The following is a 60000-nucleotide window of genomic DNA, read 5'->3' as shown; positions in this document are numbered from 1 at the left end:
AGGATTATTGTATTGAGTGTTAGGATTATTGTATTGAGAGCAAGAGTAATACATGATTCCTGTCACATAAAATTTCATAAAGTTTCATAAAATCAGTACGATTCACACACAAGTGTAATAATTTTGTTATTATCCAAATTATCTGTAATATTTTTTTTAATGAATAACAAAGACCATGTCAAAACGTTTCAAACATAACTAAAAGGAGACAATGAAATGATGTCATTTTAGTAAGCGATTACAAAGCATTATGACTGGAGAAGCCGCATTAAATTATGACATTGCTTCCCAAAATGACATCATTATGACACACGTGTGTGATACTAGTTATATTTCCCTGAATATCTTGAATTATGTGGATAATAATGAAATTTATGTACACGTATGTATATAAATGTGGCCTAAGTCTATTGAAAGATATTGCTTGGCATAAAGATTCATACCAAAAGCCACTGTTTATACTTCGTTAGATGGCTAATGAACATAAAGTGGACTATATAAGTATATTATATAAGAGGTAGGCTTAGATAAAATAATACAGTATAATAGACAATGTAATGTTCTGTGCATATTATTAACCAATTTCAGATCACATTGTTTTGGTAAAAATGTTATAATTTAATCACATGAGACATTTGTGATGATACATATATATCTTGTGAATTGTTTGACACATAAAACAAATTTAACACAAATAGACTACGATAAATATACAGAACTTCACATACATGTACACGTACGTTGTTTTTACTTTCTATTTATTGCAAGAGTTTATTTTGCGCAAGAATAAATACATAGCGGTCGAGTGGTATGTTCTTTTGCAAAATAAACAAGTGCAATAAATAGGATGCAAAAACAACGTATGTGAAGTTCTGTATTTATTACATACATTTTTTTATATTTCACAAAACCAGTTTTTAATTTAACGTTATACCAACACTTTGTTAAATCTATGATCAAAACTCCTTTCATGGATTTACTTACATTGTAACGTTAAGAATGATACTCTGCGGCAGCCTTGTGTATTGTTTCAAATACGATGTGACGTCATTTGTAAATCATATATGAAAAATGAAAAGGGAATTCCCCATTTAAAAGTTCTGGTCCAGATCACACATGTGCGATACAAAATAAATGTATCACACGATTTTTAAAATGTCTTTATCACTATAGTAAGATTGAATAGGTATGTAATAAAACATGTTATAAGACACACCCATACTCCTTTATGAGTTAAATGCAAAATAATTACACTTTTGAGATATGGTACAAACAGACATACATGCTGCTCAGGCAGTAAACATTAAGTAATCCAGTGTATTTGTGTTGTTGTTTTTGTGGGTTTTTTAATACATATTTATTGTCCCAGATCATATAGCAGTGTCGGGGTTTAATTCAATGTATTTGATATGATTCTAAAATACAACAAAAATGCATACATGTACTTTGAAAATAATTTCTGTTTTAATACCAATAATTTCTTCTTCAAATATTTTCCAGAAAATGTTTCTAAGAAGAGCAGTAGAACTGAAACAATTTCAAGGTAAGAATGTAAAAACTATATTGAGTTAGACAGCACCCAGTGCTCCACAACTTGGATAACAAAGGCTGTGGTATGTACTATCCTGTCTGTAGGAAGGTGCATGTAAAAGATCCCTTGCTGCTAATCGAAAAGAGTAGCCCATGGAGTGTTGGCAGCAGGTTTCCTCTTTAATTCTGTTGAGTGTATCATAAACATTTCTTTCTTTTTCTCAGCTAGAAATGTTTTTAAACTATTAGACAGATACATGTATGGTTATGCTGATACTGGGTTCTGGGTTCAACCCTTAGTGTAGAGTGGTGGTACCGTATATCTCAGTGAAAAAGTGCTCAATCGATGTTCAATGGATTGTAGGAATGATTGGTGGGTTTTTTCATGTCCCAACCATTGACATACAATTTGTATGCCACATGCCCTGGTATGCATTTTCCTGAGTGAGTAGGGTGGAATGTAGCCCAGTGGTAAAGCACTCGCTCGATGCGCGGTCGGTCTGGGATCAATCCCCATCGGTGGGCCCATTGGGCTATTTCTCGTTCCAGCCAGTGCACCACGACTGGTATATTAAAGGCTGTGGTATGTACTACCCTGTCTGTGGGATGGTGCATATAAAAGATCCCTTGCTACTAATCGAAAAGAGTAATCCATGAAGTGGCGATAGCGGGTTTCCTCTCTCTGTATCTGTGTCCTTAACCATATGTCTGATGCCATATAACTGTAAATACAATGTGTTGAGTGCATCATTAAATAAAACATTTCTTTCTTTTTTTCCTGGGTGAGTATGGGTAGCCTATGTGACATCGGCTATTGGATGTCAAACATTTGGTAATTTTGACATATTGTGTTAAGAGAGGAAACCTGCTACATTTTTTCATTAAAAGCAAGGAATCTTTTATATATGCACCAACCCACAGACAGGATATCACATATCACAGCCTTTGATACACCAGCTGGAATGTGAAATAGCCTAATGGACCCACTGACGAGGATCGATCCCAAACTGACCGCACATCAAGTGGGCGCTATACCACTGGACTACGTCCCACCCCTCACATAAATGTAGTTTAAAATGTGCCAAGGTGTCTTAAAATAAATATTTGTTTTATTTCATTTTAAATCCAAAGGTTATTACACAGTAGGGAGATAATTCTAACGTATTTAAAAAAAACATGATCACATTCTGTTTCTGAATCTGAAAATGATATTGTTTTATTTGTATTTGTATTTTTTTGTTGTTGGTGTTTTCAGTTTGAGTGACGACGTTTTTTCACCTTTAGAGAAATCCAGCCCATCCATTGATGACAATAAGTTCTCATTTGCTGCCTCTACACCCAGAAATAACACTGCAAAAGTCAACAAAATTGATAACAAAGAACCAATCGAAACCGTCTCTTCGAACCTAGCCAATAGAAATACAACACAGAGAATAAAATGGATGAATGAAGATTTTGATCAATCGGACATATTCCAAAATGGTGGCCACACTAACTGGAATGACAACACAACACGACCTCAAAGACTTTACAAACCACGTCAAAGTCAAGGTCAAGGTCAAGGTCAAATCCAGAGCTTCAATCAGGAGCCAGGAGGTTCGATAAGAGGATCTCGCAGATACATTTCCCAGATCCACAACTCCAACCTGTCGGGACATTCTGCTAGAATGACCATGGTGTACCACGCCAAATCGCCGGCAGACGGCCGAGCATCATTTAACGAAAGGTCAAGGTCGGCATCGCGTCACAAAAAGTCAAAGGAGGAGAACGGCTGGCATCGATCTCAGTCCCAGTCCCCAAACACAACGCTCAGGCTCAACTCTCAGAAGTCAATGACGGCAGAAGACCGAGTCGTGTTGCATGCCGTTCACTGCGGCATGGAGAAAAGAAGACACGCTCTCAGGCTGTCCATGTATCAGATGCCGGATACCGATGACGATGACTGGAAAATATGAGAAATTGAAAAGCACAAAAAACCCCACCCTATTATTTTTGTATTTTATATATAGAAATAATGATATTCATAGCTTGTCCATGAAGACCAAATCAAAGTGAAATACAAAATGTCCTTTATAAGGAAGAGATTTTGATACAGAAGTAATTGAAAAGGAAGTCTATAGTGTCTATAAAGACCAAATCAAAGTGCAACAAAAAAAAATCCTTTTTGAGCAGGGGCCTAATTCACTAAACTCTCGGAACTTTGCGATCTCGCAGTGCAATGCTAAAAACCTTGCAAAGAAGATGCCTTGTTGTCTAACAGAGCCTTAAGAGACCTTTGTGAATTAGGTCCGACTTGCAAAGAGGATGCTTTCTTGTCTAAAAGAGCCTAAGAGACCTTTGTGAATTAGGTCCGACTTACAAAGAGGATGCTTTGTTGTCTAACAGAGCCTAAGAGACTTTTGTGAATTAGGTCCGACTTGCAAAGAGGATGCTTTGTTGTCTAACAGAGCCTAAGAGACCTTTGTGAATTAGGTCCGACTTACAAAGAGGATGCTTTGTTGTCTAACAGAGCCTAAGAGACCTTTGTGAATTAGGTCCGACTTACAAAGAGGATGCTTTGTTGTCTAACAGAGCCTAAGAGACCTTTGTGAATTAGGCCCCAGATGTTTTTAACACAGAGGTGAATGGCATGCATTTGTGTACAAAAGGAAATCTGGAGTGTACTTTATAACATGGTGAAGCATCACAAAACAGCATATATCTGCAACATATAGAGGTAAACTACTTTTATTATAGAAGAATAGAAGAAATACATCAGGTCAGATAATAGGGCTTAAGGTGCACATTGAGAGCAAGCTGTAGTAATGCACGCCTGTCATGGGTGCAGGTGTCAACTTATACCGGCTCCTTTGTCCAGGACAGGCAAGAAATGCATCAGAAAATGTCCTTTATAACTTACTGGTCATTATACAAGGTGTCACAAAAAAGCCTCTTATAAATCTGCAGTTTTTATATGATGATTAACTGCAAGGATTTGTATATACACTGAGATTTTAATTTGTTTAGCATAATATTATACGAGTTATTTATAAAAACACATTGTAAAGAGAAAAACACTTTACGGGTACCTGGTTCTTGTACAACACTGCAGGAATCAAAATGAGCTTAGTGCCTGGTGACCCATGTCCAGATTACCATAACAGGCCTTCTGATTTCACGGTAACAGTCATTTCCAATACCATGTCAGGAGTGTGGCGGTAAAATCACGGAACCAAATTTTTTTCCCCCATGATTATTATATCGAGTACAACTATTCAACAAAAATAATATATATACAGTTTCCAATGGGTTCCCATGATTACAAAGCACGGAACCAAAAAAGTGTTTCCCATGAAATTTGAAATCCTATGGCCTGCCTAAATTACACATTTAAATGAAGTTAACAATGATTCTTATTATCAGTCATTCACAGAAGTGCTGATATATATTTTATTTTATTCATTCATTCATTCATATCACAGTTCTCGTACCGATACTTAAATTGTGTGGATAATTTATATTTAAACATCATGGTCACTGGTGAAGTCAAGAGGTTATGTCCAGGATGGACGTACCAGAACCTTCAATGAGTATGCAACAGAGTTTCATTCCTCTTGCCTATTATCATGGTAATTAAACGATGTGCTGGTGTATCATTATACATCCGTTACCTACTTCATATTGTTATTTCAAAACAAGAATGGATGGTTCTGTCGAAAGGGCCATTGTTATAGTTATAAAGTGGGCTGCACATAAGAGCTATTAGCGTAGCAAAAAGTTACTCCAAGACATTTTGCTAAGTTAATATATATACAGAACTTCACACATGTTGTTTTCGCTTCCTATTTATTGCACAGGTTTATTTTGCACAAGAATATATACCACAAGACTGCATAGTGGTCTCGTGGTATATATTCTTGTGCAAAATAAACTTGTGCAATAAATAGGAAGTTAAAACAATGTATGTGAAGTTCTGTATTTATTACATACCGTATTTTATGTTTTACAAAAATGGTTTTTAATTTAACGTCATAACAACACTTTGATCAAAACTCCTTTCATGGATTTATTTAACATTCAGAATCATGCTCTGCGGAAGCCTTGTTTAATGTTTCAAATACGATGGGACGTAATTTGTAAATCATATATGACATCAGTAAAAAAAGGTGCTAACTGCAGTAAAAATAAAAAGGGAATTCCCCATTTAAAAGTTCCAGTCCAGACGCACATATGTGTGATAACAAAATTAATTTATCACATGGTTTGAAAATGTCTTTATCACTATAGTAAGATTGAATACAGGTAGGTATGTAATAAAGTAATTTCACTGCACATAATGAGTTAAATGCTGAGCTAATCACACAAAGACAGGGTTTTAAAATCATGCAATCCAGGTTCCTGTGCAGGGTGGATCTAGACTGTGGTAATTGTTTTCTAGTGAGCTTTGGGTTATGTTCCACCGGCCTCGGTGGCATCGTGGTTAGGCCATCAGTCTACAGGCTGGTAGGTACTGGGTTCGGATCCCAATCGAGGCATGGGATTTTTAATCCAGATACCGACTCCAAACCCTGAGTGAGTGCTCCGCAAGACTCAATGGGTAGGTGTAAACCACTTGCACCGACCAGTGATCCATAACTAGTTCAACAAAGGCCATGGTTTGTGCTATCCTGTCTGTAGGAAGCACAAATAAAAGATCCCTTGCTGCTAATCGGAAAGAGTAGCCCATGTAGTGGTGACAGCGGGTTTCCTCTCAAACTCTGTGTGGTCCTTAACCATATGTCTGACGCCATATAACCGTAAATAAAATGTGTTGAGTGAGTCGTTAAATAAAACATTTCTTTCTTTCTTTCTTTGGGTTATGTTTCCTCTCCACCTCTGCACAAAAGCCAGCAATTTTAATTCAAGTTTCCATTGGTCAGTTTGTTATTTCATCTAAGTACTTGGCTCACATTTTCGACACTTAAGTGAGATTTTGGGCTATCCAGGCGAAAACCTCACCAAAATCACCCACACTTGACAGCCATCTGTGGAGCAAAAGGCCTGAGTAACTTTTTGCTCAGCTGATAATTAAGTCATGCGTGATAGGCTTATAACATATTAATCTATTTAATGTGGTTCTGTTGAAAAGTGCAATTAGTATAATCAAGTATATCAGTTTTGTATACCTTTATGAAACATCAAAAGCAGTGTGCATAGGCTTATAACCATATCAGTGTATTATGGTTCTGTTGAAAAAGGTCATTATTATAATCAAATGTTTTAGTTTTATAAGCTTTATAAAATACCAAAAGGCAGTTCTTATAGGCTTATACATGTATCAATGTATTATGGTTCTGTTGAAAGAGCCATTCTTATAATCAAGTGTTAATTTTGTAAGCCTTTATAAAACATCACAAGTAGTTCTCGGTCCTCTATCTGAGGTGGTATATAAACGTACATGATTGTAGATCAGAAAGCATGATACATGTATTGTGTGTGGTAAGATGCATACAGTGGCGTAGCATGGGCGGGGCCACCGGGGCGGTTGCCCTGGGTGCAAAATTCAGGACTGGTGAAAGGGACTCTGGGAGTGCTAACGGTCCACTGGTTAGGGGGCGCAATACTTGCCTTGCCTCGGGCGCTGGCAACCCAAGCTACGTCACTGGATGCATATAAAGGACCCATTGCTGTTAATCTAAAGGATTATTTTATGTGCCATCAATGAATTTCTTTTTGGCACTTTAGTCCATACACATGTATGTCTCATTTACATATGACACCTACATGCAACATCTTATTAAAAAACAAACATGAAAAAGCTGATGTATGCATGTCACAATGCAGCTGCAATGATTACTTGAAATTTAAAGGTACATGTATTGGAAACCAGCTGATACATTATTTAATTGTTCTCTATCTTCAAGAAAACATTGTAATGCAGCTGCAATGATTACTTGAAATTTAAAGGTACATGTATCGGAAACCAGCTGATACATTATTTAATTTGTTCTATCTTCAAGCAAACATTGTAATGCAGCTGCAATGATTACTTGAAATTTAAAGGTACATGTATTGGAAACCAGCTGATACATTATTTAATTTGTTCTATCTTCAAGAAAACATTGTAATGCAGCTGCAATGATTACTTGAAATTTAAAGGTACATGTATTGGAAACCAGCTGATACATTATTTAATTTGTTCTATCTTCAAAAAAACATTGTAATGCAGCTGCAATGATTACTTGAAATTTAAAGGTACATGTATTGGAAACCAGCTGATACATTATTTAATTGTTCTATCTTCAAAAAAAACATTGTAATGCAGCTGCAATGATTACTTGAAATTTAAAGGTACATGTATTGGAAACCAGCTGATACATTATTTAATTGTTCTATCTTCAAGAAAACATTGTAATGCAGCTGCAATGATTACTTGAAATTTAAAGGTACATGTATTGGAAACCAGCTGATACATTATTTAATTGTTCTATCTTCAAGAAAACATTGTAATGCAGCTGCAATGATTACTTGAAATTTAAAGGTACATGTATTGGAAACCAGCTGATACATTATTTAATTGTTCTATCTTCAAGAAAACATTGTAATGCAGCTGCAATGATTACTTGAAATTTAAAGGTACATGTATTGGAAACCAGCTGATACATTATTTAATTTGTTCTATCTTCAAGAAAACATTGTAATGCAGCTGCAATGATTACTTGAAATTTAAAGGTACATGTATTGGAAACCAGCTGATACATTATTTAATTTGTTCTATCTTCAACAAAAACATTGTAATGCAGCTGCAATGATTACTTGAAATTTAAAGGTACATGTATTGGAAACCAGCTGATACATTATTTAATTGTTCTATCTTCAAGAAAACATTGTAATGCAGCTGCAATGATTACTTGAAATTTAAAGGTACATGTATTGGAAACCAGCTGATACATTATTTAATTGTTCTATCTTCAAGAAAACATTGTAATGCAGCTGCAATGATTACTTGAAATTTAAAGGTACATGTATTGGAAACCAGCTGATACATTATTTAATTTGTTCTATCTTCAAGAAAACATTGTAATGCAGCTGCAATGATTACTTGAAATTTAAAGGTACATGTATTGGAAACCAGCTGATACATTATTTAATTTGTTCTATCTTCAAAAAAACATTGTAATGCAGCTGCAATGATTACTTGAAATTTAAAGGTACATGTATTGGAAACCAGCTGATACATTATTTAATTGTTCTATCTTCAAAAAAACATTGTAATGCAGCTGCAATGATTACTTGAAATTTAAAGGTACATACATGTATATTGGTAACTGACACATTATTTAATTGTTCTACCTTCAAGCAAACATTACAGTGATTACTTGAAACTTAAAGGTACATGTACATATGGTATTTGATCACACATTATCTGTTTTATAAAATTTTTACTGTTGAATATTCCAATATACACAAGAAATAATAAACAAGATAATTATTCATTTACCTCGAAGAATTTAATTTTTGTGTGTTCCACATAATGCATGTGTGAAATAGATAATTATTTAATCAGTGCATAGTGTGGTGGTTAGGGATTTTCTCAGAAGTATCAAATTGTAATGATCTACCTGTTGATGTTATGAAATTTACAGGTATTTGTTTTTGTATTATGAAATTTACAGTTGTAAATCTTGAGAGCCCCTGTGATAATTTTTGACATCTAAGCACAGTGCTTTTATATATTTGTTTATAACTGCACTTTATTTTCAGGTATTCTGAGATATTTAAATATTTGTTTTTATTTTATTTAAAGAGTACAAATATTTAGTACATTATGTAAATCAGTGTATTTAGATATAGGGTATTAGTGAAGAAGAAAATAAATAAGAATGTGTGCTAAGTGGATGGAGCATTTGGCAATATGAATTGTACATATATTTTGGTTACTTTAATACAATTACAATGCATATGAAAGCTATAAGAAACATAATATTTCCATAGCCATCATGCTGTGTATGTGTATTTGTTTACTGTGATATTACAAAATATGCTATATTTTATGTGTATAATATTAAAATACATAATAATTGTATAATTCTAGTTTTGAAATAATATTATAAAATATATTACTTAATATGTTGTCTGTTTTTAACGTTAAATTCTGAAAACACTAGTTACCACTACAGGGGCGTAAGCTGGGTGTGTGTGTGTGCTTGAGGGGTTCATCCACCCCCCCCCCCCCCCCCCCAGCTGAAGCAAATGGTCCGCTTTCAGAACTAAAACATACAGGTTTATACAAATGGAGTTTGTGATGGTGCAGAAAGGGTCCACTTGGTTCATATTCGAACCCCCCCAGGTCCAGATCACGCTACACACCTGCACTACTTTAAAGATATTTTAATAACAAGAACAATTAACACAAAAATATACTAAATTTAATGACCCCATGCTTCATACCACCTGAAGTTTCAAAGGGAACATGCCAACAGACCATCTCTAAGTACTTTTAAACTACATGTATATACACAATAACTATTTTCTTAGATATTAAAATTCACCTGTTTTTTTATGAGACGATTTGTGATTTTGACAATTGCATTTACATGTAGCTTTCTATGAATACCGGATTTTTAAACAGTCTAAAATCTGAGGCCTAACACACATTAAAGATTTATGAAAATAAAAAACACACACACTAAAAATCATCAACATAATTATATTCCTTTAATACAGACCATCACATATTAAATCTATTTCAGCCCATAAAACTTTATACATCACATGTTAAAGATTTATTGTACAAAAAACTGAAAAGACAAAATGTAACCATATTCCCTTTAACGGTGCAGACCCTTGTTTCAGCACATGAAAATGGACACTAAGTTTAGTTAATATGCAAAAAACCGGCAACACTCATTTGGATAAAGTTATAAGAAAAAGAAGCTAAAGTCTGTGATGTTTAAACAGGGAATTAATAAAATATAAAAATGACTAAAGTTGGTCTCATTAACCATTACTTCTTGAACAAACCATGCGTTTTTTAAAACTACATGTAGGTTCTGTCACTTTAATATAACCTGTCGTATCTTAAAATTGTTAAAACTATCCATAAAATTTACATCAAATACAAATCTGTCAAAATTTTATGTTCATTGACAATTTAGAAGTAGGTATAACTGTTACAATCCCCAAACTTTAAACTTCCATCATGGACTGGCTTGCTTTGGCTGACATTTTGGATTGTGATGGATGATGCTTCCTCCGATCTCTTCCACGGTTTCCCCGCGACACTCTAGTCCTGCCATACAGGGGCAGTATCCTTCCTCGAGGTTCGGGTTGAAGATGTCGTGGACCATGAACACGTAACACGATTCATTCTCCTTGCGCTCTGGTTCACACCGCCCAGTGTCATGGTGGCCAAAGAAGGATGAGGAACCGTCCAAGAAAATAAACCGTCGCTTGAAACCCATGGCGTGGCTCACGCAGCAGTAGCCTTCCCCACAGTCACCATCTTTCCTACACACGCCACCGGCTTTGACGGTTGTCACGTCTGGTGTGCTGGTGACAACTGCTGGATCCTGGGCCTTATATAAATAAAAGTCAATATTTGGTGATGAGAGTGTGGTTGGGATTTTGCATATTTATAAGAATATTAAGATAATGGCATTTAGACCTCAAAACTTTAGATGCTTCTTAGATAAAGTTAAAGTTTATTTTGTTTAATTACACCACTAGAGCACTAATTTATTAATCATTGGCTATTGGACGTCTAACATTTGGTAATTTGGACATCATATTCTCTGAGAGGAAATGTTTTTTATTAGTAGCAAGGGATCTTTTATATGCACCATCCTACAGACAGGATAGCACATACCACAGCCTTTGATATTCCAATCGTGGTGCACTGGCTGAAACGATAAATAGCCCAAAAGGCCCATCAATGGAGATCGATCCCAGAGTGACCGCAAATCTGGTGAAACAATTTACCACTGGGCTACGTTTCGCCCATTTTAAAATAAAGTCAATATTTGATGATGAGAATATGGTTGGAATTTTGCATATTTTTAAGAATATAATGACAATGACATTTATACCTCAAAACTATAGATGCTTGGTAGATAAAACCATACTCAATTATGTGGGAAAAAAACCAACAAAACCCCCAAAACAAACAATATAAAAACATACTGTGTACAGTTTGCAGATTCCCAAATATTAAACATTAATTGGTTACATGAGAATCAAAACAGCTGCAAACAACTGTTATCAGTTATTCCATCATGTAAAAAAATATATGCTTAAAGTGCCACATTGAATGGACATCCTTATTATCCAACAGACAGTTACAGGATATATAGCTTGATGGTAAAGTGCTTATCTGAGGTCCAGCACAATGAATAACCCTCATTGGACTAGGTTTTGTTTTACCCCACTAGTACACCAAAGGCTATGGTATGTACTGTCCTTCATATAATAAAGTGCATATACAATACCCCTTGCTACTTTTTAATAGGAGTAGCCTACATGTATGTGCATTACAACTGGTTTTGACCAAGCATGAAAATAATTGAGTTAAGTAAAATATTTTGGGGTATTACAAGCTTTTTTGTTTTGTTGCTAATTACAATATTATGTACAACTTCATGCTAAAATTACCATTTTTGCAAATATTAGCTCGAAATTTATTTTACAGTATACAAAACTAAAAAGGTATGTATGTCTGAAATTACATGTAGAGTTGGTTACTATAAAACTACTAGAATATTTCTACAATCAAGATAAATTGAAACAGGCAAAATACATACAAAAATTAAAATAGAAATTTACATAATTATTACATATTGTACAGTTGTGACATTTCTACAATCAAGATAAATTGAAACAGGCAAAATACATACAAAAATTAAAATAGAAATTCACATAATTATTACATATTGTACAGTTGTGATATTTCTACAATCAAGATAAATTGAAACAGGCAAAATACATACAAAAATTAAAATAGAAATTTACATAATTATTACATAGGTCCTATTGTACAAATGAGAAACAATTTTACTAGTCTAAATCCTGAACATACCAATGTCACCGTGGCCACAGCAAAGAGAAACAAAACAAACTTCATCTTTGAGATCTTGATAATGTCTGTAGACAAGTCCAGTTTTAGCACTTGACCTGTATATATATGTACATGAATGCCCAGTCTGAGAAAACGTCATCTGTATACGGTAACAGAAATAGGTAGACATGATCCGTAATCATCTAGCTCTAGATAATACGTTTTTGTTATATCATATAGTCAAATGATTGTATTGCTGATGGTGCATTCCCACAGTCCACTGTCAGTAAATTAAAAAACATTGGTAAATAAATGAACAATTTAAAAACACCTGTAATTTAGCAGTCCAAAATGTCCCAACTGCACAAGATGTCCCAGTTCTAAAAAATTAGTTTAACAAGATTAATATATAGCTCCAGAAAATTATGCTATGAAGAAATATAAAAATCATGCTACAGGCTTAAAGGGACAGACCCTAGTTTGTAAACACTACAGCATATTTTTCACTATAGTCATTTATGATCACTGAAATCAAACATTACTTATATTTTATTCTTTAGATTATCCATTTCTGTACAACCCGAAGTGTTTCTGGTCATCATGGTGTTTCTAATATCAAAAAATGCATTTTTCATATTTTTAAAAACACATGCGAGTCTGAGAAGTAGTGGTTTATTCATTCAAGTTCTGGTCTATTTTAAGAATATTTTCCGGTTTTAACATCACAGACTCTTCTTTCACTCTGTTGTAACTTTATCCAAATGAGTTACAGGTTTGTAAATTAACTAAACTTCGTGTCCATTTTTTTATGGGTTAAAACTCTGGTCTGTGCCTTTAATTAACGTACTTACTTATATACATAAAGGAAGGTCACAGGGCTGGGATTTAGCTTACCGTAGTCAGTTGAGTGTTTACCTTAGGTGCTTGTGTTGCAGAATTGAACCATCTCAACTGATTGGGATTTTTTTTTCATTCCAACCAGTGCACCACAACCGTGTTTTCCTGTCCATGGGAAAGTGCATATAAAAGACCCACCCATCACACATAGTGCCATTTATTACCCATATTGTTAAAAATATCTTAGTAGTGTACAGGTACATATCAAAGTGATACGTCCAACTAGAACATCAAGTGGGACGAAACACTTCGTAATGTCATCGATTGGCGCACTACAACCTTAAAGGAACGTCAACCAAACGAGTTGAGTGATATAAAGTACAATTGATTATGGGTAATAAATAGGATATTAAACTCGCTACCATTTCGTATCATGTTTATGTCCCTCATGAAATAATTTCATTGTCACTCGCTAAAGCTCATGACAATTGAAAATTATTTCACTCAGGACATAAACAGGATATGATATGGAAGCTCGTTTAATATATCCTATACACACCACACCCATATATCAACACATACACATCACTAATACAGACACACATATATACCCACACACTGACATTGACACAGACACAAATATAAACCACACATAAACAATTCATACAAACATCACACATACAGACACACATGAAAAACATACATACCAGTATACATACACAAACGACACACACTTTCATTGACAGATAAAATACATTAACAGCACGGGCAGATTATAGGGGGTTTCCCAGTTGCACGGAACCTCCCCACCCTGGCTAAAAAACCCAACCCCACCATATAGATCTAAATTGATATCCACGTAAAATTTCAAATTACATGTATAAACATTTACATATTGTTTCGGACCCCCCCCCCCCCCCCCCCCTTACCTAAAGCATAATCCGGCCCTGCAGCAATCAATCTTATACTGTTTCTTTCCCATGAGTTTTGATATACATCATGGGGAATAGGTTGGGATGGGAGGGATGGGAGGGAACTGTCAGAGAATGGGTCCACTGAAGGTATTTGGTCTTTTGACAAACCTGCAGTCACCACCCAGACCGTGTGGAAACCTGCAGTCAACACCCAGACCGTGTGGAAACCTGCAGTCAACACCCAGACCGTGTGGAAACCTGCAGCCACCACCCAGACCGTGTGGAAACCTGCAGCCACCACCCAGACCGTGTGGAAACCTGCAGCCAACACTCAGACCGTGTGGAAACCTGCAGCCACCACCCAGACCGTGTGGAAACCTGCAGCCAACACCCAGACCGTGTGGAAACCTGCAGCCAACACCCAGACCGTGTGGAAACCTGCAGCCACCACCCAGACAGTGTGGAAACCTGCAGCCACCACCCAGACCGTGTGGAAACCTGCAGCCAACACTCAGACCGTGTGGAAACCTGCAGCCACCACTCAGACCGTGTGGAAACCTACAGCCACTACATAGATGTACATTGTCATTAGTGTTAAAGGAATGCTTAACCAAGGCTTTTGGAGAGGTTTAAATCTTGATCAAACGGTCACAAGTTTTAAAGCAGGAGAGATTTCAGTATTGATCTATGCTCCAATAAACATGGTTTACAATATACCATCGATCGTGTCAGAAATGAAAAAGCAGGGTGTTACTGTGAGACAGAAGTTTTGGGATAAGACTAAAATCCAGATTTTATCTTTGATTATAAAAAAAAAAATATTCCAGTTAAACCACACCAGTACATACATAAATATCACCGAGATGTTATTCACAGTGTTTCTGTCAAAGGGTAAAACGGATATGGCGCCATACCCAATTTGTTTTGCAGATCGGCCTCGGTGGCATCGTGGTTAGGCCATCGGTCTACAGGCTGGTAGGTACTGGGTTCGGATCCCAGTCGAGGCATGGGATTTTTTAACAGATTCAGACTCCAAACCCTGAGTGAGTGCTCCGCAAGGCTCAATGGGTAGGTGTAAACCACTTGCACCGACCAGTGATCCAGAACTGGTTCAACAAAGGCCATGGTTTGTGCTATCCTGCCTGTGGGAAGCGCAAATAAAAGATCCCTTGCTGCTAATCGGAAAGAATAGCCAATGTAGTGGCGACAGCGGGTTTCCTCTCAAAATCTGTGTGGTCCTTAACCATATAACCGTAAATAAAATGTGTTGAGTGCGTCCTTAAATAAAACATTTTTTCTTTGTTTTGCAGATTTTGACATAATTAATTACTCTTATCATTACTGTATATTTTTCTTAACCCTAACCCTAACCCATTTTCTTTCTGGAGGAAGCCCCCCACCATACCCCCTTTCTGACCTAAACCCTGATGCAGTATAAAGAACACAACTATTTTTCATCAATGTAATTAGCCAATTACTTACTAAAGAACTTTGTGCTGGGATGCATATAAAGCCATCAGAATACGCTAATTATTATGAAATAAAAAGACAATGCATGTTTAATATGTTTCCAACAAATAAGAACAAAGACAAAATTTACGTAACATATTCATTTATTCACTGTATAACAAAACATATTTCAGGATCATGTCTTAACAATTCAGATAATTTATAAAATATTTTTAAGAATACAGCTTAAAGGTATAGATTATTGTATGATAGGTCAGGTCATAGGGCTTTACATGCACATTCAGAGCAAGCTGTTGTAGCGCACGCCGTAGGATAGGTTCATGAAGTACTCAGCCAGTTAAAGGGAAATAACTCTTACTATAATATGACAAGAACTGACTCCCAACAGTGAAAATCAGTTATTGTCACTGGTCTAACAAAAAACCCCAACAAAAAACCCAAACAAACAAACCCCACAAAACAACAACAACAACCCCACTCCAACCCCCAATTCCCATTCTAAGCTAAGAAACACTAAATTTCAAATCCATATCCCTTCTGAAATAAAAACATTCATAAATATCTTAAATCTAGGATCACAAAAAAAAAAGAAAATGAAATAAAACAAAACAAAACAAAAAAACTGAAAACTTGGTTAGTGAAGTGTTAAATTAAAGTTCCATTTTTAAAGCAATGCGAAATACATGTCATTCAAGAATACAATATCCTCGCGGTATGGGTTTTGGTGCAGATAAGCGACGATCTCACATAGTGTAGAAATAATAATGTAATTCTTATTATTACTGACAGAGTCATAACCTAATTTATATACATCATTAAAATACAAACATTAAATTCAACGTATAGTGCAATTTTAATTTTAATTTTTAATTCACTTGTGTATACTGTAATATTCTAACCTTTTTGATGCGGTATATATTTTGACTTACCAATATTCAAGAAAAATAATTCCTAACAACTGGAAACAATGTGTGGTAGTCCATAAATTCCATATTAATAACACGCATAAAAAAAAACACCCATTAAAATAAATTTTAACCCTATTGTCACATGTAAAGCATACAGCCCACTGGCATTGTGGTTACCATCTGTACATTGATAGGGTGGGGTAAATTTTACAACCCTTCAAGTGTTTTATTTGGTCGATTATTATTACTATTATTGAAAAAAAAATCACTACACATTTCATGTTGAATAGATATTATTATAATAGATGTAATATGCACTTGAACGCTGTTTAATCCTGACCCAATATAATCGTATGTGGTTCATGTAAAATAAGGACGGTGGACTCATTCGGACGTCCATAGAAATAGATTGCCGTCCATAGAAATAGACTGACGTCCATAGAAAAAGATTGACGCAGGAGTGGTGTTTACTTCACTAGTAGCAGACGACAATTCATTGTCAAAATTTGGAGATACAGGGATGTTTATGTATATTACAAAAGTGCATTACAGAAAAGATTACATTACTTTATTTTTATCAATAAAAAATACTTCCAGCAACAAAAATGTCTGCATTTGACATAACTTTTCTTTGATGACGCACAATTGCTATTTAAATATAGCCCTTCAAAACCCATACCGCACAATAATACATACCCATACAAGTCATACATATTGAGAATGTCTATTACATTACCTCATTTGAATTTATTTTTTTCCATTTAATTATCCATTCATATTCATTAAAATATATCTATATACGAGTAGTGATATGAGTAATATAAGTATATCCGACAATGTCTCTATACACATGTAATGTTAGTATAAATGACATGATGTTTTTCTAGTCTATACATTTCAGAAGATCTTTAGTATCAAATATAACTACATACAATGTATTTGTTTTTCTAGTCTATACATTTCAGAAGATCTTTAGTATCAAATATAACTACATACAATGTATTTGTTTTTCTAGTCTATACATTTCAGAAGATCTTTAGTATCAAATATAACTACATACAATGTATTTATTTCTCTAGTCTCCACATTTCAGAAGATCTTTAGTATCAAATATAACTACATACAATGTATTTGTTTCTCTAGTCTCTACATTTCAGAAGATCCTTAGTATCAAATATCACTACATACAATGTATTTGTTTTCTAGTCTATACATTTCAGATCTTTAGTATCAAATATCACTACATACAATGTATTTGTTTCTCTAGTCTCTACATTTCAGAAGATCTTTAGTATCAAATATAACTACCGTATATCTTCGCCTATAAGTCGAATTTTTTTCACCCAAAAATTATTTTATAACTTGGGGGGTCGACTTATAAGAGGGTAAAAAAATTTCACCAAAAAATATTAGTTTTGGGGATTATTTTACAAGTTTTATTGTTGAAGTATGCCATGTATTTATACTCAAATATGTTAATTTGACACATTTATTTTTTATAACCTGGTTTTTTTGGCATTAGAACGGTTTTGGTTATGCGAAAAGGCGTACGATCTCACTCACATGCCAAGACAACAGTCCACTTAGTTAAATTAACAGTCATCACTAATAGTAAAAATGTAAACAATACTAACTACCTGTTGCCTGAGTTTATTTTGAAATCTGGTCACTGGCATTAATGGTTGTTCAAACAATGTTTTGGCGGTGATTAACTTCATGAATATTACTGAGCTTTCCCTTAAAATAGACTGATCTCTGCAGTTCACTATCTAAAGCAATAGGGACACACATCATTTGGTACAAAAACCAGTGTACTTTCCAGAGTTATCCTCCTTACATGTATTAATATGGCGGCAAAACGTGACACTTTCAGTTTTATCGTAGTGATCTGTTGTCAGTGTTTATAAATAAAGTTGTTGTCTGTGCACAAAACCATCTGTACAGTACTATACAGTAACAGTCAAACAGCTTTCACTCTCTACTAAGGGAATATTTCGTTTTGATGCTATGTAATAATGATAGTTTGATTGGAATAGTCTGATTATATTGCGATGTACCAAACGTGAAAACCGAAGTTTGTAAAATAATTTTCTTTTGTTCAAATATTATTGTTCTCATGTGCTGAAAATAAGCAATATTTCAATATTTATAAGTAGTTTTTCATGGGTCGACTTATAAACGGGTCAATAAAAAAATACGTTTTCAGGGCTTGAAATTAGGGACGACTTATAGCCGAGATCGACTTACAGGCGACGATATACGGTACATACAATGTATTTGTTTTTCTAGTCTCTACATTTCAGATCTTTAGTATCAAATATCACTACATACAATGTATTTGTTTTTCTAGTCTCTACATTTCAGAAGATCTTTCGTATCAGCTATCACAATACATACAATGTAATCTCATAGAAACGACAAATGAGTTCAAAATTGGACGGAAAGTATAAGAATGTAGCAGCTACTAAATAATATCTTCAAACCATAACTGATATAAAACCAATGCAAAAAGGGAGACATGATAAAATTAAATTATGACATTACAGCCAGTAATAAAGTTTATTACAGAGCGTTAAGTTGAACAAATGAAGACCAAAGATTGTCCTATAAAGAAAACAAACCAGCACAACAACTTTTGTAATCTCATTTTCAAAGAGATATAAACATATATTTCATTTCATTGAGCAAGTAATAATAGAAACCAATACTTTGTGTTATTTACAAAAATAATTTCATGCTAGCATAAAATGACTTCATGACAGATTCACATTTGCTAAGCTATTAGGTGGCCGTTAAAACTGATTACATGTAGTCATAACAAAATATGTTGGTTTAAAAAACAACTTTTAAACAAAATTAAAGGATTATTTCTAAACAAACTCTGTCATGATTTCAGATAAAGCCAATGTAAAGAGTCGATTGTCTTGATATATGTTTCATTTGTGGCCTTCAGAGCTGGCACATGGAGAGAGGTGTTTGGGGATGGTGTGTGTGTGTGTGTGTGTGGGGGTCAACACAATCTTGACAAACCAGCTATGATTTTGCAAGTTAATTTTTCCTGTCCTGATAATATGTGTAATGGACAGTGTGTCTCACCTGCTCCAAAGCAGCAAAACTTTCACAATTTTTTTTATTTACACACATTATTACAATTTGATTGGAGATGCGCAGTGTACACATTGTCACTCACCTACTCTATGTGGAAAACCTAACTATTATTAGGTCTGCCCTTGTATTATTAGGTCTGCCCTTCCATCAATGTGATTTTGCAAGCACAAGTTTATCACATGGCTTTAGATCTCAATAATTTAGGCACAACAGGGACTTTTGTCTTTTTTTTAGTGCAGAAAGGTAGTTTTAGTTCAGTACCATCATTATCAGCTGCTGTAGAGTTGTCAATAATCAGAAATTTTTCAGCAAACAGGGGTGGGAATTGGTGAACTGTAAAAAAGAGGAAATCTAGAGGGGTCCCGGAAATTCTTGATATACTAGGTTAAAATCTGTGCCATCTAACACATTTTGGAGGAAAGGACGATTTAAAATGCGAGGAAACGCAATACAACAGCTGATCTGGAGAGAATTCCCACCCGAGCAAGGTGACATACATTGTATCATAAAGCAAAGTATTCACATTTGGCTTAAAAGTACATTTTGATGACATCAAATTTGGTATAGTATCTGATTTTGAAAATGCAGACATGGAAAAGCACATTTTCACATGTAGATATTTACACGATAAATGGTGCGCAGAATCATGTTAATGGAAAGCTGGATTCAGTTGAGATTCATTTTGTCACTCTTATAGTAGTATATAACAAAATATTCAGCAATGTGGTAACACTGAGTCAAACTGTAGAGCAGAGGCTTTGGATGGCATTGCACTTCAGTCCGAAATGCTTACCTTCTCAAAATGAAGGAATTTACAGATTTCCGGACAACCATTACACTTTTTGAAGTAAGTAATAAATAAAATCATTGTAAATCATTTCTGTTTGGTTTGACCAAAGAAGAAAAGTAAAAGTGTTTTGAAAAAAATAATAATAAAAAAATACTATTATAGAAAACAATTGCCTCTGTTACATTCATTACAACATAATGTCATCCCATTGGTCTAGACATAGCAATGGAAGTTTGTTAATTTCTCGATGAACAATATATGATGATGTCATTTTATATGGCTAAGTAATAGCATTATTGAGCATTATTGTTTATGGACCAAAAATAATTCAAAATAAAGTATGAAATTTTAGTGTTATTATTAGCAATTACGATTCAAATTTAATTATAAGTATTGTCTGTTATTACTTTTATGTTCATTTGGGTATGAACAAAACAAATCATCCACAAACTTATGTGAGATTCGCCGATTCACACAGTTTGTTAATATCTAATGAAAATTTTATATTTTATATTTACTATTTTACACACTATAGATAGTTTACAAAGTTTTATTACATTGCTTGCCTTTTCTGTTCGTGACCTTTATACATTTAATTGAATGTAGCATGCAATATTTTGGTTTGCTATTTAAAGAATTTAAAATAAATGAACTCATTATCAAATGATGCACACATATCACAAAGTTTCTAGGCAGATATTGGTGTGAATGATCAATAGATATGTTGAAGAACCATCATTATAACAACAATTAACACGTAACAAATATCAAACAGGAATCAATATATAAATGCCAATATAAATTCAGCATCAGAATGTTTTACAGCTTTTTTTTTTTTACAACATCCGTAATATTTGGGGTAAAAATTAACATGTTTATTAAATGTCCATGGTCCTAATACAACACTGTGGTACTTCTTTCTGAAACTTAATTTCAGCTTTTTTGACATCCGTAATATTTGGGGTAAAAATTAACATGTTTATTAAATGTCCATGGTCCTAATACAACATTGTGGTACTTCTTTCTGAAACTTAATTTCAGCTTTTTTGACAACATCCGTAATATTTGGGGTAAAAATTAACATGTTTATTAAATGTCCATGGTGTTAATACAACACTGTGGTACGTCTTTCTGAAACTTAATTTCAGCTTTTCTTTTACAACATCCATAATATTTGGAGTAAAAATTAACATGTTTATTAAATGTCCATGGTGCTAATACAACATTGTGGTACTTCTTTCTGAAACTTAATTTCAGCTTTTCTTTTACATAATATTTGGAGTAAAAATTAACATGTTTATTAAATGTCCATGGTGCTAATACAACATTGTGGTACTTCTTTCTGAAACTTAATTTCAGCTTTTCTTTTACAACATCCATAATATTTGGAGTAAAAATTAACATGTTTATTAAATGTCCATGGTGCTAATACAACATTGTGGTACTTCTTTCTGAAACTTAATTTCAGCTTTTTGCAACATCTATAATACTTAGGGTAAAAATTAACAACTTATTTATCTCCCACAGCAATTGGCCATTTTGAGCCTGCCTATGGCAATTGTTTTTAAAAGTGACATTTGTAGCAAATAAACAGGACTGAAAGGTTATTTTGCTATATGTATTGTAGACATATTTCAAATATGCAAATGTTAAATATTGGAAGATAATGTACAACAGGTATATACATTTTGCCATTGTTGAGCAGCATTACCAATGGCACTTTTATGCCATCAGTGATGCTCTCTACCCACAGCAATTTATATCTTAATGGCGGCCGGTGGCATTGTTAAGTTAGAGCCCTGTGGTCCTAATACAACACTGTGGTACTTCTTGCTAAAGTTAATTCCCTGCTTAGAATATTCACTGTTGTACACACAGTGTGTTATTAGTTGTCCGAATGTCAAGAGATACTCAAGATGTGACTGCTTGGAGAGCATTAAATGTGAATGATGCAGAAAATTTATAAAACCATAAAAAAAAAAAAAAAACACTGAAGTGATGTAGGTGCAGTCTTCGCCCAAAAACAGAACTGCCAACTGCCATTTTTGCTTCTTTTTTTTAATGGAATACACTTCAAGAGGGTGGGAGGATGTGCTGATGATCTAATCTAACAACGTCATAGCATGTGCTAAGGTATAAAATGATAGACATGACATCAGATTAATTATGTCACATACTTTGGAGGCTTCTACCCCTCCTCATTGAAGAGTATTCCATAAAGAAAACAAAATGGCAGATGATCTCAGTGAAGATGATATAAATAACATGGTTACAATCTAGTAATAGTATGTGGAATCTGTATCATTGTAATTTTTGCCTGGATAAAATGTAGAGAAACTTTCACGGTAATTAAAGGCAGAAAAGCAATTTAAGTACAGTGTACTAGAAAGTATCAGTTGTTTACAATGCGTTTCAGACTTTAAACTGGTTTATGCACTTCATGTTGTTTCCTATAGCCGAGTACAGACATGAGGCCTCAGTTATAAAAAAAATTATGTCCAGACGCGATATTTTAGCAAGGTCTCCACACTTCGGTTATAATGCCATTTGTACAGCTAAGATTTTAATTTTAAAGCCTTAAGTTCAGGCTTTGAAGTCTTAAGGCTTAAGTACATGCTTTCGGTACAGATGAGATTTTAATTTTAAAGCCTTGAGTGAAGGCTTTGAAGCCGTAAGGCTTCAACTATACGCTTTCGGTACAGATGAGATTTTGATTTTAAAGCCTTGAGACTATATTTTAAAGTTGGTTTAAACAATATTTTATCACTGCCACATTTGCAGTTTTGGGATCAGCCAACAGGAATACGCCTATATTAAGGCCTCTGCTTAAGTTTTTAAAGTTTTATAAGTTCTATATGACATAAAAAACAACAACAACCCGATTCTATACTTTTGGCTTTCACTGCTGCAAATATTCTGTTATGTGGTCGTATATGTCCGGTCTGTCCATGTCCTTCAGTGCCTGTAGAAGATTGGCGATCGTGCCTTCTGAAGACCGGCCCCACTCTTTGAGTAGTTCCTCTGCTGGCAAGTGGTTTACGGCTACAGCTTCATACACCATAACATCGTCCAAGGTTTTACCTATACGAGCTGTGAACAAATGAAAATATTGTCAATAAAGTGAAACCCCTCAAGACTAGACCCTCAGTAAACTGGATTGATTCCGTCATTTATCCATCTTTAAGGACCAAACTTTATTCCTATAAACAGGCCTTCTAGATTACTTTTTTTATATCCACTAGCCATGGGATCAGTGATTAAAAAAAATTACTATCCACAACTAAAAATTCACAAGCCCTACTTTACATTAAGTTAATACAATTTTACTAAATAATACAATGTAGTAATAATCAGATATGTCACCTCAAGAGGGAGATAGAGCTTAAAAACACTAACGTTGGGCATTGGTGTGGGGTCAGGATATTCATATTTACAAAATAGACTTAACTGCAACATTTGACAATACATTCACTAGCTGTCAGGCATGGCAAAATTAATTATTTACTAGCCCAACATTGAATATCACTAGCCATGTGAGTGGGGCTAGAATAATCCAGAAGCCCTGAAGTGCCGAAGACACATATGTCAAAGTTAAAATTTGTTTTGTTTAATGACACCACTAGAGTACATTGATTTATTAATCATTGGCTATTGGATGTCAAACATTTGGTAATTTTGACATATAGTCTTAGAGAGGAAAACTGCTACATTTTTCCATGCAAGGGATCTTTTATATTCACTTTCCCACAGACAGGAAAGCACATACCACGGCCTTTGTCCAGTTGTGGTGCACTGGTTGGAACGAGAAAAAACTCAATCAGTTGAAAGGATACATTGAGGTGGTTCGATCCTGCGATGCAAGCACCTTAAGAGAGCACTTAACCGACTGAGCTAAATCCCGCCCCTAGTATGAAAGATGTAAAACCTTGTAATATGTGACATCATGTGCCAATCATGATGTCAAATACAAATACAAATACTAGTACGTTACTAATTTTATTGATAACCATATGAAAGAAGCAACCATTTATAACGTGATATGAAGTGCCTCTCCCAATGTCTCATGTGCCACTGGATGCCAATCTGGGGCCTAATTCACAAAGGTCTCTTAGGCTCTGCTAGACAACAAAGCATCCTCTTTGGAAGTCTTTTTGCATTGCACTGCGAGATCGCAAAGTTGCAATAGTTTACTGAATTAGGCCTCTGGGACCTAATTCACAAAGGTCTCTTAGACTCTGCTAGACAAAAAAGCATCCTCTTTGCAAATCTTTTTGCATTGCACTGCGAGATCGCAAAGTTATGAGAGTTTAGTTAATTAGGTCCCTGGACGTTAAACATGAGAAAAAAAAAACCCCTCACCCCAGGAAACTGGATTTCTCCCCAAACATTTTCATAGTCCTGACATTTACCAATCTTCTAAAATGTACCCCTATACGGCAGAATCCCCTCTACACGTAACACTGGATGAATAATCCTGTCTCAGTGTGTTATATTTAATGTAAATGGTACCAATAACAATCATTATGGTGGAGGCGAGACATAGCCCAGTGGTAAAGTGCTCGATTGATGCACGGTTGGTTTGGGATCGATCCCCATCGGTGGGCCCATTGGGCTATTTCTCGCTCCAGCCAGTGGACCACGACTGGTACATCAAAGGCTGTGGTATGTGCTACCCTGTCTATGGGATGGTGCATATAAAAGATCCCTTGCCGCTAATCAAAAAGAGTAGCCCATGAAGTGGCGACAGCAGGTTTCCTCTCTTAATATCTGTGTGGTCCTTAAACATATGCCTGATGCCACATAACTGTAAATAAAATGTGTTGAGTGTGTTGGTAAATAAAACATTTCTTTCTTTTCTTTCATTATGGTTCTGCTAAATGTGTGAATATCATGTTGACTGATTATGTGAGCTACATGGGTTGCAATCATAAGGCCTAAAACACACCAGGTCTGGGTCTGGCGAATATGGTGCCTGTTCAAAATGAAACGCATTGAATCGAATGTGACAAAACACACATCTGTGCTGGCGTGAACTACAGATCTGGCAACAGACGTCATAGAATATGCACTATATTTTCACACTGCCAGAATGGCAACTGTACAATGTGTTCGAACCTTACTCATTCATTTTTCTTGATAACCAACAGGAAAGGTATATATTAATTAGACCTGATAGTTTGTGTCCATTTGACAAACAAACAATTAAAGTCCGGCTTGCAGCTTCAATGTTTAAATAATTAGAGAAAACTTATGTATTGTGTATATTTGGAGCTTTGATGTTTGTTCAGTTAGGTAAAGTTAAGAATTATTGCAGTGCCTTTGCAAACATACCACATATTTACCTCAGTGATCTAATAACAACCAATCATTTAATTCACTGTGTTTTCATTGCCGATTCAACAAATTGTTTTTACATAATTTACGTATTTTTAACAAAATAAAGAGTGTGCTAGAGTACAAATCTTTGACTTGACTTGATATAAAATATGACAACAATGTATCATTTTTGTACTGTGATATGACATGGTGTTGAATTATCATGAGTGCATAATTTATCCACATTTGTTATATCAATAGAAAGTAGAATTATATTTAACAAAGTCTATTTTTTCAGTAAAAATCTTTGTAAACCAGTTACTCCTCAATACTGGACTTTTTCCTTGGTCCCATGAAATCACCCAATAGCTGATATCCATTCCATTCCATTCCATTCCATTCCATTTATTCCATTCATTCATTCATTCATTCATTCATTCATTCATTCATTCATTCCATCATTCCCTTGAAGATCTGGTTTAGAGGGGTTGCAAATTATCACTGTTTACAGTGACTAGAAAGTATTATTAGCAATGTGGCAAATACTATGTAAAATTACATGTAGGTTTGAAATTTATCTTAAGCTCAACTAGCCATTAATGAGGTCACATGTTTTTTGTAGTTTTTTTGTCTATATCAAGAAACGAACTGGTTGAAATGAAGAACCACCCCACCCACTTCACGAATCCACACAAAACGATCAATCCTATGACAGCAAGTCATAACGTCAATATCAAAACAATAAAATATTTAATCTTTTAACATTATTATTATAAGATAAATTCCCCTTTTTCATCTATTTTCCCCCATATCATGGTCCATTCCTCAATGTAGTGAGGTAGCTTGTATGTCTCAGTGACCCAGAGGGCTATACCAGCGGGAGCTTCAGCTCCTGATAGGGTCAACTGAGTTGGACTGGTCAAAGGGTAGAGGCTAGACTAATATGGATCACTGCCGAAGAAGGAAGAGTTGGTCCAAACTGCTTGTAGGAAGACACATAAATGCACATTTGCTCATATGATCGACAACAGTAATTTTCCCATTCCCCCACCCCCACCAAGTCAAAACAATCTCTACCCAATACTATAAAAGTTAAAGTTTGTTTTGTTTAACGACACCACTAGAGCACATTGACTTTTGGATGTGAAACATATGGTAATTCTGACATATAGTCTTTGAGAGGAAACCTGCTACATTTTTCCATTAGTAGCAAAGGATCTTTTATATGCACCATCTCACAGCCAGGACAGCAGATACCACAGACTGTGATATACTAGTCACTGTTTACTGGATGGAAAGAGAAATAGCCCAATGGGCCCACCGACGGGGATCGATCCCAGACTGACCACGCATCAGGCGAGCACTTTACCACAAGGCTATGTCTCACACCCACACTATAACAGAGACTACGTGATATTGTGTGATGAACAAGGGTAAGAAACTCACCTGCCAGGTCTTTCCAGTCATTGCTATGTTTAATTGTCAGTCTGGTAATGACCTTTTGGAAAACTGAGAATGGCAGAGTCATGAAGCTTTGCTTCAACTTATCCTCATTGCTGTAACCAGCGGTAATATTCTCCTGAAAAAACACAAAACACAATCTATGTCACAGGCAGTTAAAGATGAAAGAACATAAGTAACAGAATGAATGTTTAACGACACCCCAGCACAAAAAATACATCGGCTATTGGGTGTCAAACTGTGGTGATGGAAAAACAATGTGATGATCAACATCAATATAAAAATTCAACAGTTAAATTAAAACACAGTGTAAAGGACTGTGTAAAAATACAAATATCACAGATATATAATATTAAAATTTAGAATAAAACTCAGTATCACGTAAAAACTGCAATAAAAGTTCTGGATGGAATCGAAATGATTCCATCACATTTCTTTGTCCAAATATATCTTTTCGAGTTGCTGTTAAATGCTTACAATCCACCAAAATGTGTCGCACAGTCAGAAGACACTGACAGTGCTCACACTGAGGTGGAGGATCTTTCTTTAAGATAAATGAATGGGTCAAGTAAGTATGACCGATGCGGGCACGACACAAGACTATTTCATCCTTCCTGCACTGTCTATAGGAGGACTGCCACTTTCCCAAGACTGGCTTGATAGCATGAAGCTTGTTCGCAACCTCACCATCCCAATCACGTTGCCAAGTCAAAAAGATAAATTGATTGATACTATATTTAAAATCAGTGTAAGGTACACCAACCCTGGCATGAGGCAAATCCAAAGCAGACTTGGCAGCAAAATCTGCCTTTTTATTATCCCTCATGCCAACATGGCTGGGCACCCAACAAAATACAACATCTTTATTGGCAACAGATAAAAAGACACACTTTCATATCACCATCCCAGTTAAGGGATGGTCCAGCTTCATACATAAGTAACAGAGAGCGAGGGGTATAAAACAATTGCCAAAGAAGTTTCATAAATTTTGTAGGACACTCCCACGAATGTTATAACTTATTTATTATCCACAAACAGTGATTTATAACAAACATTAAATATGATTGTGACTGCTTCACAAGTAATGTAATAACATTCAATGATCCTTTAATTCATGCAGTGTAATATCCGCAGTATTATGTTCACAAACCTGCTTACCGTACACATGTATCTTTGCCTATGAGTCACATTTGTTTCATCAAAATGTTATTTTATAACTTGGGGGAAGGGTGTCGATTTATAAGGGGGTAAAAAAAACCCTACATTTTTTAACCGTTTTGGGGACAATATTAGATGTTTTTATTGTTGAATAATGCCCAGTATTTATGCTCAAATGTGTTAATTGAACAACTTTATTTTCATAACTTTAATGTTTTGCCATTAGAACGTTTTTTAAATGTTATAAAACTGTGTCATGAAAAGACAAACAAATTTGCATAACCTATTTTGATTTGCATAACCTATTTTGATTAGCATAACCTATTTTGTATCACCGAAAACCAAAATAAAAGATACATGGCTAGGACAGATGGTTCAGTAAATTTTATACAAACAGTAAATCGCCAAGCAAAACTACTTAACCGACGCATGACTGTAATTATCATGTATGCAGTTTGTGGAGGCCTGTCGTGCTTTTACACACCGACAACAAAGGTGTAAAACAAAAGTAAAAAAAGTAAAGTTTGTTTTATTTAACGACGACACTAGAGCACATTGATTTTTAATCTTATCATTGACTACTGGACGTCAAACATATGGTCATTCTGACACTGTTTTTAGCGGAAACCCGCTGTTGCCACATAGGCAGCAAGGGATCTTTTATTTGCACTTCCCACAAGCAGCAACGGATCTTTTATTTGCGCTTCCCACAGGCAGGATAGCACAAACCATGGCCTTTGTTGAACCAGTTATGGATCACTTGTCAGTGCAAATGGTTTACACCTACCTATTGAGCCTTACGGAGCACTCACTCAGGGTTTGGAGTCAGTATCTGGATTAAAAATCCCATGCCTCGACTGGGATCCGAACCCAGTACCTACCAGCCTGTAGACCGATGGCCTAACCACAATGCCACTGAGACCGATGGTGTAAAACAGTGCATTTAAATAACCACCATACTCACGCTATTGTCTTGACTTCCCGATGACAGCCACAGTCGAACTGTTGGATGCTGATCAAGCAGAAGACCAGAACAGGTGATGTTTGAGGCACAGGACATGTCCAGTGCGTGGCCCGTACTTCCGCGGTGGTTATCCGTCAGAGGACACGCTGGTCCAAATATACAGTCCTCATCTCTCGGCAAACTGGAAACCAGCACCTTCCGCATCACATCAAGGGCAACCCTTTCCTTAGGTGTGCCATGGCCTCTGAAATAATCAAGCAGTCAATGAACCAAACCACCAATTAGTCAATTAATCAATCGGTTGTTCAACGAATCAATCAATCGATCAATCAGCCATTCACATGATTCAGTCTTGGTCAGCCGTTCAGTTGGTTGGGATGAGGAAAAACTTGATGGGTTAACAAATGATGACCAATCCTATGAACCATCACACTTAATACGCATGCATGCACACACCAGAAACTTAAACTCACTGACCTTAGTGTCCCTAGAAAATATGTCATTGAAAAAAAAAGATTTTTTTTTTTCATGGGGGGTGAGAGGATGTAGTTCAACCCCAAAATGCTCCTCTGCACACACGGCTGCATCATATTTTTCAAAATGTATAATATAAGAAAATAGTTGTAGTAATATGTACATGCTAATATCAATCTGATTAAAATTAGCTCTACTGGCCTACCAGTAGATCTAACAGCATTGCGTGGACTCCCATGTCCAGATGACATTTCATCTACATGTGTATAAATAACAATTTAAATATTAAACAATTACACTTCGCCTTTGGTAGCGTTATTCGGGAGAATACAAATTCTAAACATATCGGGCGAGACTATTTATGCAATAGGCAAACTTGTTGGTCTATTTCAACATTAAAAAACAGGGGGAAAAGTGCAGTAATAAACTCTAGATTGTATACCAGTATAAACAGATTTTATGGCTATACCATCACATTTTTTTTATCGTCTTGAAACAAATTTTATATAATATTTTATATTGAAATTAGTTTCTGGCATACTTCGTAATTCACCCGAATCATTTTGTATACCCTCGGCATAATCCCGAATGTTTTCAAATTCTTTTCAACTCACTGGCATGATTTTGCACGTAAGGTTTTGATTGGTTGAATGAAAGGTCAACTGGATCCACAGTTAACAGTAATTCAGTCAGATCCACAGGTAATAGTGATTCACCAGTGGAGCTAATTTTAATTAGATTGATGTTAACATGTACATACAAGTTAATGGTACAAAATGCTGTAATACCCCAAAACAAATTTCCACTGTTCTGTCAACTAGAATCAGTGGCTTTAAACCCAAATCTTACTTCTGTATGAGTATCGTGACTCGGTCGAGGGTCTTGAGGAAGACCAGCGTCACGGGAACACCTTCCAACACAACGGAGCAGCAGCATGGGCCACTCATCTTGACGGTGCTGCTCTCCGCCACCAGACCCAGGCTCGACACTATCCGGAAGAACGTCACCCACGGGATCCTCTTCTTGAAGCCCACGAACAGTTCGTGACTTGACTCCTGCTCCGGAACCTGCTCCGACGGATGACAGTCGACCAGGAAGTACGGAATCAGGTATGATGTACCGGCGGAGGTCGCTCCCGACGATGGCGGCGAAATCTTGAATATGATGCCGAGACTCTCCAAACAGGTGATGAACGTGGCACTATCCACAATGTTCTTGTCCAACAGAAGCCGAAGTTCGCCGTGTGTCAAGGTTGCTGTGGTGAGCAGCTTGGTCCAGGCTTCTATAGCCGAGATGCTCATCGAGTTGGGTGAAGTTTCCACACCTGCCCACAGAACGAGATGAGCCAGTCGTGGGAGGATGTCCACTGGAATGATGTATTGGTCAGATCCGGAATGGCCTAACATAAACAGAGAATAACTAGTCTGTCACATCTTACAAAAAAATTTTTTGTAAATAATTTCAGTTTGGTTTGATGTAAGAAGAAAAGTAAAAGTGTTTTGAAAATAACAAAAAAACCACTATTACTGTGTACAATTTAAAAAACAATCGGCTAATAAATAAATAACTTGTAGTAAATTCCATAGTAGAGGTGTTCCTTGTGGGAGGGACTATAGTTATTGACGTAGGATATCCTACATCATTAACTAGTTATTGTTTTTATCCTGAAGTCCATACAAATTATGGAGAAAAGCCATTATTTCTGTTATTTTGGCTACATTGTACGCTGACTTGGAAGTTCGAAATGAGCAATTTTGTAATGCATCTATGCATGTGACGTCATGCGCATGACGTCAAAAGTCATAATCTGCTAGTAAACGTTTATGACTTTGCTTTAATCAGTCATCATAACTGGCTGATAGAAACAGTGGTTACAGGATAAATAAACAATGTAACCAAAACAATGTTCTGTTTGTCATGGTATGAACCATAACCTCATTCAAAATAGTGATTTAGCCAACTGGCAATAATGGCCATAATAGTCTGAAAAATATACATGTACCAACTCCAGGCAGGACAAGTTCAACAATTTTTACCTTTCCTGATTTTTACTCTCTTCTAATAAAAATAATAATAATGATAAGTCCCAAATAAAAATCCAATGACTTGTCAGGCCCAGAAAATGACATTTACAAATTCCGTGATTACGCAGTATTTCCATGACCTGTATGAATGTCATTAATGCAAAACTCACCGGAGATGGACACAGGCACCAGATCTCCAAGCTGAATCAACTCTTGGGCCGTGGACCTCTGCAGGAAATTCTTGTCATACACCGACTGAAGCAGCACTGCGAGGTCCTCCGAACTCCAGACACACCTCGTCCGACCTTCCGTTCCAGACAGAGCCTCGGACAGCTGCAATGACTTCATCGACACAGACTGCGTGGTACAAGACGAATTGGCAATATCGAAGATGGAACTGCGCAATCCGTCGAGGACGCTCAAGTCCTCGTCCTTCTGCAGGAAAACAATATCGGGGATGGAGATGGCATACCTGCCTAGTTGTTTGCCGTGAGACGTGTAGAACAACGTGCGAACTTCATCGGCTTTCACCGTCTCGCTCGATAGTATTCCATGAAGTTGAACCAGCGCGGAGTCACTCGCAAAGCTCCGAATGGTGTGAAGGATGTTCTCTATGCGCGATATCTCAGTCGAGGCAAGATTTAGCAATTTGTGGGCATCGAAGGCGATCAGAAACACCGAGTTCTTAGTAAAGAGAAAATGACTGCAGTGATGAAAGAAATTCTCATCCCATATTATAAAAATATCGGCACTGATCTGCTTGACATTTGGGAAACTCAACCACTGATTGGTGGTAGTGTTTTGTGGGGAATCCGGTGCGACACTTTTGTCTCGGTTTTCAGTCAACCCGAACTGCCATTTATCAAACGTCACTCTCGATTGATCGTTCTTCCTAAGACAGAGTCTTGAGTAATGCACATGAGATTCCAAAGGAATCCTCGCTTCCTCGGAGGCCCCCATCACCAGTAAGTTTGCAAAGACATTACTTTTGTTGCCACATATAAAAATCCTCACTTTTGGTATGGGTAACTCCATAGGCGCGTTCAAGGGCAACCCATTGGTTGGACTCACAGCCCTTACACTGTTATCTACTGACGATGTCGAACTAGACAACGGGTTACTAATCATCCGATCCGGAGACAAGCCTCTGTCCTGCCCACAGCACTTACAGCTTTGAACCTGACCCGCGGGACAACTGGCTAAGGGAGACACCACCCTCGGGGACAGGTTCGTGATCCCAGTGGAAGTCCGCTGGCCCATGGTCGACGGGTGTCTCAATGGACCTGGCGATGATTTGGTTTTTGGCCTATGTGGCATTTGAAGTGGTCGGAGATTCTTCAACATCCCTTTGATGCTGGTGGAACCTTTTTGGGATATTCCAGTTGGGCGCTGAATCACCAGTCTCAGTGAGCTGGACTTGTGAATGATAATATTCAAAGAGTCAGCCTGAAATAACAATGAGACATTTCACATATACGTGTATTCAAACAAGGCTAAGATATTTGACTTAGAAAGTATGCACAGTAGCCATGTAAAGGTGATGCCACATGATACTAGTGTCTTGTACGAGAAAAGCTGATTGCATAGCAACCGATGAAAATTGTAATGTGATTGTATATTGTAATTGGGTATTTTCGTACGAAGCAATCGTATTGTGTCGCATCGCCTTAAAACAGGTGCCTGCTAAACAAAGGTGGTTACATTTTGTAGATGTGACAATAATATATATGCATACAGTACATAAACATTATCCTCCTCCCTAAAGTCAAACAAAAAATTGTATACAAAAATGCAACTCCTCATAGTATTTATGAAGTAAAACAAATATATATAATGGACTAATTTATTTTCAAACATTTTTATGAGCAAATTCATGGAATGTAAATATTTGGACTGGTTATGCTATGAGCTTTGAAGTTATGTAGCAATATCTGTAACAATAAAGGAAAGGAATATTTTAATTAATGACACTCAACACATTTTATTTACTGTTATATGACGTCAGACATACGGTTAAGAACCACACAGATATTGAGAGAGGAAACCCGCCATCTCCACTTCATGGGCTACCGGTACTCTTTTCGATTATCAGCAAGGGCTCTTTTATATGTACCATCCCACAGACAGGGTAGTACATACCACAGCCTTTAATATACCAGTCGTGGTGCACTGGCTGGAATAAGAAATAGCCCAATGGGCCCACTGATGGGGATCGATCCCAATGCTTTACCATTGGACTACGTCCCGCCCGCTGTAACAATAAAGACAGGGAAAAAAATATTTCAAAAACATTATTACCTCCATGGACTGAAGAGCATGACCATTAACAGACCTGATCCAGTCGCCGATTTCCAGTTTTCCGAAAGCTGGCTTTACCTTTTCCACTTTATCAACAAGGGCATACATGCATGTCTCACGTGGCTGAAATACCAACACCAAATATATACATTTACTCACCAATCACTTTTAACAAGAACTGTGAGGAATTAATGTTTTTTTATTCTGCAACCACTGTTTCTATTGACAGATTATGATGACCGATTAAAAGAAGTCATAAACGTATACTAGCAGATTACGACTTTTGACGTCACTCATATGATGTCACATGCATAGCTACATTACAAAGTTGCTAATTTGACCTCCAGGTCATCGTAATAACAGAAATAATAGCTTCTCCCCTTCATTTTTATGGTCTGCAGGATAAAAATAATAACTAGTTAATGATTTCGGATATCAGTTTCATCTGGTTCAGGCCGAATGAGAAATTCCCATTCTTACCTTCACAGGATAAAGCAGATATCCGACGTCATTAACTAGTTATTCTCTATGTCTATAATAAACATATTTGGCATCACTGAAAGTTGCACTCATAGATGATTATCTCAATGCATATTTAAAAAACCCAACAACAAAAAACCCAACTTTGAGGCAGAAAAGAAAATTTATATTAGAATTTGAATTTGATAGATTTTAAAATGTTAAACATTCATAGATTCAACTATGAACCATGTTCCATTATAGTTTGTGAGAAATGGATTAAAATGTGAACATCTAACATTGAAGCTAAATGCAAAAGTTGATGATGTTGCTGTTGAAAAAGTAATGCACATGTCAGCAAAGGTAGCTCTGGGTAAGCAGAAAGTTTCTGCAAATTACATTAAACTTTACAAAGTGGCAGAAATCTAGTTATTTTCAAACAAAATATCAATCATTACATAAAATTATTTTGCCAAAATGAAAATAAAATTTGCCAGCATTTTTTTGAATTCACGGTTGGCAATGAGAGTTCTAACCTTGTATCTCTCCTTTTGACTTTGTCAAGGAAAAATTAATCCTGATGCAGTGAAACACAGCATTATAAAAACATTTGATCAAAATGATTACACATACATGTATATATTTGTATGCACAAAAAACATTTGCACACATATATACACAGACACACACAAACAATTTAAGGGGATTCCCAGGGCCGTAAGGTGTAGCGGGCCGACACGCCGTGGACCGTAAAGTAAGCGCTTTGAAGGTGTGTAAGCACCTTAAATCAATTGCCGCTATGCCTTGATTTCTTAAAAAAAAACAATTACCACAAGTACGGGTGTGGCAGTCGATTACATGTTGCAATCAAAATTTGTGTGATTGTAAAGAATCGACACTATCTCAAGTACACCTAATCACCATCATCGGTAAAACACTTCCTCAATACCTAACATTCCCAATCTGGAGCTCCACGTGGTAAGACGTGTTTGTTTCGCTTGTGCACACTGCACGTGCTTTCGTGTTCTCGACTTGGGGGTCCTTCATTTCGTTATTTTTGTCAGCGAAATGAAGTTTTCTATTGGGATGTATGCGGCCATTGGAACTGATTGAACGCTGGAACGCTTCTAGTTTCGACAGCCTGCACCACCAGGTTGGATTCTTTTTTAGCGAGATTCCTTGCCTCCACGTCATTTCTCTGTCTGACAGTCGACTAGTTTTTTTCGTGACTCGTATGACGGCCATTCTGCAGAACGCCACGGTTGTTTGCATTTAGTCTCTACATGTCCGAGCCTGTCCTAGCAGCAATGGAAGATTGACCGCCCCACTCTAAGAAGAAATAGGAAGCGGGGTCAGCCCCTACTACTCTTTTTCTAGACTTTACTTTGCTTTATAGTGATACCATCTCGTATCCTCCGGAGTCGGGCCCGTCCGCACCACTATACCAACCCATGACGATTGGACTATACCCTAGTCTGATACTCTCTCGTTCAGACGGATCCGGCTTCTCAAAATCTGTATTTCAGCACAGCACTACACCTTCAGCGTCTATCGACTGTCAATATAGGGGTTTTCTTGACGGGATGCAACCCATCTCGTCCCTTTAAGCTGTGCACCCAAACGGCCTTAACGAGGCCACTCGCGTGGACATATCGATCAGACTTTAAACTTTTAGATCTGCGTTAAAAAATTTATGTCGAAATTACTTTAAAAAATTTTTTTTATTAAATAGTCCGATCCTCTCTTCTTTCTCTTATTTAATTTTGGACTGTCCTTCTAAAATGCTCCAAATTATATAAATATTTGGCCGAGCAGTCAATTCTTTTTATCTTTGGCTTTAACCTTTTAATATTTTTATTTATTCTATTAACTTTTTTACTAATTGCTATTTTCAAAATTCTGCCCATTTTCACTCAAGCATAAGCATAAAGGATTTCCCGTGCCAAGTAATCAAAAAGAAAGAAAGAAATGTTTTATTTAATGACGCACTCAACACATTTTAATTATGGTTATATGGCGTCAGACATATGGTTAACGACCACACAGATATTGAGAGAGGAAACCCACTGGCACCATTTCATGGGCTACTCTTTTCGATTAGCAGCAAGGGATCTTTTATATGCACCATTCCACAGACAGGGTGGTACATACCACAACCTTTGATATACCAATCGTGGTGCACTGGCTGGAACGAGAAATAGCCCAATGGACCCACCAATGGGGATCGATCTTAGACCGACCGCACATCAAGCGAACGCTTTTACCACTGGGCTACGACAAGCTGTAATCAAGCTGCAAGACTGATCAAAGAAGATGCCAATTGACAGTATAACCTGTATCATTTAACTAATTAACGATAGCTGAAGCACGTTTTTAAAGTACAGTTAAGTTGTCAACCATTTCTATCCTGACACCCCCTTCCCAAAACACACACGCACGCACGCGCACACACACACACTGAAAACATCGATCTGTGTATGTCTGCCCATTCAACAACAAAGGAAACAGACTTCGGCGAGTACAAACATTTTTATAAAAACTGTTATTATATCCAATACAAGTATTTTTTATTATGTCCAATACCAGTCTCTTTTTTGAGTCTGTTTGATACACACAAGAAAAATTCTATTTTATTTCAGCAATAAAAACATTTATTTTATTTTTATTGTGTTGGCCATTTCCCGCCTGGAAGAAACACTTATTTAGCGCCAAATATGTCACGTTCCGTCTTTTGTGCCCATTCACTGTCATTTGTTTATACATTAATTCTTAATAAAAGACAGAAACTTTTTATTTAGTTAGATATAAGACCGCTAATTAAAATTAAAATAAAAACCCCGGGAAGTTGTGTTTAGCATTACAATTATTGATACTGGTTCCAAATAATATTTACACCGCCTTTATAAAAACAAAACTACTTTTATCAGCCGACGATATCAAAGCGATTGATTCAGTTGAACAAAATAAAAAGGTCAGAACAGTGTTATCCCACATATATACTACTCAAAAGAATTTAAGGGTCAGACGATATTTTCGACATTATTTTCTGAATGTCAATTATATTAGCTAGACCATAATGTCACGCATGGTATTGTTCCATTTTGACGAAAGTGGGTCTAAGCAACCCATAAATGAATTAAAATCCACTGTCATTGACACTGTCGACTAGTTCTAATGGCGAAAACATGCTTACATTTGCACGTAAATTAGGGCGAAAGCGAAAGGTCTGCTAAGTGCCCATAAGCTGAATTTCCGTATAATTGGAGCTTGCGTTCGTGTACGGTGCACACTCCAAATTCGACAATGGTACGACTTCAACCGACTATCGAAGATCGAGGAAGGGCTATTGCTTGGCTTCAGGATGGCAATACGCAAAGAAATGTTGCTCTGAGACTTGGTGTCAGTCAGAGTGTCGTTGGCCGAATGTGGCAACGGTACCAAGCAACGAATTCTGTTCGAAATCGTCCACGTTCGGGAAGACCCCGAAGCACTACAAATAGAGAGGACCGCTACATCACCAATATGGCTCTACGTCAACGCACAACCACTGCACGCCGATTACGACTGCGACTGGAACTCGAGTGTCTGATCAAACCATACGCAATCGTCTGAGAGCCAATAATCTACGCTGCCGTTGCCAGGCTGTTCAACCACCACTCCTACCACGTCACAGAACGGCCAGACGTCACTGGTGCACACTTCATCTGCGGTGGCAACATGTTCAGTGGGGTCGAGTGATGTTCACTGATGAGTCCAGGTTTAGTCTCCAGTTCAACGACGGTCGGGTTCGTGTCTACAGACGTCCTGGGAAGCGCTTCGCTGACGTTAACGTTAGACAACGTCACCGGTTCGGTGGTGGCAGCGTCATGGTGTGGGGCGGCATCTCTATCCACCACAGGACCCCCCTCTATGTGGTGGATGGCAATCTGAATGGAATCCGCTATCTGAATGAGATTATCCGGCCGTTGGTTCTCCCAGGCCTTCAGCAGATTGGCGGCGGGGCAGTTCTGCAGGATGACAATGCCAGACCCCACCGCGCCAGGGTGGTAACGGACTTTCTCAGACAACAAGGTATCGCCAGGATGGATTGGCCAGCATATTCGCCTGACTTGGCCCCAATAGAGAACGCCTGGGACGAATTAGGCAGGAGAGTTCGGGATAACCATGCCCCTCCGGCCAACCTTCATGATCTGGGTCAACTTCTTATGGCAGAGTGGCAGGCCATTCCCCAAGAGTTCTTCAGACGTCTGATCAACAGCATGAGGCAACGATGCGTCGAGTGTATTTGCGCCAGGGGTGGATTCACACACTATTAAACGAATGTTCTAATGTGTAAAATCCATGTTTGACAACCTTCAATTTTGACAGCATGTCATGTGACTTTCTTGTATACAGTGACGTTTATTTGTGTTTTTTTGTAAATATGGAACAATAAATTAAATTTTTGGTGTAGTTTACATCATCAATCTAATACACTCTGAAACTTATTTGGTTATAAATTTTTGACCCTTAAATTCTTTTGAGTAGTATATTAAGAAAAAATATTCAGATTTTAATTTTTTTAATTAAAATATAGTATTAAAACTAACTGGTTCACCAAAATGAATGCCTGTGAATGATAGGCTGACATTATCTCCGCTTCAATTACATAAATAGACTAGAATAGATGTTTAACAACACCCCAGCACCAATTACATAAAACACATTGTACCAATCTTTTTTGTACCAGACATTGAGGGGCTAAATAAGGGGCAAGCTTATCCATAGTCAACTAACACACAAAGATATATGGTAACCAAGCTTTCAAATGTCTTTAGTGGATTTTTTTCCTGTGATTTATTTGAAGGGATGAGGGGGAATTGGGGAAAAAGGTCGGAGTCGCTCACCTTTAATTTTCATCCAACGAGAACATTACCTCGTCTAAACAGAATGCCGACATATAATAACCATAAAAAAATATATATATATATATATAAAAAAAATATAAAAAATAATAATAATAATAAAATAAAAACAATTCAAGAAATATAAAATAAATAATTCAATATAGTAATTTTAATTTAAAAATAAAATAAAAAGATGATTTTCTGGATTGAAGACAAACACTTAATTGTTTTCAACACACTACCCCACTTATTCTGGCTTGGTTTGTGTTCATGCTAAAATGTAAACGCCATAAACAAATCCTGGGGAAAGGCCTGAATTTATCTAGACCAAATGCTGTAAAAGCCATAGCAGTAATAGCAGTTTAAAATATTTAAAAAATCCAGTTCCTGTTGATCGTCCCCCAACCCACCAATCTCATCTTAGTAGTAATTTCTTATAAAGGTTTCAAAATACTCTAAATTTAACTTTATAATAGCCTTTAACTTTTGATAAGCCAGTCAATTGTTCTTTAAAAAAAAAGAGTAATACAGGCACATTAATGTGGTAGTGTTTAATTTTGTACATAGTTTTAATTTTTTTTGACATGTAGTAAGTCTAGGTATTGTTATTATCGATTACCCAGGTATTGAGATACAGACGTGCATTTCTTGCATGTGCGACTGTAGGCACATGCGTTGCACTTTCTATTGTTCTCTTGGCTATATAAACTTACAAGAAACGAAGATTTCCCCACCTCTAGCAGCGAATCCAACTGAACATCCTATCTTAATTGAACATCCTATCTTATGCTGCAAACCTTAGAGTTTATATAGCCAAGAGAACAATAGAAAGCGCAACGCACATGCCTACAGTCGCACATGCAAAAAATATTACCACATACTTCCCCCCATACCTCAAATGACGTCCTCGTCATTTAGATTGCGGTGTGTCAACTAGAGAAAGGATACAACTGAGTACTGAACCGTTAACTTGATCAAACACATTTTGAGAAGCAAGCTCTTTAATAAATTTAAGTCGCTGGCGTAACTCTGAATCATTAAGATGGCAAAAAGAGGGTAATTAGCTATGGTAGTCGTGGGCTAAGCAAGTCTGAAAAGAATGATTCTGCTTATCATTTAGAATTTCTCTGTTTAAAATGGGCAGCGACAGAGAAATTTCACGATTATTTGTACAGAAGTTCTTTCACCGTGTTCACTGATAATAACCCATTGACCTATGTTCTCTCTTCAGCTAAACTCGATGACACAGGTCATCGTTGGCTTGCTGCTTTGGCTGCTTATGACTTTAAGTTGGTGTATCGATCAGGAACAAATAATGCTGATGCCGATGGACTATCTACAAATGTAGGTTGCCTTGTTTGATGGCAAAAGATGGAAAACATATTGATAAAGAGTCGGTAAAAGCCTTATGTAGTATTATAGAGACACAGCCATATGTAGAATCTCTGTGTATGTCTGCGTCAGTATAGGATGATGTTGACGAAGGACAGAGTATTCAAAATATGACTGAACAGGACTGGAGAATGGTACAGTCACGAGATGACGATTTACGACCACGGATAAATTTGGTTAGAAATGACAGAAGGCCTAAGAGGATTGAGGTTCCTATGACAAGGCATAATCCTGTAATGCTAAGAATATTTAATAGTCTGTTTTACAACATGGTGTTCTTTATAGAGAGGTTGTAATTAATGATGAGAAAAGACGGCAGTTGGTATTGCCAAAGTCTCATGTTCAATTAGCACTTCACGGTTGTCATACAGACGTTGGTCATCCTGGTAGAGATATAACCTTTTCATTATTGCGAGATTGATTTTTCTGGCTGGGTATGTCAAAAGATGTTGAAATATTTATACAAAGCTGTGGCAGGTGTCTAAGGAGGAAATCACCAACTAATTTGAGAGCTCTATTAGTGAGCATTACAACCTCACTACCGTTAGAATTAGTATGTTTGGATTTCATGTCACTTGAACAATCTAAAAGTGATGAACAGTATGTACTCGTCATTACAGACCATTTTACCCGGTATGCCTTGGCATTGCCAAAAAAAAACATGTCGGCTAAGACAACAGCAGAGATGTTCTTTAAGAATTTCATAATTCATTACGGTATTCCCCAAAGAATTCATACTGATCAGGGTGCCAATTTTACTGGAAAGTTGATAGGCGAGTTGTGTACTATTCTTAACATAAAAAAGTCGAGAACTACGCCATATCATCCGATGGGCAACGGTATGTGCGAACAGTTTAACAAAACTCTTTGTGATATGTTGGGTACACTAAATCCTGATCAGAAAAAGGACTGGAAAAATCATATAGGGCCCCTGGTACATGCATATACATGTAATTGCATTCGTCATGAGTCAACTGGGCAATCGCCATTTTTTCTGATGTTTGGGCAAGAACCAACACTTCCCATTGACTTAGCATTTGGTATAGAAATAAACTGAGGGTGTAAATCCATTTTTGAATATACTAAGGCATTACGGGAGCATCTCAGCAATGCTTATAAACACATTTGTAGCGTCAAAGAAAGCTCAGGAGAGACAGAAAGTTGGGTTTGAGTTTGTGGAGCTACCATTGTGGTTGGTGATAGGGTGTTAGTTAAATCTTTAGCGTTTGATGGTAGACATAAATTGGCCGATCGTTTTGATCCGGATGTGTATATAGTTGTAGACCAGCCCAATATTGATATCCCCGTATTTATTGTTTAACCTGAGCCAGGACATGGAAGGAAAAGAACTTTACATAGAAACCATTTGTTACCAATAGGGTCATTGTTTATTCTGAAAAGCAGGGAGTTAAAGTAGCTAAGCCTACAAAGTCAACAAAGCATCCAGTATCGGTATCCCGAAGTCAAAATCTTCCTGATAATGTGGATTACTGTGGTGACTCTGATTCTGATATGATTGAGGTAGTAGTTGATACTGTGAAGTCTGTTACTGATGACACTTCTGTTGTTGGTTCTGAATCTATTGGAAATGGGTCGGCTACAAAAGGGGTTCAGGGCGATGACTCGGAAACTCTTGTTGTAGAGGATGAAGCTTCAGGACATTCGGATATGTCTAACACTGAGGTACATCCAACTCAGGTAGAAATGGTTGAATTAGGTCAACCATCGAATGGATGTCATGCTTCTAAATCTGAAGATTTGTCACGTGTAGAACCAAGATGTTCTACGAGGGTTCGAGAAAAACCTGCTTGGATAAGTCGAATGAGTATATTATGAGTCATATTATTAATGATTCAGAGTTACGCCAGCGACTTAAATTTATTAGAGAGCTTGCTTCTCAAAATGTGTTTGATCAAGTTAACGGTTCAGTACTCGGTTGTATCCTTTCTCTAGTTGACATACCGCTATCTAAATGACGAGGACGTCATTTGAGGTTTGGGGGGGGGGGGGGGGGGGAGGATGTGGTAGTGTTTAATTTTGTATATATAATTATTTTTTTGACATGTAGTAAGTCTAGGTATTGTTATTATCGATTACCCAGGTATTGAGATACAGATGTGCATTTCTTGCATGTGCGATTGTAAGCACGTGCGTTGCGCTTTCTATTGTTTTCTTGGCTATATAAACTATAAGGTTTACTGCATAAGATAGGATGTTTGATTAAGAGAGGATGTTCGGATGGATTTGCTGCTAGAAGAGGGGCAATCTTCCTTTCTTGTCAGTTTGAATTTAATATGTGATTTATGAATTAAATGTAGAATATTGTAGATGTCTTTATAGATGTCTTTATATTAAATTGTGGATGTTTTAATTACTTAATGGATGTAATTATTTGTAATATTTTCGGAGCTGTAAAGAATGATGCGAGAATATGAGAATATATGAATAAACCTGAATAACATTCCACCTCTCTGTCGTCTGTTCAAACCCAATATGATGTTGTTACATTAATTCCACCCATAATCCACACTATTCACAGGATAAAAATAAATAATCTGCCTTCATTTGTATTAAAAGCAAACATTCCTGCATTTTAAAAAATTTACCAAGAGTATTTCTATGTTACACCCTCCCCCTCTTCCAACATTTTTTATCTTACAAGGGATATTTTTATTGAAATGTTTTTCTGTTGTAAAATCATACATTGACGTTAAGGTCCTCACCCTCAAGTGTACAGTTATGTATAGTACAGTATATGCTTAATAAAGTGCTTATAATAACGAACAGCCCCTAAATAATATACGTACGTGAACATGAATTTTAATCTTGTAGTGAAATCCGTATGCCGTCTGTGGATTCTTCTCCAGCATGACCGTTTTTGTGCCTGGATCCCAGATCACGTGCTGCGGAAACTTCAGCACTGCCATGTGCCAGAGACAGTGCTGCACTTGACACAGCTGGGTCCTGCACACAGGGATATCCAGCTGCCCAGGCTCCTGCAGCTTGGATCCTCCCAGCCCGCTGTCCTGGCTGTAGAAAGAGCTAGGAGCCGCAGTACCCGACTGGTTAGCAGCTCCGGACTGCAGGGGCAGAGACTGCACCTCGCACGTGATCTCCTCCAGACCTATGTCCTCATCGCATGACACGGGGAGGGACTGGGTCCGGTTGTAGGAGTAGCTGGTCTCGTGGCCGGCCCAGTTCCACTGGTGAGGCATGGGGACTCCCGGCGGCCGGACGTCCGCCTGGCAGAAGACGTGGGCCCCGGCAGACGCAGCAGTGCCGTCGCTTCGACCCGTGATCTGATCTATGTCAACGAGGGGATGATACGCATGAGCGACACTGTGTTCTGCGTTCTTCTTGTGACCTGGTGCCGGTGTTGGCTTGACGATGCTCCTTTCAAAAGGAGAAACGACGCTCGGTGAAACCGGATGGTCGTGTTCGAGACTGCTGCTGCTGCTTTTCGCTAACTTCTTGTTCGCGCCGGAGCTCTTGGGCCGGTCTACGGAGCCCTGCGATGTCGCACCGTGCGAGCTTGTCGAGGACATGTTACGCTTGACCTTCGGAAGAAGATACTCCGATGACATTTCGCTAGCTGTTCTGTCATCGGTTCCTAGCTTGACCGATTGGACAACGAGATGGTATTCAGAGACATCTAGGTCTTCAAAAATTTCGGAGACTTCTGATTCGGAGAAGCCGGCTATGCAGATATCATTGATTGCAAGGATTCTGTCGGACACGTTTAGTTCCCCAGTATATTCACATGTCTCTTTGATTCGGGTGATCAGCGTACAGTTGTCAATTCCAGCCTGAAACAAGCAAGCCCAAATTGAGTATAAACAATATTATATGCTAACCTCAAAAACATTTTTACCTCAATACCACTAAAATGTTAAAACTTAATTTGACTGATATAAATTGAAATGGATTTCAGCAACATCTTTACCAGCTGTTAACATTACTATGCTAACAAGATCTAAGACTAAGAGTGCTCAGAACAGACAAAAAAACCCAGTTGTGCTTAAATTAATGAGATCTAAAACCCTGATAGAATAATAATCCATCAAAGTATTTTTTTTAAAAAAGACTTGTAATTCACTTACAAATAAACAATCAATATATAAACAATGTACTGAGGTGTCGTTATATAAATAAATAAAATTTTATATTTAATTTATATTATCCAGATTTTTAAAATTAAAAAAAAAAATCACTCTTCTACCCAAAACTATCAAGAAACATGTAACATGTGCATTTGAGTACATATAGGTACGGCAAGGACATGTAAAACAAAATAAGGCTCAGGAACAAGGTACCTAATGCAAATGTTCTATTAAACAACCATTTTTATCACCAACCCCAAAACCCTCTCCACCAACATGTAATCATTTCTAGAACAGCAATAACTAAAACACATACATTGTATACATGCACACCATTTAAAAGGACTGTCCTGAGTTAGCTCCATTGTAAAACATTTCCAACTAACAGAGCCTTTTTGACAACTAAAATTATAAATTAAAAATATTTTCTTGTCCAGCATATCAGTGTTTGTATAAACAAGGTGTTTGTTGTCGTCCTAATGTCTGTACTAGACCAAACCAGATTTTACCTTCAAATAATTTAGTACCTATATACGAAAAATATATATATTAGGAAGTAAAATGAAAAACATTATCACATGGCCGCTGACACAATGGAGATATACACAGGGCTTCTAGGATTTTTATAAAAATCCACTAGCCATGAGATCAGTGATTTAAAAAATTTACTAGCCACAATTAAAAATTCACTACCCTACTTTACTTTAAGTTAATACAATTTTACAAAATTAATAATAGCAATAATCAGATATGTTACCTAAAGGGGAAGATGGAGCTTAAAAACACTTAACATTGGGGGTTGGGATGGGGGATGGGTATTCATATTTACAAAATTGACTTAACTGCAACATTTGACTTTTTTTTGGGGTAGTAGTTATTTACTAGCCCAACATTGAATATCACTAGCCATGGGATTGGGGCTACTATGATCTAGAAGCCCTGTATACAGACACTGGTATTCTAAACAAGACAATGTATTTAATGTATAATTTTAGTCATTAAAAAGGCTCTATGGGTCAGAAATATCTTATGATGACTGCAAACTCAAGACATGAAGTCCCTTTATCTAAAATGTTTGAATACTAAATATACAACAAAATTATTTGTATTTAACTACTAGTATATCATGTAGAAGGCCATGCACTGACAGTTTTACCTGCTCACAGATAGTTTTGAAGGTAAGCCCCAACTTGTTGGAATGTCCCCTAAACAGAGTCACGTTACGACAACAAGACCACACCACACTACTCGAATTGTTCTTCAGCTGATAAATAACCGTACGGATGGGCGTAGAGCCCATAATGTTACAAACAACACATCTGAAAAAACAAAACATACAATTCTGTACAAAATATTGAAAACAAATGCATTAATAACAAACAACAAACCACCAAACAAAATAGTAAACAAAATAAATAAAAAACTGCATGCAACATTGCATTGGTTGGGTTACATGTATGATACATCAAACAGTATTTCAGAAAAGGGACTATTCTGAGACTGTGGCTATACACTAATCAGTGATGGAAATAAGAAAACAATTTTACTAGTGCACCGGACAAATACATGTATCTAACCATTTATTTGTCCACCATTTTGCATGTCCGAATAGATTTTCACTTGTCGGGACAAACGGACAAGTGCTTATTTCGAACACTGCTAATAGACATATATACTAACTCCAATAAAAACGCATCGCCCAGTTTTCAGTTGTTACCGCTATCACATGTGAGAGATTACTATAAAACACACAATAACTCTAACCCTTGTATACAATTTATAGATTATTTACTGCCAACCAGAATACATCCAGTTATACAAAATCAGTTAAATTACGTTTTCTTCTTCTAGTATTCTTTTTGATAAAGTTCACATCTGACTAACCAGCTAAGAATACCAGCTGCCCAGGACAAGTAAGGAGTTCCCCATTCTTACTTTCACATGGCAAAACCTACTACGTCATTAACCTGGTATTGTCAAAACATGAAGCTGTACTGTATGTCAAAACAAAACAAAACAAAACAACAAGACAATCATGATACTGTAAAAATGTCTGTTTCATCCCATGTTCCATTTGAATCATTTACATAATTACAAGTACATGTACCATGCATTTATGCAGAGCTGTACTACATGTACAAATGTACTACATGTATGTACATGTATATAAATAATTACATTAAATTTTATTATGGAGTCACATAATTAATGCAATGAAACTCCAGTTTGTTCACATACATGTAAATATATACATGTATGTAAGTATGTAATATGCATCCAGTTTTCTCTTTTAAGTCCAATATAATATACATGCACACGGTTAATTTTGTTTTTAAATAATCCTTGTACATTTAGCAAATACTAGCACATGCACAAATACCATGTGTTAAGCTCACCAGATCCTATATACAAGATCATAAAACACTGTCAAACATGAAAGCCTGGGAATAAATCAAGAACCCTAGGAGAATTTATAAGTAAGTGGTATATATATACAAGTGTATGCACAATGAAATCTGTACATAGTTAAATTTAATTATATATGTATGACAATTAAGGTGATGGTATAACTTTTTTTGACGTGTGCATCTACTGCTCAACTAAGCCGGTCCAAGGATCGTGTCTTGAACACACAATTCACCTGCCGGGGCTTTCTCAGTTTCAGTCCAGTAACCAGGTTAATGGATTTATTTAAGAACAGAAACTTATCGCCACATATACATTGTAGTGCATGTAAGCTACATTTACTTTTAAGCTCTTCAACAACAAATGAAGGGGCTGGATGTAGCCCAGTGGAAAAGCGCTCGCTTGATGCACAGTCGGTCTGGGATAGATCCCTGTCAATGGGCCCATTGGGCTATTTCTCATTCCAGCCAGTGCACCACAACTGGTATATCAAAGGCTGTGGTGTGTGTGATCCTGTCTGGGATGGTGCATATATAAAAGATACCTTGCTGTTAATAGAAAATTGTAGTGTCATTGCAGGATTTTATTCCAAACATGGGATGCCATAATAAAGATAATTAAAAAACCTATAAATTTAGACCCCATCATCAATACGTAATAACTTGTCAAGTAGACCAGCGTGTGCGCGCAGAATTCCAAGAGTAAATATAATCTGACCCCGATAGCTCTGATTGGTCAATATGCCACAGACTACTGCGCATCAAATCATGTTCTAGTCACATGGTCTGTGACTTTCTAACAAACGAAACAAAAATTAAATAGTCGGAAATGATCATTGATTACTGTTACTATATAGTATGTACATATAAACATATCTAAATAACATATGCACATTCATTAACCTCTGGCTAAATTAAGTTTTATTTGATTTTTTTTTTAAAGATAAAAAATAAAAATAATAGACGTAAAAAAAATATAGCTAGGCTTATTCCTACATACCTATTATCATTTCTTTTCATTCTTTTTATTATTCTGTCTAATTTTATTTTATTTTTATTTTTATTAAACAATTTTTTAAGAAAGTATAAAATTACACAATTGCCATTTTCGGGATCTTACGTAAGTTTTGTAGGCTAACAGTTATGAACTAATCAAGAAAATTTTACCGACTTCGCTGATTTCCGTAACGAGTTCATTTGTGTAGGCTACAGAAGCCACTATTATAGGGTGTATACTACCAAATCAAATCCCATAGACGACAATAGTAACATATGTGGCTAAAACTCCTACCTGCAGCGTATCAATCAACATAAATGCCACGGATATAAAATACTACCACCCCTCACACTTAAAGTGAATCAGAAAAAATTGGGGGTCAAGCTGTTTGTTTCTGAGATAACGGGTAGCGTCTATGACTACCCTAGTTCCGCACAAAATTCGAGTACTTTTTTTTTTTTACAGGTACCCCATACATGTTTCAAGCACAAGGCTACTTGACACATTGGTACTAGATGAAATAAAATTGCATATTTTTTTTTAGCCAGATGAAACTATTATTTTTTACAACCAACACTCTCACATTTATAACCAATCACAGGACTTGTGGTGTTCACTTCTCTATCAAAAGCTGGGTGCACCTCGAACTTTGACCCAGTCGAAAGTTATTTGGTTTAGTACTACCTATATTCAATCCCATTTATCTTTTTGTCATAACTATATGAACAGTATAAATGAGTTATCCTTATCAGATATTGTGATCTATTACCTTACAAAAGTGGACTGTTTCAAATTAATAATAAATTAAATAGGCAAAGAATTTTGATTGGATTGGTACGTCTTCAAAGATGTCTATTAAACTTGTGTTTTTCTATTTGTATAGCAAAGATAAGTACCAGTCATATATTAAAATCTGGCGTAGACACTACCGTTCTCGTAACATGTTTTTTCTGGTATTATTAAACAGATCTTTCTATCAGCTACATACGGTAAATAGTGGCAATCAATATACAAAATTATTTTACGTGCGCTGTTTGTTAAGTGTAATGTGAGTTATTTTTCACACTCACCAGATTAAAATTATGTGCGCTGTATGAGCGCGATCGCACCCGCGCATCTTAAAAAGCAAGGTCTGTAGCAGGTTTCCTCTGATGACTATAAAGTCAGAATTACCAAATGTTTGACATCCAATAGTTGATGATTAATTAATCAATGTTTTCTTGTAGTGTCATTAAACTTTTAAAAACAACTCATTACATAGACACAGATTTGAAAACATTCTATTTTCAGTCATGCACTGGTTGTTCACGAAATATACACATGAGCTTGCTTTAAGGTATGTATTTACACCCACCCATCCCAAATGCCCATGTTGCAATATTAATCCAGTTTACAGTATTAATAAAGATGCAGGTTGAATCATTTAGCACTGTATATCAAGGGCTGACATGAACTGTTTAAAGAAAGAAATGTTTTATTTAATGACGCACTCAACACATTTTATTTACGGTTATATAGCGTGAGACATATGGTTAAGGTCCACACAGATTTTGAGAGGAAACCCGCTGTCGCCACTACATGGGCTACTCTTTCCGATTAGCAGCAAGGGATCTTTTATTTGCGCTTCCCACAGGCAGGATAGCACAAACCATGGCCTTTGTTGAACCAGTTATGGATCACTGGTCGGTGCAAGTGGTTTACACCTACCCATTGTGCCTTGCGGAGCACTCACTCAGGGTTTAGAGTCGGTATCTGAATTAAAAATCCCATGCCTCGACTGGGATCCAAACCCAGTACCTACCAGCCTGTAGACTGATGGCCTAACCACGACGCCACCGAGGCCGGTCACATGAACTGTTTATCTCATCTTAAAAAAAGAGAGAATAATAATGAAAGTTTTTGGGGGCCATACATGTACCATGCTCGCCAAATCGCCAAATGCAATTTTGTTTGAAAGTCTGGATTGAAAGAAAGTTTTAACGATTAGTTTGTTATTTGTGTTGTTTGCCAATATGCTGTAAGATTTATTCATACAAGTGACAGTATTTGTTGATTAAAAAAAAAGAAATGTTTTATTTAACGACGCACTCAACACATTTTATTTACGGTTATATGGCGTGAGACATATGGTTAAGGACCACACAGATTTTGAGAGGAAACCTGCTGTCGCCACTACATGGGCTACTCTTTCCAATTAGCAGCAAGGGATCTTTTATTTGCGCTTCCCACAGGCAGGATAGCACAAACCATGACCTTTGTTGAACCAGTTATGGATCACTGGTCGGTGCAAGTGGTTTACACCTACCCACTGAGCCTTGCGGAGCACTCACTCAGGGTTTGGAGTCAGTATCTGGATTAAAAATCCCATGCCTCGACTGGGATCCGAACCCAGTACCTACCAGCCTGTAGACCGATGGCCTAACCACGACGCCACCGAGGCCGGTTTTGTTGATTAAAAGTGCCAGTTAACACACGAATAACATGTGCACGTGGGGTTGCAAGGGGATGACAATTTATCATTGTCCACAGTGACGTGCCAGTTCAATCTTTATATTTTAATTATATCAAAATGACAGAATATATTTAATGCGCAATAGAATTAAACTAATTTTCTTTAATAACTTCTGTTAGGAAATCTGTCATGAAGACCAAAACCCCTTTTAAGCCCAAGTAAATAAGGTAAAGTTTTATTAGGCTCCAGAAAAGGGTAGCATATTTTGCCAATATAAATGACAGAAATGTTTATTAAACTATCAGAACGATCTCTCCATATATATGTATTTCTATAAATATCTCATAATCAGGCTCACCATAACAATTCAAGTGACTTGTAGGAGTGTGTATGTTAATGAAAATAAAACACCCACAATACACTATAGCCACAGTTCAACGATGTATAAACTGTCACACTTCTGCAATCCAGTGGTCCCTGCAATGTGTGTGCTGTGAACAGTCAACAGAGTTCAATGACCTAGTTGTTACTCATTTACATTAGTGTTTTTCCTAGCTTGTTTTAGCAAGATGGTGCTAGACTACTGAGGCATGGTGCTGCACCATGCTAAAACAAGCTAGAGAAAACACTACATGTATTTACGATCATGACCGATGACGCTGAGATTCAGATACTTAGTAATAACGGTGCAGTTACGGTTTTAATATTTACTTTTAATCTGTTTTCAGTTCACAAAATATATTTTTTTTTTAACAATAAGGAAAAAATCCATATTGAAAAAAATCCAATATAGTACACGGCAAAGAAATGCTGCAGAGAACGAAAAACTCCCTGGCAATCTCCACAGCATTGCCGATTACCGCTGGCAATTGCAGGGGTTGCATTAGTAAAGTTTGTTTTATTTAACGATGCCGCTAGAACACATTGATTTTTTATCTTATCATCGGCTATTGGACGTCAAACATATGGTCATTCTGACACTGTTTTTAGAGGAAACCCGCTGTCGCCACATAGGCTACTCTTTTTACGACAGGTTGCGCTTCCCACAGGCAGGATAGCACAAACCATGGCCTTTGTTAAACCAGTTATGGATCACTGGTCGGTGCAAGTGGTTTACACCTACCCATTGAGCCTTGCGGAGCACTCACTCAGGGTTTGGAGTCGGTATCTCGATTAAAAATCCCATGCCTCGACTGGGATCCGAACCCAGTACCTACCAGCCTGTAGACCGATGGCCTGCCACGACGCCACCGAGGCTGGTCGGGTTGCATTACTAATTTGCCAGAAAACTAATAAAAAAATTGTGTCATTATATCTAGAGATACATGTACCACCAGAATTAAAACATATATAAGGACTACACGTTTGGCCAGTAAAGATCTGTAAAAAGAGTTATAATAGTGTAATATGTGCATACACTATACACTATGAATTATCACACTAATGTAACATGTACATATATTTTATTAGCCCGAGTACTCTGACTGTAAGAGAGCCAAACAGACATTTGGACATAAATACGCTCTCAATACAGTCAGAGACCAAGCTATGTATTTTTTTGGCAATTCCCGACAACCAAAAAGTTGGCAAAGATTTCCGCTCTAATATCACAACAATTCTATGTTTGACATTAAATACTTTTAAATTGATCATTTTCGAGTTAATTGATTTAAAAAAATCCACATATTAATCACTAATACACACACTACAGAAAGAAACCTGACAGCACCCACATTCAGCTAAGCTTTGGCAAACTCCGGACAGCAGGATTCTAAGTTCGCCGACCTATATCGTGACGTTGCGTCACAGGATCGGCCACTTGGCCATTCCGTCTACTGGGCAGAATCGCCCAGTGGGCGATCACGTGATCTACGTCACGAAATAGGTCACTGAGCTTTGTAATTCTTGCGACGGAGTGTCACGAAGTGTAGCTGAATGTGGGTGCTGTCGGATTTCTTTCTGTACTATGTGTATTAGTGATTAATATGTGGATTTTTTTTAATCAGCTAACTCAAAAATGATCGATGTAAAGGTATTTGACGTCAAACATAGGATTGTTATGGTATTAGAGCGGAAATCTTTGCCAACTTTTTGGTTATCGGGAATTGCCAAAACAATACATAGCTTGGTCTCTGACTGGAATCCATGACGTTTCGCCCCCCAGCCACTTTGACCTGTTCGCCCCATGTACCAGTTCGCCCCAAGACGATTCGCCCCCAACTGTTTGCCTGTTCGCCCCCAAATATTTGTCAGTTCACCCCCAATTAGTTGTTACTTTTAAACAATTATTGTAGTTTTTTTAGAGGATGTTAAAGTGTGTTTGTGTGTGTGAGTTGTGTGTGTTCCTTTTCTTAGAGGGGAGGGGTTGTTGTCCTTCCACAATTTGGACTGATCATGAATCATGAGAATTGTAATACGGGGTTATATTTTTTTCAGATGTAATTAAATGTAGGGTGCTGAATAAGCGTAGACACCGACATTTTTTCACAAATTCACAAACCACATCATCAACATTTATTAAAACATCCATTCCTGCCAGATATGATCTGTTTTAAGAATAAAGAAATAAAACAATGGTTAATCAGCTACATAACCTTGATGCTGATTATGCATATTCGGCTAACACCTAAGAGGGCTTTGAACAGCAATTCGATATGGCCTCTTCTGGTGAGCATTATTCTAACTGAGGGATTATTACGGGGGTTCATTTGGCCACTAATTAGTAACCATGAACATCAAAAAAGATGATCATCTTCAAAAAACACCGACTGATTACAGTTAACAGATTAACACGCGATAATGGCCATAAAAGCGTGTACGACCAGCCTAGCCTGGCGTGCGCTACAACAGCTTGTTCTGAATGTGCATTTAAAACCCTATAACCTGACCTGACCTGCCTAGCCAGGCATTCGTATTCAACACAAAACAAACATGTATGGATATATCAGAACAGAACTTTATTACACTCAGCCCGTTCCATGACCAATAAAAAAATTTCATGACTTTCCAGGCCAGGAACATGACCCAAAATGACTGGGGGCGAACTGGTACCTTTGTAGGGGCGAACTGACTGGGGGCGAATTGACTGGGGCGAACTGGCTGGGGGGGGCGAAACGTCTAGTACCCTCTGACTGTAATGAGAGCGTATTTATGTTCAAATGTCCGTCTAGCTCTCTTACAGTCAAGAGTACTCGGGCTAATATTTTATATGTACGGTATGAATGATCACACTCAGCAATAGAAATAAACAGAATTTTTCATTTGTCCACCAGACAAGAACATCGTGAAATCTACTTGTCCAGCAATATTTTCACTTGTCCAAATAAATGTTTTGTTTTATTCAAGTACAAGGACAGTATTTTTGATTTCTCAAAATTAAACTGCATTGAACATTTTTACTTGTCCACTGGACAACCACTATGGTACATTTTGCTTGTCTGAGCAGATTTTCACTTGTCAGGACAAACGGACAAGTGCTTATTTCGAACACTGCAGTGACACTAATGTAACATGTGACATACATGTATATATATAATGATCACAAGTTTAAGTCTCAAGTTACTACGTCCCTCCCGAAACTGGGCACTTGACATAATGTAGGGTAGGAGTTTCCTTTGGCACTGTCACATATAAAGAACATTATAAATACTTATCATAGAGAGTTAGGGTTAGGGTTAGGGTTAGTGACAGTGCCAAAGGAAAGTCCTTCCTAATGTGATACTAGCCAAATAAATCATCTAAAATTTGTGCGAGAGGCTAACCGACGCGCATTATTCTACGAGTGAAATAAAACAATTTTACACAGAAGACAGAAAATGGGAATAATATAATTCTTAAACGGACAGTGGGCCCTCTGTTGACAATTGAACGATAATAAGTGTTATACGATATCACAACCGAATTGTATAATTAATAAAATGAACCATGGTCCATTGTACCCACATCACAACCTCCATATAACGCTGCAACAATAACCGTTGAATATAAAGTCCACTGGTATACTTACAACAAATATGTCAGACGACAATCGTTACACAATCCACTGTCGAAGCCAACATTGGCAACAACAACCTATTACGACTTCTTGGAAATAAAACGAGAACTCCCGAAATCAATTCCTCGGGCAATTCCGTCATTTTAGGCTAGAACAAATAATCTCCATTGCCTGAGCATTTTAAAGGCATAATGTCACAGACCACTGACCTATTTAATGGTCTAACAAAGTATTACCTGAACAAAAATAATTAGATTTATCCCTAAATGTACTTTATTCAACCATCTTCATAACCACCATACTCCATTTATTAATGATATTTTGTAAAAATAATTAAATTATGGCAATGGTCCATAATAATTCAAAAACTAAAATTGTCAAGAGGTTTGACATGGATTTCATAATTTTTATTTATTATCCATTTTTCGAGAAATAAGGTCCTTAAATCCATGACAGTATGCCTTTAATTAATTTTTATTTCCAAATCTGTTAGCTTTTAGTTTAATTGGAATTCTGGCAGACCATTAACAAAAAATATGTGTGATTTTAAAAATATTGTGTTATGTATAATTTTGTGTGTGTGTGCGCGGAAGTGTACACGTGCGTGTGTGTGTGTGTGTGTGTGTGTGTGTGCGTTAAATCTCCTGTTTTGATAGGTACACAATTAATAAAGGCAATTGATGGAAAAGCCATGGTGACACACCATCATTTCTGCCTATCGTCTCTGTGTAGTGCATTATCGATTACTTCATGTGGTACTGCATACCTTGGCTGTTCCAGAATTGTGTCTTCACCCCTCGAACTTTAATCTGTACAATGTGATGATAATCTGCAAAGAAACTTAGTTTGTGTTTAATTTCCATAAATGTGTTTTTACAATAAATGTTTTAAACCCATAATTAATAATTTTCCCCACAGGCAGGACATCCAATGACCTTTGATAGGCCTATACCAGCCGTGAGGCACTGGTTGGAATGGGAAAAAACCAAAAACAAAACGAAACAGATTATGGTTTCACTAAGGTGATTCGATCCTACAGGACAATCGTGAATTGTTAACTGTATCACCAATGCATGAATCCAGGGACAAGTAGGGGTGGGGTTGTGTAGTGTTGTGTTGTGTTGGGTTGGGTTGTGTCTGTGTTTATTTGTGTGTGTGTGTGTGTGTGCGTGTGCGTTCGTGTGTGTGTGTGTGTGTGTGTGTGTGTGTGCGCGCGTGTGTGTGAATGAATGATTGAATGAATGAATGTTTAACGACACCCCAACACAAAAATACACATCGGCTATTGGGTGTCACAGATGGTAAGTATATGGAAATATATATATTTATGTAAAACCACAGTGTAAGGAGCTGGGGGGGGAAGGGGGGGGGAGTATAATATAATACATAAAATCAAGGCAAGTATATTATAAAACTTTGTATACAAGTCAAAGTGTTTTAAAAACTTTACAATTAATTCTGGATGGAATTTAAAAGATTCCAAAACATTTCTGTTGCGAAATATATCATTTCTAATCGGCTTAAGATGATCACACTCAATGCACACTGACAATGTTCACACTGAGGAGGAGGGTCCTTAAATGCGTGAAATATGTATGGCCGATGCGGTCACGGCACAAGACTACTTCATCCTTCCTGCACCGCCTGTAGGATGACTGGCACTGTCCCAGGACTGGCTTGACAGAATGAAGCTTGTTCGCGACCGCACCGTCCCAATCATCTTGCCAAGTCGAAAAGATATATTGGTTAATATGAAATTTAAAATCACTGTAGGGGACACCAACATGGACACGGGGCAAGTTCAAAGCAGACTTGGCAGCAACATCTGCCTTTTCGTTACCCTTAATGCCAACATGGCTATGTACCCAACAACATATAACATCTTTATTGGCAATTGAAAAAAGACACACTTTCGCACCACCATCCCAACTAAGGGATGTTCCAATTTCATGTACTGTAGAGCTTGGAGACACGAAAGTGAGTCTGTAAAAATAATATATTTGGAAGCACATGAATCCTTAATATGTTCTAGGGCTTTAATGATTGCCCAAATTTCAGCAGTAAATATTGATGCTAAATCGAGCAATCTCATGGAAATTATTGCGTCTGATGAAAAAACTGTAGCACAAGCCACATAATTCCTATCCCGTTTTAGGTGGACAGAATTTGGACTAATAATAATTATTTTGTAGTACCGTTTAGAATACACCAAATTCGGTTTCCCGAATGCACGGCCTTAAATCTTTCAAATCTGAACAAAGCAGCAAAAGAATGTCTCAACAATGTAGGGTGATTCAACAAAGTCGTGTCTGTTGTCACAAATAACTACTAAGTGTTGTGCTTATAACGTGACTGACACTTCCAATAGCGATAAAATATCTTTAAAGGCATACTGTCACAGACCACTGACCTATTTAATGGTTTAACAAAGTATTACCTCAAGAAAAATAATTTGATTTGTCCCTAAATGTACTTTATTCAACCATCTTCATAACCACCATACTCCATTTATTAATGACATTTTGTAAAAATAATTGAATTATGGTAATGGTCCATAATTCAAAAACTAAAATTGCCGAGAGGGTTGACATGGATTTCACTCCATCATGGTTCAGTTAAGGTGATGCGATAGCTAGATTTGTTTTCCAACAATTAATGTAATTTTTAGTTATTATCCATGTTTAGAGAACTAAGGTCCTCAAATCCGTGACAGTATGCCTTTAAATCCTATTTTGCAAGGAGGAGGACTGCCACTCACACACTTACACGGAAACTATATATAGCTATGAGTGTCCAAAGAGTGATGGTCACTGGCGGACCCAGAGGGGATAACAGGGGTCCCGTGAATCCCCGCCCGTTAGAAATTGCCTTTTTAATTACTTTAAAACAAAAATAATCATCCACAATATACAACACAAACTTTCCCAGAGAACATATCCCCGAACCGAATCTGATTGAAATCAGCGCCATTCGTCTATAACTATGATTGGTAGACCAGTAGAGCTGATATATAAAAAAGATTGCTCTCGAACCCTTCTACAGATCTTGGCTCATTTGGCTTTGACACACACAAATTGCCCTTTTAAAAATAATTTTTTGACCCCCAAAATCCTGTAGTCGCCTCTGATGAAAGGCAAGCAAATCTTAACCCATCGCTATTAAACTTTAGAAAGTGGGATTTTTTTGGGTGAATTATGACATAAACACACACGCACGCACGCACACACACACACACACAAACGCGCGCGCACACGAATGCACGCACACACGCATGCAAACACACATACACACACATAAACACGCACACACACATACACACGACACACACACACACACACACATACACACGCAGACAGACCCTCACCCACACACACACATGTACACACATACACACACGCATACACATACACACATATATATACACACACACACACACATACACATATACACACACGACACACACATATACACACACGCACACACACACACGCCACACATATACATATACATACGCACAAACACATACGCACGACATACACACACGACATACACACACGACACATACACAAACACACACGACACATACACACACAACACATACACACACACGACATACACACATATACACACACACATACACGTCACACATACGACACACACACATACACACACACACAACACACACATGCATACACACACACACACACAGACACACAAACACACACAGACACACACATACACACAGAGACAGACAGACACATACACACACACGAACACACACACACACACACACGACACATACACACACACACACACACACACACACACACACACACACGACACACACACGCGAAACATACACACACGACACATACACACACACACACACACGACACACACACACACACACACACACACACACACACACACACACACGACACAAAGCTTTGTTCTAAAGTCTTGAGTCTGGATTTAAGTTTTTCAAAACCAAAATACAAGGATGCAAAGTTTTCCCCAAACAAGAACATTCAACAAGGTTAGGCCCTATAATGAATCAAATGTTCGACGTCATTTAACCATGAGTAAAAATGTACCGAGTGCGTGTGCTCTTCTTCATCACGGTGCAGGGGTGGAAACATTATCATCGGTTTCCTTGAGAGTGGCGAACACAGGACATATTCAGTATCTCTTGGGAATTTCAAAACGAGTTGTACAAGCATCGTTAAAAAGTTTGTATTTGCTTAACGACACCACTAGAGCACATTGATTAATAAAAAAGTTTGTTTTGTTTAACGACACCACTAGAGCACATTGATTAATAAAAAAGTTTGTTTTGCTTAACGACACCACTAGAGCACATTGATTAATAAATCGTCGGCTATTGGATGTCAAACATTTGGTAATTTTGACATATAGTCTTAGAGAAGAAACCCATTACATTTTTGCATTAGTAGCAAAGGATCGTTTACGTGCACCACCCCACAGACAGGATAGCACATACCACGGCCTTTGATATACCAGTCGTGGTGCACTGGCTAGAACGAGAAATAGCCCAATGGGTGTGATTAATAAATCATCGGCTATAAATGTCAAATATTTGGTCATTCTGATACTTAGTCATCAGAGGAAACCCGCTACATTTTGTTTTTCATTAGCAGCAAGGAATATTTTATATGCACTTTCCCACAGACAGGAAAACACACACCATGGCCTTTGGCCAGTTGTGGTACACTAATTTGGAACGAGAAAAACCCCAATCATTTGAAAGAATCCACCGTGGTGGGTTGATCCTGTGACGCAGGCACCTCAAGCGAGCTCTCAAATGGCTGAGCTAAATCCCGCCTACTACAAACATCGATATGTAGCAATGTTTTCAAATATGTATTTAAACAAAATTGTTTTATTGATGATTCGATACAATATTGGTTTGTTTATCACAGCTCCATACACTGTTTCCGTGGTCTATTCAAAGATTTTATTTTAGGTATTTGTTGTGTTGATCTCTCATACCTGTTTACTTTCAAATCTGTTTTTCATTTCTTGGTTTAACAC

The 60000-nt window shown here is 37.0% G+C and overlaps 4 protein-coding genes across 4 annotated transcripts in view; 2 read left to right on the top strand and 2 right to left on the bottom strand.

The window, feature by feature from the left end:
- Positions 1 to 3900, top strand: part of LOC121368045 — a 69631-nt gene extending 65731 nt beyond the window's left edge. The window contains exons 7-8 of the mRNA XM_041492561.1: positions 1501 to 1543; positions 2786 to 3900. Coding sequence (XP_041348495.1) covers positions 1501 to 1543; positions 2786 to 3485 — 743 coding nt within the window. The 3' untranslated portion in view covers positions 3486 to 3900. The remainder of the gene's footprint in view (positions 1 to 1500; positions 1544 to 2785) is intronic.
- Positions 3901 to 10612: 6712 nt separating this feature from the next.
- On the bottom strand, positions 10613 to 12644 carry LOC121368044. Its single transcript, XM_041492560.1, has 2 exons — positions 12563 to 12644; positions 10613 to 11066 (listed from the first exon to the last, which is right to left on the bottom strand). Exons 1-2 carry the CDS (start codon positions 12605 to 12607, stop codon positions 10689 to 10691), a joined length of 423 nt encoding a protein of 140 aa, XP_041348494.1. The 5' UTR covers positions 12608 to 12644; the 3' UTR covers positions 10613 to 10688.
- Positions 12645 to 14424: 1780 nt separating this feature from the next.
- On the top strand, positions 14425 to 14925 carry LOC121368649 (keratinocyte proline-rich protein-like). The gene has a single exon (XM_041493388.1). It carries the CDS (start codon positions 14425 to 14427, stop codon positions 14923 to 14925), a length of 501 nt encoding a protein of 166 aa, XP_041349322.1.
- A 6919-nt stretch (positions 14926 to 21844) lies between these two features.
- Positions 21845 to 55086, bottom strand: LOC121368043. The gene is made up of 9 exons (XM_041492559.1): positions 54961 to 55086; positions 46257 to 46419; positions 43808 to 44806; positions 34264 to 34386; positions 32136 to 33411; positions 30791 to 31340; positions 29468 to 29711; positions 27331 to 27463; positions 21845 to 23658 (listed from the first exon to the last, which is right to left on the bottom strand). Exons 2-9 carry the CDS (start codon positions 46398 to 46400, stop codon positions 23468 to 23470), a joined length of 3660 nt encoding a protein of 1219 aa, XP_041348493.1. The 5' UTR covers positions 46401 to 46419; positions 54961 to 55086; the 3' UTR covers positions 21845 to 23467.
- Positions 55087 to 60000: the final 4914 nt, after the last annotated feature.

The sequence above is a fragment of the Gigantopelta aegis genome, chromosome 3 (genome assembly GCF_016097555.1).
Source record: "Gigantopelta aegis isolate Gae_Host chromosome 3, Gae_host_genome, whole genome shotgun sequence".
Lineage (NCBI taxonomy): Eukaryota > Metazoa > Mollusca > Gastropoda > Neomphalida > Peltospiridae > Gigantopelta > Gigantopelta aegis.
This window is presented reverse-complemented; position numbering and strand designations above follow the sequence as displayed.

Excerpts from the sequence above, each read along its gene's own strand:
- LOC121368044 (XM_041492560.1), bottom strand. The coding sequence starts at position 12,607 with ATGAAGTTTGTTTTGTTTCTCTTTGCTGTGGCCACGGTGACATTG. Across the intron at positions 11,067-12,562 it reads CTGTGGCCACGGTGACATTG|GCCCAGGATCCAGCAGTTGT; the intron begins GTATGTTCAGGA and ends TATTTATATAAG.
- LOC121368043 (XM_041492559.1), bottom strand. The coding sequence starts at position 46,400 with ATGGGCTCTACGCCCATCCGTACGGTTATTTATCAGCTGAAGAACAAT. Across the intron at positions 33,412-34,263 it reads ATGCTCTTCAGTCCATGGAG|GCTGACTCTTTGAATATTAT; the intron begins GTAATAATGTTT and ends TTGTTATTTCAG. Across the intron at positions 29,712-30,790 it reads GTCACGATACTCATACAGAA|AGGCCATGGCACACCTAAGG; the intron begins GTAAGATTTGGG and ends TGATTATTTCAG.
- LOC121368649 (XM_041493388.1), top strand. The coding sequence starts at position 14,425 with ATGGGTCCACTGAAGGTATTTGGTCTTTTGACAAACCTGCAGTCACCA.